We start from the raw sequence: 67,679 nt of genomic DNA on the forward strand, positions 1-67,679 counted from the left end.
CGACTTTTAATTGATCTAATTTAGAATAACTTAATCGATCAGGGGGGAAAAATCCACTTTGACTCATAAGCAACATCGTTACACCTGTCACCAAAACTGAACGGTTTAAACAAACGGATCTGTTCTGATCAATGAATGATAAATCATTCAGACGAGTGCGCCAGGTTAGTCTACTGTGTTTCCTCAAGCGTATCAGGTAAGGGAGGGCAACAGTTGCTCCCGTTTGTTTGAGGAGCAGCCAGGCTCGTTCTCTATTTGTGGATCTATGAATGGGAGAGTCCACAGTTCTTCCCCGAGACTTGTGTTTGCCCAGCAGGCGCTGTGAAGTGTTAAAGGGAGCCGGTGGGTATACGACGCACCCAATGTGACCCATGGGGAGGAGTGGCAGGCAAGGATAGAGAGGGGCAAAAAACTGGCAGGGTGCGGTCTCAGTGCGCCGGGCAACTCAGATCACTTGACGTGCGCCAAAGGACGTGCTCATTCAAAGACAGCAGCCGCAGCAGTCTCTCTGACAGCTCTCCCAGTGTGCGTCGGAGTCGCCTTGTATCTCTCTCCTAGAATCTGTTAGATAAATAAATGGACTTGCCTGCTCACTCTCATTTCGGTGATTTTCTCGAGAGACCAACGTTTCGCATTCGATGGGCACTTAACACTTGGTATCACTGGATCTTTTCTCCGGCGTCTCTCCATGACAGCCTCTGCGCAAAGCGACTTTTACGCACGGACGATGGCGAGGATAAGGGTGATAAAGAAGTAGAGGTTTTGTCCTCCCCATATTTTACCCTGTGGGGGGGAATAAGGATCTTGCGGGGGGTAGTTTCTCATTGAACGGCGAGCTGTGCCACCGTACCACTCCGTGTCGGAGTGCCCGGCGGGTTGGGGTGGAATGCGTCTCCTCGTGGTGTTTGGGCTCCTCGTCGGCTGCGCCCTGATTTTCGCACCTGTTAACGAGGGCTGTGGGCCGGGGAGGGGACATGGGAAAAGGCGGCCTCCAAAGAAACTGACACCCCTTAATTATAAGCAGTTTATTCCAAATGTAGCCGAAAAGACACTGGGAGCCAGCGGGAGACACGATGGCAAAATCACCAGGATCTCGGAGCGCTTTAAAGATCTCACACCGAACTACAACCCCGACATCATCTTCAAAGATGAGGAGAACACAGGTGCGGATCGACTCATGACGCAGGTGAGCGACACTTGGATAATGCAACTGCAATGAATTCAATTATCTGCCCATTAGAAACACACACAATGGTTTTGATTCGATTGCAAGCACTTTAAACCTGTTGTTTAGCGGTGTGCCCTTTGCTCAGTCCCACCGACGCGCTCTTATCGATCTTCACAGCTTTCAGAGGAATTGATTGCTGACAGCGGTTTGTCTCTTAGAATCGCTTCTTTGATGGTTCTCGGGTTCAGAAAAGAATCGTATGCTTTTAAAACAAACGGCTTGATTTGCTTATTGATGTTATTGCAGATTCTTAGCATATTGTTTTCTTTAGAGCAGAAAAGAGTGTTTACGAAACGACTAAAGAATAAACAGTTATTTGTTGAACTTACGAAGATTCTCCTTGAAGCATACAAGTTTTCCCATCCAAGGAAAATCTTGGAACTGTCAAAAAAGTTGTTGATATGTTAATGTGCTCTTCGCTTTTGCGCAAGGGCTCTAAATAACAAGGCTTGTTTTGCATGCAAACGATAAAGAAATAATGTTTGATGTCATACTTTCCCAGCGTCAATCAATCAATCAATCAATCATCTAGCACCATCAAGCTAACTTAATTAGAATCAACGTATTTATTGTTAAAAATTAAATATAAATTTACTTATTAGACAAAATAAGTCAACTTTCCATTTAGTGTGTGGTTTATTTAAGCAATTTATAAATAAATCATGAATGACTCATGGATTTGAACTTATGACTCTTATTTCCTCTCCAAATCGTGGAACAGATATTGCCTAAAATTGCGGTCATAGTTACAGTATATCTGTGCTTTGGCAATGAACACTTGTTTCCATGCTGAAATTCGAATTTGCTGTTAAAAGGAAATTTGTCTTGTGTATTATAAAGGGTGGTGAATGTGGCTTGGTTAAATAAGTAAAAGTGAATCACTCAACATTTTGGATACATTTTGTACCTTGGTCGCTGAAAAATACCTGTGGTCTGGTAAAAATAAGTCAGTATATATTTGTGGTTTGAAGCATCACTCAGTTCTTCTCCTCGTGATTCAATAATTTGTCATTATGTAATGCTTTGCGTGGGCGCTTTTGAAAACAAATTCTTCAGGCATAAACGAGAGGTGCCTGGGTTAAAAACAAAAACTGTGGCATATTGTCTGACATGTTAATGTGGAAAAAGTAGGACTATAGAAATTAGTTCCTAAACCTAAAGCAAACCTATTAATTGCTGGAAAGAGTACAGTTGAAATAAAGTTCTGCATGGAAGACACAAAACAGCGTAAACATATACTCATGATAATGTCTAAAAGGTTACTTAAAAAGGATCAAATGCGTCTTTATGTAAATACGATTTAGAGATTTATTTCACATAATATTTGTGGTGTTATATCCATACACTTCACCTTGCTTAAAACCATTTACAGTATAATTTGCAGAGCTCTGAATAATGTGTTCTGTTTTTACAGCACTCAGTGTCTTTTGTATCAATTCTTCCTCTCTTTTGTCTTTGCCCTGTGATGTATGTTTTTCTTTTTTTTGTCGTTCAGTCTGTTTTGCCCTTTGGAGTTATAACTTGTCTTGTTTGCGTATTTCTTGCAAAACTCCACGCCATCATCTTCCACTTGTGTAACCCAGGTCTCAACCTCTTTCCTTGTTGCGTTCACAGCGTTGTAAAGATAAGCTGAACTCTCTGGCTATCTCTGTGATGAACATGTGGCCCGGGGTGAAGCTCAGGGTGACCGAGGGTTGGGATGAAGACGGCAATCACTATGAAGAGTCACTGCATTATGAAGGAAGAGCTGTCGATATCACCACTTCAGATCGCGACCGTAGTAAATATGGCATGTTGGCACGGCTAGCGGTGGAGGCCGGGTTTGATTGGGTCAACTATGGCTCCAAAGCTCACATCCACTGCAGCGTCAAGTCAGGTAGGGCTGAGACTATTGAAATCACTCTTGTTTATTTACATTACAACTATATGCCACTTAACCATATGTAAAATAAGATGTAAATCCAATGTACTATATATACACTCAGTTCTTTATTGGCATTGATGGTTCCATGAAGAACCTTTAGGAATAGTTCCCTTAAAAATGAAAATTCTGTCACCATTTACTCACCCTCAAGTTGTGTCAAACCTGTATGAATTTCTTTCTTCTGCTGAGCACAAATGAGGATATTTTGAAGAATGTCTGTAACCAGACAGTTGATGGACCCCATTGACTTCCATAGTAGGAAAAAAATACTATGGAAGTCAATGGGGTCCATCAACTGTTTGGTTACCGACATTCTTCAAAATATCTGATTTTGTGTTCAGCAGAAGAAAGAAATTCATACAGGTTTGAAAGAAATTATGAGTAAATGATGACACAATTTTCATTTTGAAGTGAATTGTTGCTTTAACATCCATGGAAACTTTCCAATGCACAAAAGTACCTTTATAGAGGAAAATGGTTTTTATAGAAGAAAAAAATATCTGAAAGGTTCTTTGGGGAACCGAAAATGGTTCTTCTATGGCATTGCTGTGACCCTTTTGGAACCTTCATTTTCAAGAGTGTAGAATAATATGATTTCACATTCAGCCGTGTACTTCATTTAACTTGAGTAGTTTTCATTAATAAGTCATATCTATACACATCTAATAGGTTAAACTTGGAATATGATCTGGATAAAAAAAAAAGACATTTTCTTGAAACAGGTTTATGACTGATGGTAGAAAAGCATCCAGTCTGATCTATGGTGTTTGAACTATAAAGAGACTCCTGACTGAAAGGTTCATAAGCGTTCAGTGTGCAGTTAAATCAGGTGTGTCCTTTTGTGGTTAAGTTGGTCAGTTCTCATTAACTTGGGTGAGATAAGTGCTAGACCTGGGATGAAGGTACAGGTAACAGACCACATCATTAAACCTTAAACACCTGCCTCTACCTGAGTCACCAGAGACCAAATTATTGGCCAGACAACCGGGAAAGTAAAAGTGCACCCATTCAGTATTTTAATGTCTCTTCTGGCAGTTTTCTCTTTTGACCTGCATTATCATTATCATTATCATTATCATTATCATTTATTTTTATTTATTTTTGCATGGAAAAAAAAAGCCTTTTTTTCCCAGTTTAGAATCTAAGAAAGTACATTTTCATTCAACACTCATCCTTACAACACGTACACATACAAAATTGCACACAATACAAAACACGTTTTTTTTTCCATCTGTGCCAAAAAAAAATAAAAAAAATCACAGCAATAATTCTCTTCCTTCATGATATTTATTACTGTACATGGTTTCTTTTTAACTTGTTTTTCATTAATGTGATATTTTTTACGAAATTCCACAGAATATAAATTCTGTAGATTCATTTTGGGTCTGTCTATTACCCAGATTTATGGCTTAAAATGTCAGTTTTTTTTTTTTTTTTGTCTGTAGAGTATTTCAACACTGCTAGAGAGGAATGGGACCTGTGTGTGGACATTTGTGAGGCACTTCTGTTATCTGTCTGATAGAGCATGCAAACACAAACAAGACCTTTTGTCTGCTTATGCTTTATCAAAGTCCTATAGGTGTGTTCTTCAACTGGCTTCTTCGACAGTTACTGTCAGATTTCAGGCACTGACCTCAATATAAACATAAGAAATATGCAGTTTACCAGAAAAGATACATCATATATTTCATATACTTCATGTACAGTTCTTTCTTATGTTTACACTGAAGTAAGTGCCTGAAAAATCACATTCTTACATAAAGCAAAATGAAGCTCAAAGATAAACAAAACCATATGTTCATTTACATACATATACACATACAAGTTTCCTTTAAGCACTTCTAGAATGATCATTTTTATCTAGCTCGTATATTTAAGTTCAGTAATTTCACTTAAATGGCAATGAAAATTACCTATTAATTGTCATTTAAGTGAAATTACTGAACTTAAATATACAAGCTTGATAAAAAATGATACTGTAATTCTAGAAGAAAATTTCAGATGGCACTTAGAGGCTTTTGCATCTGAACTCTTCTCATATATATATATGAAGTGCATAAGGGGAAATATGTATGTGTGTATATAAGAAAGATAAAGAATATGCCTTAAGAAGTTGGCCTAGCTGCCAAAGTGCTGTGAGATGATTAACCAACTCCTTTGTTTTCCAGACGGCAACTCTGTTGTCCCCTTTCTCAGATCTCTTATCTCAGCCTGTCTTATCACCTGGCCTTGGTACTTACCTTTCCCAAATATTTGTGCAGGACTCCACGGAGACTTGAGACTCATTCTGGTTTTTGTAGGCTAGTGCATTGCGTAGCTCCAGACCCCAGTCACTTGTTTCGGACAGGAGTCATAGAGAGCCCGAGATGGTTATTTATTAGCTTTTATTGCATTTTTACCCACTGACCAGAGTCGTGTGAAAAGCAAAAATGAATTATCTTGAAGGATGGCGCTTGAAATGTTTGCTTGCACACGCCAGGTTATTTTGCCACTGCAACTTTCAGTTTAATTGGATTTTTATGAGTTTACAATGAGAGCGGGAATGTGTTTGTGCTTGGGTGTGTGTGTTTTAAAGATTGAATATTAATCTGAAGAAGGCATTGTGCCATTTAAACAACCCAAACCCAATCTTTAATAAACACATGACCTTTGGAATTGTCTTAGGCTACTGTGCACGTATGCCGTCAATGAGTCGCACTAGAGAAAAACGCAATTTTTTTGCTCGTTTCAACCATTATATTCTCTCTATGTGCATTTCAGAGAACTCTGTGGCTGCTAAAACCGGCGGTTGTTTTCCCGCATCGGCTCTTGTCACCGTTGAGGACGGAAGCGTGAAGACCATGGACCGCTTACAGCCTGGAGAGAAAGTACTCGCTTCATCAGAAAGCGACGGCAGTGGGACGCTCATCTACAGCGAAGTCATCGCCTTCCTGGACCGCGATCCTTCCGCAGAGAAACAGTTCTACACCATCGAGACGGACTCGGGTGCTGAACTGAGCTTGACGGCGGCCCATCTCCTGTTTGTAACGGAAGGGAACTGCTCAGGGCCTGCAGTGAGTGCAGAGCTGAAATCTGTATTTGCTAGTGACGTGCTGCCGGGTCAGTGTGTGGTGTCCACACGAGGAGCAGGACAGCAGGGACATCTGTCCCGGGTCACTAGGATCCAAATACAGGAGGACAAGGGCGTTTTCGCTCCGCTCACCCGCCATGGCACGGTGGTGGTCAATAGTGTCGTCTCCTCCTGCTACGCGGCCGTGGACCAGCACTGGCTGGCTCACTGGGCTTTTGGTCCACTCAGGGTACTTTATAACTGGGGAGGGCCAGTTGGACATCAGGCTGTGGGGATACACTGGTATTCCTCACTGCTGCACTGGGTTGGGACTCATGTGCTGGATCCAACACACTTCCATCCTTGGAGCATGATGGACAATGATAGATGAAACAAGCACGAGGAATGAGAATGTCACTAGATGAAGTTTTTGGAAGGATCTAAAAGAGAACGAAGTGAAGAACTCAATCATTTATGACCCTGAATAGACTAGAAACCTGGACAAACTAGAAGGACGCAGCTATTCTGTGGGTCGACCCTCATTTGAGGAAGCGGACATGGACGTGACAAAATTGATCTTAAAAACCCATATTTAACACTTTTCAATGGGTTTACTATACTGCCTACACTGGAACATTATCACGAATATACCAAGACGCACACACATCTACTCAGAATCTCTTATTCAGTCTCTTTCTCTCTTATACTCACATACACATTCACTAAACACATAGTTGTAGCCATTGAAGTGAGGAAACTATAGATGAATTTTCTGTACTCAGGTATGCAGTGACTCAACCACGGGCGATCAGATCAGACCAACGCGGGCTGATAAGGTTTGAGACGGAGGAGGAAGTTGTGTTAGAAAAGAATCGAGGCTGGAAGGTACACACAAACACACCCACTTTACAATTGGGTTAAAACTAGGCCTTTAAAACATCAGGAAAATACTTTCAGGTGCATAATTACAGTTTTGCATTCATTCATATGGTCAGTTACATATTTCACACTGTAAAGGTAGAGGTGTCTTTCCAAACTTAATCAAGTATTTAATGGTCACATTGTACACTGTATTTCTCCATCTAGCATACATAAGGGTTTTGAGTACTTTTATAAAGGCTTCATTCAATAAAATTAAGAGTTTACTCTGTGCAATGTGTAGCAATGTTATAAGAGTTTATGCCAGTTTATGTAGTCCTTATGTGTGCTTTATGCAGTAATACTCAATGTATTTTCCCATACAACTTACTGTATTTATCTGTTTTGTGGCATTATTTACATTTTACTTAAAGATGTCAGAAATTATATAATATTTGTAAAACTATTTAAAGATCTATTTTTCAGAATTAAAGATTACAGAAATATCTGCATTTGTCTTTTTTTTTCTCTCTCTTGACAAAATTGCTCCGCTTTTTTCACGCTAAAATGTATAGTGTATTAAAGGGTTAGTTCACCCAAAAATTTAAATGCGGTCATCATTTACTCGCCCTCATGTCGTTCCAAACCCGTAAGAATTACGTTCATCTTCGGAACGCAAAGATATTTTTGATAAAAATCTGAGCCAGTTCTGTACTCTCCATTGACAGCTATGCAACTACCACTTTGATCTTAATTCTAAATTAAAGCCTAAATTAAATATGTTCATCACACAGTAAAAAGTGATCGAGTCATATGGATTAGTTTTACGTTCTCTTTATGAATTTTTTAGCGCGTCAAAGTGGTAGTTGCGTAGCTCTCAGCGGAGCGAGAGAAATTGCTCAGATTTCAATTAAAATGTCTTCATTTGTGTTCTGAAGATGAGCAAAAGTCTTACGGGTTTGGAACGACATGAGGGCGAGTAATGACAGAATTTTCATTTTTATGTGAACAAACCCTTTAATACAGTGGTTCTCAGTCAGGGAATGTCAAATGAATATATTATTATTAATAACTTATTAACTTAATAACTTAATAAAAATGACTTAATAAATAAATTAATCAAAAATTGTCATAGAAGATTGTACCAGTCGTTAACATAATTCAATTTATAAAAAGCAAACCAGAAAGAGACAAGTTAAATACAGTCGGAAAATTTAAATAAAATATGGACTGAGCTGCAAGAATTCAGTCACTGCCAACACCGGCATCCTTGTCAGGTAATAAGCTAGACATCTCTGGTACTGTCACCAGCACCTCTTCAACAGCTGGGCTTCTGCAGGCACAGAAGAGGACGGTTCTGAAGCCGGTCAGCTCCAGCACTTTCATCACAGGCCGAGACGGGTCGTACATGGCGTCTGAACTTGGGCTGAATCCCTGCTGCTGATCAGCGAGAGACAGAATCTTCTTTGTGCCGTCATGTCTCGCCAAACCCTTCTCAGACAAAGTCCCTGAATGACAAAAATCACATACATAAAATCAAAGATTAATTTTTTTGTGCTGAATATGCACACTACCGTTTTGAAAGAAATGTATACTTTTATGCATCAAATTGAATGTATCTTGAGAACCAAATCAGCTTATTAGAATGATTTCTGAAGGATCATGTGACATTGAAGACTGAAGATTCAGCTTTGCCATGACAGGAATAAATTGCATTTTAAATTATAATAATATTTCATAATATTACTGTTCTTACTGTGTTTTTGATCAAATAAATGCAGCCTTGGTGAGATTAAGAGACTTCCAAGAATTGTACCAACCCCAAACTTTTGAATGGTAGTGCATTTCTCTGTTGTTTTACCTGAAACAGTGTGGTCTAGAAGAAAAGCCAAAACCCCCACAAAGAAAACTGGTAAGGTTAAAAGAGACTGAAGAAGAATGTCAACACCGGCCACACCTGAACACAAGAAGATGAAAATTCTTTCAATTAAATGTCCAAATCAACAAATCTAAGTTAGGAGTAACAATACACTACACACAGTAGGAGAAAATACACTCTTGTGGTTTTAGCACCTGTTTGTATAAAACTGGATTGAAGTCTGAACCAGCGTGGCAGTGCTAATGACATGAACATTGTGAAGCCGATGTTGAAAATGTTGCGTCCTGAGTCCACGTCAGCATGTTGGAAATAAGTTATGCCTGTTGCCACAGCAAGTGTGTAGGTCACACTGAGCACAGCACCTGAGAACACAAGCACAAGCAAACATTCAGCCCACGCTTTTAAAGCCATATAGTGTCAGACAGCTTTTAAAGTCCACTACTATGCTTTTTTAAAGGTTCATAATTTTGTTTTGGAGGTCTCCTACAATAGGATTACATGCATCCAAGGTCAAAAAACACTTTAATTTTCTCATAATATACAATGTAGCCTCAGCTCTTTTCTCACAGTGTCTGAAACGGTTCTCTAAACCCTTCCTTTCCGAGAGCCTACTCTGCTCTGATTGGCCAGATGGCCCAGTCTGTTGTGATTGGTCTACTGCTTACAGAGCGTGTCGGACACAAAACGCCATGAATCTCGACATGTCGTCGACAACACCAACCAAACTCTTCCAGGCCTCAGCTACAACTACAGTGTTTGAGGGTCAAAGTAGACATTGTTCACGGGCAGCCAAAGAAGTCCATAGGCTGGCATTGTGCAGATTTCTAACAAACCTATGTTGGTTCATGGAACTATTGACGACTCGTTTCAGGCAGTTCAGAATTGGTTCTTTCTTTTGGGAGAGAATAACTCAATTTATCGTTCACTTTGATCTTTGAAACTCTGACCTTTTACATTCACTACCAGCTATATTACACACTACTTGGAAAGGTAATATCTGAAAAAGCATAATAGAGGCACTTTAAGACCGACTCAACTTAAAGGACAACTCCAGTGAAAAATGAACCTTGGGGTAATTAACACATGGTTACCGAGTCGATCGTTCCCTGGGGTGCGTTTTCATGAAAATCGAATATAAAGTGTTTTATCTCTAAAAACAGATTAGCTCATAACACTAGTATATGGGGCAGAGAGTAAGTAAAAATAAATCGCTAGTTAATACCACTAACAAGGCTCAAAATAGTCTCACACTAACACGGTAGCATAATGAGGGTCCCTACATACAAAACAAAGGATGGAGAACTTTGTAAGTGTACAGACAGTTTAATAAGAAGATACTTTATTAAGCCAGTACATTACGCATTTACAGGCAGGATCCATCTTGGAAAACAGTATCGACTAGTCGAGCCACGAACGCCCTGCTACATTAGATTTCACAAACGTAATTCCTATCGACCAGCTCACGTAGCAGGGCGTCCGTGGCTCGATTAATCGAGTCTGTTTTCCAAGATGCCCGCTGCCTGTAAACGCGTAATGTACTGTCTTTATAAAGTATCTTCTTATTAAACTGTCTGTACACTTACAAAGTGCTCAATGCTTCGGTTTGCATGTAGGGACCCTCATTATGCTACCGTGTTAGTGTGAGGCTATTTTGAGCCTTGTTAGTGGTATTAACTTGCGATTTGTTTTTACTTACACTCTGCCCCATATACTAGTGTTACGAGCTAATCTGTTTTTATAAATAAAACTCTTTACATTCGATTATCATGAAAACGCACGCCAGGGAACGATCGACTCGGTAACCATGTGTTAATTACCCCAAGGTTCATTTTTCACTGGAGTTGTCCTTGAACTGTAGGTTGACCTGGGGTGTGTTTCCCGTACAACGACATAACTCGCTGCTTAACTACCATAGTACGATGTATAGTTGAACAAATCAACTAGCCAGTTCTTACATTGTAGAGCACATTCGCACATTGCGCACTCTTCAAAAATGACGCTTTAAATCTCTTGATAAACTAAAAGACCTAAATGACATTTGTATGTATTCTAAATAAAATATATTGTACTGAATGTCTGCTTGCTTATTTGGCTCAAGATAAGGATTAATTGAGTCCACATGCCATGCAAACAAGAAACTATGCTTCTAACCGCAGGTCGAGATCTGTCGTTCCAACCACTCAACTTTGCGATGCTGTTTGCGAATGTTCATTAGAACTATGTTTTCGGGAAACACAGACTCATTGAACTATGCTGATAATGACGGAACTTGCAACCATAGTTGGCTAACGATGCTTTTGGGAAACGCACCCCTGATTGTTACCAGCAACATTTACCATTTAATTGAGTAAACTATAAATGAATAATCACCATGTATGGCCAGAGGGACAGAGCAGAGCATCTGCGCTAATTGAGGAGACACACCCAGAATTAACAACAACACCCCGGCGAGCTGCACTGTGCTCCGGGACCCAGACTGTGACAGAAAAAGAGATGATAATTAAGAGATGTTGTAATAAACAGCAAAAGAGTTAATCATTTTAGGCAAACGTAGCAATCACAATACCGGTGTGACATGCATCAATAGACTCTTACCTGGCTGAGCCCAATAACACATGCATTTGACACACTGCTGCACAGTCCTAGTGGCGCCCCCATCAGGCCAGCGATCACACTTGCCATGCCATCCACACACAGGCCCCTGTTACAGGCATGTGCTGGGGGCACAGGAGCCTTCAGGAGCCGAGCTGCCATTACGTATACAGCTGGAGAGCTAATGCTTGCTGACAGGCCTCCGGCCACTCCTGCTGCAATGCTCTTTCCAGACAGCAGAGGGAGGGCTGAGGCTGAAAGTATACAAGAAACAAAAAACTTCTGAAGAAGAAGGAAAATTTGGAACTCATGACAAAGTTTATTACTGGTTCACTGTTAATACCTTCAAGGCAACTAAAAAAGGATAGAAAAAAAATCTTTCATATTACCAGGGAGAGGAAAGTCCAGCCAGGGTACAGAATCATTAGGAAAGGCAAAGTCAGATGCATGTGGACTGTTGGTGGACTTAATGAAGGTGGTGTTTCGGGTGTTTCTGATTGTTGAGAGCATCTGGGTCACAGAGGTAAGATGGACGTGACCCCACCGCACCAGTGCGGCACAAACGGCCCAGCTCACCATCACAGATAGAAGTACCTACACAGGACGAACACAAAGAGCAGGAACAATATACTGTGTTTGTTAATAATAAGGAACCCTCATACAATAACCTCAACAGTATTTAGACCCATTAGTGCATGAATGTCATTGATTACATACATTGACTAAAAATGGTTGAAATTAATTGCAAAAATGTCTGTAGTGAAGTTCTGAAAAAAGGTCATTTATTTGCAGATGCCACATAGTTTCATTTTATATCTAATGCAATGTTCACTAGAGTTCAAAAGATTGGAGTCAGTACATTTTTTAAATATTTTTTAAATAAGTCTCTTTTTGCTGCTCACCAAGACTGCATTTATCTGATGCACTTATCTGAAGACAGTCCTATCTTGAAGTATTATTACAATTTAAATTTAATTTAAAATATTTGAATATATTTTTTAATGTAATTAATTCCTGTGATGGAAAAGCTGAATTTTCTGAAATTGTTACTCCAATCTTCAGTGTCACGTGATCCTTGGTGAGAAAATATGCTTTATTCTGATATGGTGCTCAAGAAACATTTCTTGCTATTATTATCAATGTTGAAAAGTTTAAACATTTATGCTGCCTAAATTATTTTATGCTGCCTTATTTTTATTTATTTTTTATTTTTTGGAAACTGTTATACATTTTATTCTGGATTCTTTGATGAAAAGCTTAAAAGAACAGAATTGATTTGAAATAGAAATATTTTATAACATGTCTTTACGTTCATTTTGATCAATTTATTGCGTCCTTGCTGAATAAAAGTATGAATTTCCTTAAAGAATCGTATTGACCCCAAACTATTAAACGGTAGTGTAAATCTGTTTTATATATATTCCATAAATATATTCCGATCTTAAGTTCATGTTAATTTCTAATGAATATTAGCATTTATATTTATAAATTAACATTAATAAATAAATCAAATTCATAAATTTTTAGGTGTGGCTGCACACATATTATTCTCATCCAACTCGGATGAGAATAATAACTAGACAGTCAGACACAGCACAGAATAATAACCAATAAGAATTTCCCAAAAGCAAGATTCCAATACGAGCTTACGATCACTCATAAAAAGCCTAGAACTGTTTCCCATAACCTTTGACAACATTCAGTCCCATATTAAATTAAGAACATTTTAGCCAAAGATCACTGTAACACAACGCACCTCTTTGGTGGGAAACTTTGCCCAGATCAATGACATAATCTTCTTACAGGCAAAACATCAATCTAATATACTGCAGGTTAAAAGCGGTGAAAGAGCTTGACAACCAGTGCAACAGGAAATCCCATATATCATGAGTGAAGGTGTCTGTGTTACACTGGTTTTGGAAGAGACAGTAAACTTCTCTTGTGTGGAAAGTCACACAACTTTAAAAGTGAAGAAACACTTGCAGCAATGGCTCTCAAAGTCAAACTAAAGGCTGGAATACACTTCACGACTTTTGCCCAGAATTTTCCTGCGATGTATAGTCTGGACAGGTCGATGCTAGTTGCCGAAAGTCAGAGCCAGGTTTCATTTCCCAGAAAATTGCAAAGTGTATGATGGGCACAGACTATGAATCCATCCAGTCACAGTATATCAAACATGTATGTTATTTTGAACCAACTTTAGAATGGTGTTTCTGCATCCGTTTGTTGTTTTCAGAGCGACTTGAAAGTCTGGTAGTGTGTGATCCTCAATCGTTTAGTGTATGCCCAGTTTTTCTCTGTAACCATTTTACAAAGTCACCAAGTAGTGTAAGATGCCTAGTGTTTTAAAATCTGTTCAGATTTGAAAAGTCTTGTAGTGTATTTCAGCCATTCAAGTGCAGTAAGCGATTTCTGGGAAACACCCTTGAAAGTTGATTGGACCGAGAGCCACCACACACTTGTAGCCAAACAGCAGTAGGGGGCGTGTCTACTCATGGTGGGGGAGGAGAAAGAGTGAGCCAATCAGCAGTAGGAGGTGTGTCTACTCATGATGGGGGAGGAGAGAGAGTGAGCCAATCTGCAGTAGGGGGCGTGTCTACTCATGATGGGGGAGGAGAAAGAGTGAGCCAATCAGCAGTAGGAGGGCGTGTCTAGTCATGGTGGGGGAGGAGAAAGTGAGCAAGAGGGAGATTTGAAGAAAGACTGTAGAAAGAGAGATGGCTGAGAGACATTAAAAAAGAGAAAAGGTCAAACTAATATCACTGGAAGAAGATGGGTTTTGACCAGGCAAGAGCTTTAGGAAACACGTTAGTATTAGAAAAACTTTCCAGCGCTGGAGAGACCCAAGCGGGAAGGCCTGAAAATGGACACCGAGGTTGTAGTTGTAATGTTAACTGTACAGGACAGTTTTGAGTGTTTGTCTGGAGCTGGTGTGCTGCTGGTGACTAACATCAAACTCTTGCTTGTATATACTCTTGTGTACTGTATGTTCATTTTTTGTTCTTCCTTGTCGTTCGTTCACCATGGTGAAGCATTATTTTGCTTCAAATCAGCTATGATAAAGAGATCCACTCTTGCATTGCGTGTTCATGAATTTTGGGGCCGGAGCAATGAAGCGAGGGGTGTGTTTGTTTGGGGTTGATTTCAAATGTCAACCGTGTTTCTCAGAAATTGCTTACTGCACCTTTAAGTCATTCTGAATTTGAGCAACATCCCTTGATGTAACTCACAGAGAGTTTCCTGGAGACCGAGAACACAGACAGCCGCAGAAAGGAGTGCAGATACTGAGAGAGGATCACTAGAAGAATAACTGCCCTAAAAAAAAAGAAAGAAAGATATTTGTATTTAGAGTGCTCTGTGTATCCATGTTGCACGCTGAGTTCATAAAAAGAAACACTTATTCTTGCAACTATTCTGATTTAACCTTGAATTATTATCACATACAGGGTATCTCTATATTGTTCAATTACTCAAAAAATTACTACAAATTAATAACCTTATACACTGCTATTTCTTTCCTAGACAGATTGCAGTACAAACAAAATAAAAGTTTAATGGACTCACTTTATATTAAGTGTCTTTTGACTACTATGTACTAACATTTAAATTAAATTTACACTTATTGTGTACATACATGTGTTTACATAGTATTTACATTTTAAAATTACCTGCATGTAATTACAGCTGTAATTTATTCATAATTACACTGTTGAACATTCCCTTACACCTTAACGCACCCTTAAACCTTACCATACCACTAAACCTGTCCCTAACCTTACCATATCCACCTCAATAGCAGCAAATGTGTTTTGCAATACAACATGAACACAATAAGTATATTGCACTGAACAGTTTTTCTTTTTTTTATATAAGTGCATAATATAGTCACCCGAGGACACAATATGAAAGACCTCAGAAAAGTGTGTCCTTACAGTGCAGCCATGCCCCAGTGGTCAGAACAAAGCAGCGCTGCCTCCCTGTAGATGGAAAATCCCAAAATGCAAAGGACAGGGGCCAGAACTAATGGTCCACAACGTCCCAATGCAAACCCACCCAGACCAGTCAAACCCACGGCGAACTGCACAATACCTGTAACCAGAGTCATGCCTCTCAACTACACACACACACACACACACACACACACACACACACACACACATGTGGGCAAGCACCAACAAACACAATGATATGAAATGATCAAGATGAAATATTAATGTATCAATATATAAATAAAATAAATCAAAATATTTTTGGTAAGTGGAAGCTGACGTTACTATGCACTACTGCAGAACAGTGTGACAATGGAGGGGTGGTCTGAATGTTCAGCACCACGGACAGCACTGTGCTCTACCTCTCTTATTGGGTGTGCTGGGGCCACAGGCTCCTCTGCGTCAATACACTGACCCCTGCAGGCCACAGGAGTCCCTACCACACAATACCATTACAATCAGATTTCAGAATCAGAAACAAAATGTACAACAACAACAACTGCTACAACAGTACACAGATCGTAAAATAAAGATACGTGAATATATATAGTATATTCCAAATAGTAATGTTTCCAAAGGTTTGACCGGTACTCGGTAAACATTACTACTATCTTATGCTCACCAAGGCTGCATTTATTTGATCAAAAATACAGAAAAAAACTGTAAAACTGTGAATATTATTACAATTATTAGTACATTGTATATTATTACAATTTTAAATAATGGTTTCTATTTGAATATACCTTAAAATATAATTTATTCCTGTTATAGCAAAGCTGAATTTTCATCAGCCATTACTCTAGCCTTCAGTGTCACATGATCCTTTAGAAGTCATACTCATATGCTGATATATTATCAATGCTGGAAACAGTTGTGCTGCTTAATAATTTTTTATAACCTATGATTTTTTCAGGATTTTTTGATGAATAAAACATGTAAAAGAACAGCCTTTATTTAAAATAGAAATATTGTGTAACAATATACACTACTGTTCAAAAGTTTGGGGTCATTCTTTTTCTATCTTTTTTTAAAATAAATTATTTTTTTACTTAGCAAGGATGTGTTAAATTGATAAAAGGTGATGGCAAAGACTTATATTGTTGGAAAAGATTTCTGTTTTAAATAATTGCTGTTCTTTTTTACTTTTTATTCATCAATGCATCCTGAAAAAAAGTTCCAAAAACATATTATGCAGCACAACTGTTTCCAACATTGATAGTAACTGAGTATCAAATCAGCATATTAGTATGATTTCTGAATGGTCACGTGACACTGAAGACTGGAGTAATGGCTATATGTGTGTGTGTGTGTGTGTGTGTGTGTGTGTGTGTGTGTGTGTGTGTGTGTGTGTGTGTGTGTGTGTGTGTGTGTGTGTGTGTGTGTGTGTGTGTGTGTGTGTGTGTGTGTGTGTGTGTGTGTGTGTGTGTGTGTGTGTGTGTGTGTGTGTGTGTGAATTTGAATGTACAAGTGTGCTATATACAAACAAAATATAAAATGAGCATCAATGATCATTTCTGTAGCTTTAATTAGGGCAAGTTAGTGTGTTTAATTGGGTAGATTATTAGATTGTCTTTGACTTCATTTTAATTCTGTCCAGAACCACTCTGACCTGACTGAGCAGAAAGCAGCACTAGGGCAGGGATCAGAAAGTCCAAAGATGGAGCCTGGATCAATGGCAAACTGAGAACAGAGGAAACATTGGACTTGATCCTATAGATTGTACAACTGTATCAACTTAAATGGAAAGCAACATGGGTAAAATGTAACCTTACCGTGATCCAATCCAGCTCTGCAGTAGTGTAGCTATACCTGAGTAAAAGAGCACATAGGCCACTATTCTTTCCTTGTCTACGTCCTGAATTAGTGCACTCACAACCAATGCACACAGAGAGGACAGAACCAACACATGCTGCATGGAGACAGAGGGGGGAAAACAGACTTTTACACCTTTTTTTTTTTTTTTTTTTTGCTATGTTCACTAAGTTTGCTTTGAGAACTTTACATTTATGAAGTAGTTATGACTTTAAAATGTCAGCATTTATAAAATATGACAGTATGCTCTCGAATTGCCTAAAGAACTCAAGGATGACTTCAGGTTTAAAAAATATTGTGCTCATCCACGCAGGAATTAAAGTGCATGCTTTAATTGTACTCCAGTTTCATAGAAATTTATCAACTTGTTAAAGAAATATAATTAAAAAAATACTCACTTGCAGAGCAAGGGCAATATTCAGCAATAATGAGGGACTGCAATCCACGTCTATTCTTTCCATTCCTCCAGGCTTTTCCGGGTCCAAAGGTTTTTCTTTACGTGTACACAGTTTCTTACATCTGTCGGTCCTTACCATTGTTTCTTACTTTCTTTCCTCCTTCTTCGGCTTTCCTTAAAATTCTATTTGGCCTGCCACTGTTTACAATGTTAGCTTTCTCCTCTTGTCTTAGCTCTTCCTCCTCATATGATGGCCTTTGACTCAGTTACGCAATGTGCAGTTTTTCATCAGCATTCCTTCTTTTAATCATTATCTTCCTATTGACTTAAAATAACAATGGATTATTGCAACAGCTTTGCTTGGGAAGCTGATATGATCTCTGGAGAAAATGAGTGATTATGCTTGCCATTGTAAATCCACTGTTAAAACATACCCTTGTGAAAAAGAATTGTATTGAATGTGCATTTGTAGTGTACTTCAAATCTTAAAGGTACACTTTAAAATAAAAATAAAAACTGTACTTGCAGATAATATAATATTAATAAAATAAAAGGCCATTTAAGTGTAGTTGAACCGAGTACACTCACTATGTTTATTAACAAAGTTAAGTACACTTAATAATAATGGAAATAATAAAAGTACATTTAAACCTTACAGAAGTGCTGTTATTTTGATGTGTTGACATACTAAAGCACATGTAAGGTAAAAATAGGAGGTTCGTTTTTTTTTTTGCAGCATAGTGTATTTGAATGTGAACAGCTTGGGGACACAACAGTGGAAAAGTTACAGGATTAAATCCATGTTTATTAGTATAGGTGAGTCAGCAGGATACAGGACTGTAGAATGATACACTCATGGCTTACAGTGGCGTAAAGTGACCCTGGTTTCCCAGGCCACCTCAGCAAGAAAACATCAAGTCACTACACACAGACACACCGCTCATGGATTTAAGCATGCCTCTTTCACATTCACACTAATTACAGATATAGATATGTTCAGAGAATTTGTATCTTTAGTGACGAAACCCAACAAAACTACACAATGTTCACGGCTACAAATGCAACAACGCTAGCAAATATCGTAACTGCGCTCAAATACAGGAGGAGGAAGTGTTTGTCCACTCATTCTGGGGACTTTCGATTTAATTAAGAGCTTGAGCGAGAGGTCATTAAAGATGCATTGGCAGCTTGAATAACTCAGTAATCAGTCTCTATACAGATCACATTGATTTCTTAGTACAGGGTACAAAAGCAAACACACACTTGCTTCAAAACTGGCGAAGCGTGGCAAGAACTCCCCAGAAAGCTTGGGTCACATGACACGTCCAATTAGAGAGAGATCAGGAGTAACAAACAAACCAAACAAAAAGCAAACAAGTTCTTATTCAGTGTAACAGATGACTGGAGAATCATACCAACTTAAGTTCGGTCCTTATCAAAGTTCATAACCTCAGAAACACTAAACCTGTTCTGCTCTTGTTGCTATATGGGATGGATGGTAAATTCTGATCAGACATGAAAAGACCAGAGTTTACAACACTGAGAAAGACCCCAGTTATAAGCCAGTGTTCATGGCACATAGAATAATTTGAACTCGCATTTGTCTCACAATGTACAAAAATAAAACTATAAATACAGTGTAAGTGGACTGAAGTCATATCATGCATATTCTGAGTCACTTTTGCATGTTGCACTTTATTAAAACTCACACAAGTGAGCATTAATAATATCCACACTTTGCCAAAATGTCCGACACGTCTATGAATACAATTAATAAAGAATTAAAAATCTGTGCAGAGCTTATTGCATTACATGTTAAGAAATTCTCCTTCACAGAATATAAACCGCATTTTACTAAATGACCGAGACAAATCATGTGTATGACTGCGTTTGCACAGTGTAGTATTAATCAAATATTAATATCGGAAATGGCTTTTATCAAAAACATCTGTGGACAGTGATATATCGCGTATACAGTAAAGCTAAGGGTCAGAAACAGCACACAGGTTCATTAACATACAACCTGAGCAAGAGTCTGGGGTTAAATACATCAGCCTTGTTAGTGTCAACATTAACTGCATATGGAACGAGTGCATATGGTTTTTGTTTCTTAATGAGATGGAAAAAATACTCCTTTAACTATATTAGTCTGATTTATTTGTACTTTTTAGTTTGTTCCTGATTTAAACATGCAGAAATGGTGCTGGTAGATCTTTGACATAGCAGTCGAACTCCATTCCCGTGAAGAAATGGAAACAATTACCCAGTTAACAGGGAACGCTCTCAGAACTGTGGCTAACATTCTGGAAACTTCCATTTACATTAACAGAATGTTGTTTCAAAGTTATCTGATATTTAAGAATGTTCTAAAACATTAGCGCAAAAACTTTATTTTTACCATTCTTTATACTTTATCATTCATGGGACGTTTTTTCCCGAAAACATTTCAGTTGGACGTTCATCTAATGTTTTTAAATGTTATACTTGTTACTTTTAAATGTTATGAAATGTTCCCAGAATGTTTCCTTAATGATGGCATGACCAAGAAAAAACTTTTTTAAAACATTATTTATATACAGTATATGTGACCCTGGATCACAAAACCAGTCACATGTCGCACAATACAATAGCCAACAATACATTGTATGGGTCAAAATTATTGATTTTTTTTTTTATGCCAAAAATCATTAGGATATTAAGTAAAGATCATGTTCCATGAAGATTTTTTTTTTACATTTCCTATGGTAAATATATAAAACATTAATTTTTGTGAGTGAATGCAGCACAACTGCGAACATAAATGGACAACTTTAAAGGCGATTTTCTCAATGTTTTGATTTTTTTGCACCCTCAGATTCCAGATTTACAAATAGTTGTATCTCGACCAAATATTGTCCTATCCTTACAAACCATACATCAATGGAAAGCTTATTTTTTCAGCTTATGTATAAATCTCAATTGCAAAAAATTGACCCTTGTGACTGGTTTTGTGGTCCAGGGTCACATATATATAATATATATATATATATATACACACACACACACACACACATATATTAGTGCTGTCAAATCTAATAAGTTTGTGTTTATATAATATATGTGTGTGTATATATATATATATATGTGTGTGCATGTGTGTGTATATATATATATATATATATATATATATATATATATATATATATTAGTGCTGTCAAATCGATTAATCGCATCTAACATAAAAGTTTTTGTTTATATAATATATATGGGAACATTAACAAAACATTCTTAGAACACTAGAACACATCCTTGTTAGCTGGGTATTCACCATTTGAAAAGAAATACTGTTTGTTTCCACCTGTGACATAATTATATATCATGCAGCTCAAATAGTCCTCAGTATCAGACTTTAGAGACTATCTGTTTTTCTCACCAGTTTGTGAGCTCATGGGATATGACTTAAAACTTTTTCACTCAAAATGGGACAATGGTTAAGAGTGGCTAGTCTAAAAACATTTACAGCAAGGACTTACTTTGGGTATGTTACTCCCTCTATTAGAAAAGGCTAGAAAAAATACTTTCACTTATTTTGTCTTCTTATACTTAAAGCATGACAAATATGAGTGAGGACACCCAAAACAACGCACTGACTAACCTGTCAACAACTTCCACAAACATAACCAGCAGGTTGCCTGTGGCGGTGCATTTGTTGGTATAGTAGTTTTTCTTGTCTGCATTTTCAAAGGAAGCAAAAAGGAGTAATATAGAAGGGGGAAACAGTGTCACAGATCAAGCTGATCACAGGCGCTCACATCCTCTGGGTGAAGTTTTCAGGAAAGACTCCCTTTTTCCCAAGATCTTTATGCAGAATCCAGTCAGACTCTCTGACCCCCATCAACCACCCTTCATCCTGTAAGCGCACAAAGTCAGTTAGGTGATCATAACTAACACCACTGAGATCACGAAATAAACAGCTATACGAACCTGCTCATCTGGACTTTCAAAGTTCACTACCAGCACCACATCTCCTGCCTTCATCTCCAACTCATCCGAGTCATTGGCATTGTAGTCATGCATTGCTTTCACCTATATTCACACAAATACATGTCTCATTTCTTCGGATTAAAATTCTGATTAACAAACCATTGTTAGTTAAATGAAAACATCATTTTGTACTCACTTTGAACAGGAAGGCTTCTGGCATCTCTACACTCTCTGTGCTCTCCGTGGCTGCTGTTGCAGTCTGGAAGCAAAGACATATATTTATAGTTTTCATCGCATTATATGAATTATTACCATCAAAACAAGAAAGGTGCTCAACTTAGTGCCTGACACGCTTAAAGGGTTAGTTCACCCAAAAATGAAAATTCTGTCAGTAATTACTCGCCCTCATGTTGTTCCAACCCCGTAAGACCTTCGTTCATCTTCGGAACACAAATTAAGATATTTTTTATTAAATCTGAGAGCTGGCTCACTCCTCCATAGGCTTCTAAGTGATTGAAACTTGCTGGCCCAGAAAAGTTATTAAAGAGATCGTTAATATAGTCCAAGTGACTACAGTGGCTCAATCTTAAATTTATCAAGCGACGAGAATACTTTTTGTGCGCAAACAAACAAACAAAAATAACGACTTTATTCCACTATTCATTTCCTTCTCTCTGGGCCTCTAGTTAGTTTACGTAGTGTTTTTGCGCTGCGCGTCTGTGTTACACGTCACCACGTAGGCTCACTATTGGTCGACGCTTGTCATGTGTGTGATGCGTGGTGACGTGCAACACAGACGCGCTACGCTTAAACACTACGAGGCCCAGAGAGAAGGAAATTAATAGTGGAATAAAGTCGTTATTTTTGTTTGTTTTTTTTGCGCACAAAAGTATTCTCATTGCTTGATAAACTTAAGATTGAGCCACTGGAGTCACTTGGACTATATTAACGATCTCTTTAATAACTTTTCTGGGCCAGCAAGTTTCAATCACTTAAAAGCCTATGGAGGAGTGAGACAGCTCTCAGATTTAATCAAAAATATCTTAATTTGTGTTCCGAAGATGAACGAAGGTCTTACGGGGTTGGAACAACATGAGGGTGAGTAATTACTGACAGAATTTTCATTTTTGGGTGAACTAACCCTTTAAGAGTCCTTAATGTACCATTTTATGTCTTTAGGTCAGATGGTGGAGTCTGCAGCTACTCCTTCGGTCCACCAGAGGGAGCCCTCACCTGATTACCGTATCAGCATGCACTACTGTTCAAAAGATTGGGGTCGGAAAGATTTTTTTTGTTTTGTTATATTTTTAGGCTTTTTTTTTATTTAGATAGGACAGTAGAAGGACAGACAGGAAATCATGGGAGACAAGGAAGAGGAATTGGACTGGGAAAGAACATCGAGCTGGGACTCGAACTCGGGTCACCCAAAGTGTTGGAGCATTTTTTTCTCTCTCGGACAGAAAGATTTTTTTATGTTTTTGAAAGAGGGCTCACCAAGGCTGCATTTATTTCATCAAAAACAGTGATATTGTGAAATATTATTACAATTTGAAATAACTGTTCTCCCTTTAAATACACTTTAAAATGTAATTTATCACGGTAATGTATTCTTCAGAAATAATTCTAATCAATTGGTGCTTTTTCTTCTTATTATTAATGTCTTGCTGCTTAAAACTTTGGTGGAAACCATGATTTATTTCAGGATTATTTGATGGATAGAAAGTTCAAAAGAACAGCAGTTATTTGAAACAGAAATATTTTGCAACATTATAAATGTCTTTACTGTCACTTTTGATCAATTTAATGTATCACTGCTGAATAAAAGATTAAAGAAAAAAAAAAAGACTAACTGATTGCGAACCTTTGAACAGTAGTGTATGTTGCCGCAAATTTTGGGTCACCTATAGTATTCCTGTTTGTCCTTTAGTCTCTTGCTTTGGGTTTTATAATCAGATTTTTTTTTTTTTTTACTATTTTGCATCCATATGCTGTGCTTTATTTTATTGACTTACATCACTTACAGTTTCGGCTACTGCCTCTTCTTTAACAACTGCCTGTTCTGTAACAACTGCCTGTTCTGTGGCCTGCAAAAAGGAAAGACCAGGAGATAAAGAAGAAGAGGGCCAATATATAGAAGAATGAAAGGTAGAAATATCAAGAGAGAGCCGAGAATTGAAAGAGAGAACAAAAAGATGCAAATTACACAGCTATTCTCATAACATATCAAACCCAGTTGAAGCAGTTACTACTACTACTACTACTACTGCTACTAGCGCTGCTACCAGCATTCTCCCAATTGCCATGCTAAGCATCTTCTTGCTCCCATCCAGTGATGCCAACAGATGCCTCAGTACAGCGCAGCTCAGCTCCTGTCAGCTAGCTCTATGAGATTTGTACCTGAGCCCCATCCTCGTCCCACCCCTCGGCCTTCTGGGTAGAATCAATGTCATTCCCCTGCACAGGCTGAGAGCCTTCATCATCATTCCAGGTGGGGAATGTGGCCGGAGCATGCACAGGTTGGCTACCATCATCATCATCCCAGGTAGCCTGGGTACCATCATCACCCCAGCCAGAGTGCTCAGTCTGAGGACCATCATCGTCCCATGTCTGAGGTACCTCGGCTTCCTTCTCTGTATGCTACATGTGGCAGGGGGGTGGGTAAGTGGGGCAGTGAGGGGAATGGTGGGAAGGGGGGCAGAGCCGGGTAAAGCATGACCAGAGTGGAGAAAGAATGAGGAGCCAGAGAGAGTGTAAAACACACATTTCTTCAGCCGAACACACAATGATGTGGGACGTGCAACATTAATATCATGGACAGTTAAAGCAGGACAGACAGACTTAAGAAAGCTTAAGAGTGAAAGGAAATTTAATGGAATAGCTGTTTCGCAACTGTTTGACAAAGGCAGATTCATTTCCCTTACCATTAAATATACTAAATGATATGGCTTTCAGAAATAGCTAAGTAAGTTGCTTAAGAATCTGTCTGAATTAAAAGGAAAGGTTATATATGCTGGTATACACTACAACTTTGAGTAAACAGTCAAAAGCACACTCACCTCCCATGGATCCCAATTCTGTCAAAATGCACACACACACACACACACACACACACACACACACACACACACACACACAGATAAAGCAAAATGAATGACTGAACAAAGCAGATTTGTCCATTTGACTAAGAGGCATTTACACTGAAGTTCCATTGCAGACATATGCTTACGTACATACAAAGACATTATATTGCATAAAATAAACTATAAGCTGGTGTTATAGTACTTAAGTCTAGATAAGACCATATTTTTAGGAGATTTTGGACTTGGTCTGGACTCGGACTTAATAAGCTGGTCTCGACTAATCAGAAGATATGATCTTTTGAGTCTGAGTCCTGTCTTTTCTGGACTCGAGTACTATAACACTGATATAAGCTAAATCTACTAGCTTTTAATTCTGTCAGACCTGTGCGGCTGGGGTGGTGGCGGCCTGAAGTGAGTCCAGATCCATATCCAGCAGATTAGCAGTGGCTGGGGCATCATACTGCAGTGGTGTAAAGGGTGTAAAGTATTTGAGTAAATGTAATTAGTTACTGTAATTAAGTAGATTTTTGGCTACTTTGTAGTTTGACTGAATATCAAAGATATTAGAAACTTTTACTCTCTACTTGACTAGGCCAACATTTTTGAATAAGTATATGTACAATGTACTCTTTACTCCAAAACATTTGTTATGAGGGCATTGAAGGTACTGTATCTTTTGCGTTTTGCCCTTGTTCACCCAATCTAGTCAACATGGCTACTTTAAGCAAATGCAAGTGCATTAGCAGGTAGTTGTGAAGTGTCCATTTTACTCAACATTATTTTATTTATCAGTTATAATGAAGATACCTTTTGAAGTATTGCTTTACTTATGCTCTTTTTTTGAGCACTTGTGTTTAAAGCAGCACTCAGTAGCTTCGGGATTTCTTCGTTGTATTCTCGCTTTTTGCTCGCAGGTTTCTCTCTAGAGCTCCCCGCACAGCTTCGGAATAGATATTTGACAACACTGTTGTAAAAACTCGTTGGTGATTCTCAGACACCAGAGGCTAGTAGATCAACGACATCAAAGCAGATGGGACGTTCTTTAAAATGTCTTCTTCATTCGGGTTCGGACAGCGTGAGGGAGCGCAATAATGACAGCATTTTAGCAGATTTCTTTTGGCCGTAAAGCAGGTGTTTACATCGCGAGACCTGATATCACGCAAGACTTCCTGACGCAGCGGCCGGCGGCCCGCCGGCTCAAAGTTGCAAGTGCGTATTTTCCGCTCACGGGCACCAGGGGGGTGCGAAACGACCACCATTCAACCCGAAATAAGTAATATAACCATTCCAATGACTCCGAAGCTGTTCAGTTAAGGTAAAAAAAGTTACTTAGTTCACCTTTAACTGAGACTTGTGTCAACCTTGATTTATTGCAATATTGAGGTGTTCAGTTTTATTTTTATTTGAGAAAATAATCATGTGATTGTTCTCCTCACAAATAAACTGTTTCTTGTTTTCCACTGGCATGTCTCTTAGATGCTGAGGACTAGTGCATCTTTGCATTGTAAAATAACTTTCATTTTATAACCATGGTGGATGAACACTTCCAATTTACCCTGAAGTCTTCAAATGTAGCCAAACCTTGAGCAAGCTACAAGCTGGAAACTTTCTAAAAGAACACCTGATAAGTGACTTGCTTTTCTTTATTCCATCAACATTTATTGAATTTAAGTTTAGTAATCCCTGTCATTCCAACTCAAATTCAACATCCTGCAATTCAAATTCCAACTCATGAATTGACAGCTAGTCTTCACATGTTACCATCATATGTAGCAGTATTAGCCTGGAGACGAGGATTACAAAAGAAGAAATTACTGCTGACCTGTGTTGGCGAAGTGACACTGATGTTTGGAGTGGCAGCCTCACCAAATAGATTAATAATGCTCTCCTGCTTCATATCCTTTGATGGAGTAGCTTTAGGAGGCGGGGGGACAGCTGGCTTTAGCTGGAAACGCACATAAATAAGAAATATGTTTGACCAGTGTCACTGATGCTAACAAAAACAGAGATGAGAAATCACTGCAATATTGTTTACAGAAGAATAATCGTACACTGCAAATACAAAAGCCATGGTGATTTCTAAATGCATAAAGTACCTTAGATGGAGATTTGGGAATGGCTGGCGGTCCTCCTGGGCTCAAAGTGTGATTGGCATCTTGTGTTCTTTCACTGGAGCTAAAAGTACAGATAGTGATCTAAATACAGTATCATGGCTGTGATGAGCTCCTCTGTGTCATGCTTTCATTTGGCTCAGAACCAGGAACCATCAAGTACCAGGGCCTCACACTACAAGCCCTAGATGACCAGTGTGGCCAAAAGTCTATCTGGGATACTTTCACGCCAGAACTGACATAGTGTAACTACACAGGAATATAGTATCAATTGCAACATTTATTCATGCAGACTGAGACGCAGTTGCTTCCTGTGCAAAATCATTCTGCTCATGCAGTGAACTCAAACGTACTGGGAAGGCATCATCTAAAACACATAGTTGCAAAATGTAAAACTGTTGCTGGAAATGGCTACACTTGAAGGCACGCAAAAAGCTTAAGTAAGACGGAATGCAGAGACACACATACGCACACACAAACCCTCAAACACACAGCACTGTAGGGCTACCGCTGTTACCTCTTCTGGGCTGTCGATGTCCTCACCCCTTGGTTACCTGTTTTTCTGTGAGAGTGGTGTTGTGGTTTGTTCATTAATTTAATTGTGATTGAGTGTAATTATACCAATACTAATTATTGCCATATGCACAATTTAGAGACCGTTTTGATGCAAAATGGACAAAAATGAACCATCAAGTGTAAAAAAATAAAAATAAAAATTGCATTATATAAATGTTACTGACCTGGACATATCTTGATTTTCTAATTTAACCAGTGTATCATTCAGATTCTGATTGATCTGTTGGAAAAAAAATGAAATAGAAAATAAACATCTTTTAAAATGCAGAAGTTTTTCCTTCATATTTTACTATCACTATTACTTTTTTATTCTCTCTCTCTCTCTCTCTATATATATATATATATATATATATAAAGAGAGAGAGAGAGAGAGAGAAATAACTTTCTAAAGAATACTGAAAAAAATTTGTCATGGTTTACACAAAAATACTACGCAGTTTCAACATTGATAATAATAAGCACATTAATAAGCATCAAACGCATCTGATTTCTGAAGAATTATGTGACACTGAACACTGGAGTAATTATGCTGAAAATTCAGGTTCATCATCACGGGGACAAATTTCATCTTATATATTAAATATATACAAATTTTAAACAAGTTATATATAGAACATAACCATAGTGATCAGTCATTTAATGGTTTTGCACTGGATTCCTTACTTTTCCCATTTCTCTGTGAAACTTCTCCTCCAGACCAGCCACACTCTGGAATGTATTCACATAAAAGCCAACACGACTGGAAGAGAGCAGACACAATTTAATCTAAGATGGTACACCCATGGACCATTTACAACCAATCTGGTGCATATTCCACACAAAATTGGCAAGAGCCAATCAGATTGTCAGGCTTCTACATAATTTCCGTGAAGCAGGGTGTACAGGTGTCAGGTGATACTGTATTTGCCATAGTGCCAAAGAGGTTCATAGCACTGAATCTGTGCAAAATGTTCAGAATTTAGTTTGAGGCACTTACTGTTAGAAATTAAACACCATTTTCATTAAAGAGGTGGTATAATGCCCTTTTCACAAGATGTAAAATAAATCTCTGATGTCCCCAGAGTGTGTATGTGAAGTTTTAGCTCAAAATACCCCACAGATATTTTTATATAGCATGTTAAAATTGTCACTTTTTGAGGGTGAGCAAAAATGCATCATTTTTGTGTCTGTCCCTTTAAATGCAAATGATCTGCTGCTCCGCACAGAGGGCGGAGCTTCAACAGCTCGTGTCCTTTTATATCACACAGACATGCACTGGAAATTTCAAAAACTTTTAGCCTTTTATGTCCAAATCGAAGTCAGAATGATGGAGAGACTCAAGAAGAAGTGACAACATGTAGACAACATTTCTGAATGGTTAGTTGGTGAATTTATGTTGCTTTTGTGTAGTTATCTTCTAGTCATTGATTAGCATATTCTGTCATGATAATCTATAAATTGCATTCCCGGGGGCGGGGTTTATGTAAATTTTAGGGTTAGTGATGTCACTAACCCGGAAGGAATGTCATGTAGTCCCTACCAGTCGTTTGTTGTAGTCCTTAAAAAGCTATTTCTTTAAAAGCAAATATCTTCCTTTGCTTTGAACTTTGAGCATTGTAACTTTGCAGATGTTTATGCTCAGACAGCAACATAACACACTAACTAAAGTTAAAAAAGTGAAATCATATTCAACCACCCCTTTAATTAAAAAACAGACACATATTCCACTTATTGCAATATTTGCACTTTAGTGCAATTATTTGATTGCGTTGTTGAATGTCAGTCTATTATTGTGTTCTCATCGGTTTTACATTTATCTGCCAATAAATTTCACATAAAGAAAATGATCTGGGCATCCCAAAAGCATCGTAAGCCTAAGTTAATCGTAGAGCCCATTGGTGGCAATTGTTCTGCTTAGGCTTACGATGCTTTTGGGAAACGCAGTCCTGATGTAGGTTGTTTTACATGACGGTCAGACAGGTTCTTCCTAGTCTCAGACGTCATGCCCACAGACCGTTGGCTAATGTCTGATTCAAATGGCACAAAAAATGGGAAACACGTCGGGATTTATTATTTTATGTACACCAGAGTATTACGTCATATCACGACAGTTGAAGTGTCCGTAGAAATTTTGTGTGCTCAAAGTCTAGCGTCACCACGGCTTAAGCTGCAATGTGGACAGTAAATGCCATTAGTCAAACGTGTGTGACAGAAAAACCAGAGATCTGTGAGAGTAAAACAGTAATAAATCCACACCTGTTCCACAGAGATGGCAGTTCCTCCTGCAAATCTATATTAATTTCTTCAAACACCTTCTGTGCCCTGTCCAGCTCTTCCTCTGCCTATAAACACATAAAATTACATCAAAGCATGACATGAAGTTCAATAATCTTATTCACCCACAAGGCTTTAGCTGTTGAAATAGACCTGAATACAGCATTAAATCAAACATGATGAATTGCCTGTTTGATTTGTAATTTATTCGGCCCAAATGTGCATGGAATTTCATTTTATTTTAACTTTATCTAACCAGGCGAGAAAAAGATTATTATTTGTGTTGGCCTTGCAAGATGATATTGTCCTCTTGAATGAGGGAGAGGGAATCAAAATACTGGCTAGCTCTTTTCACAGCTCAGAATGTATTAGCATTAGGTATAGTGTGTCACCTGACTCCTGGAGAGGCTGGTTTGAGCCACGTTATGGGCGGACAGGATCCCCTGAGCCCAACCCGGGGCGGCCCTCTCCAGCAAGGAAGCCGGCTATATACAAACAAGTGAGAACAATCAAAAATAAATGCCTTGGATTTTTTTTCCTGAAACATTCTTGAAAAACGAAGGACTATACCTTGTTGATCTTAATCCCCTCCTTTCCTTTCTTGCCTTTGTTTACCGCAGCAAAGTTGTGCCGTGCACTGTCAAAGTCCACCAGCTTCCTGTCACGCTTCGAAATACGGGCCTAGAAAGAATTTTACAGATATTAAATGGAAATTCACAGCATGGTATGCTAGCTAAACCACAACATCATCATGGGATCTTAGTACTCTGATGTCAGGAAACTGGCCCAGGTAGGTGTCCATGGATATAAGCGCATGATCCACAAGTTTCTGATGGAAGTCTGTCCAAAGGAGGTCTGAATCCTGTTATACACACAACAACAGACACAGAAGATCAGGACGATACAAAACCATCTTAAATACATTTTGTTGAACACCCCCACATTCACACAGACAAGTACTATCTATAGAGATAACTACAGAGCAGCTGGATCAGTTATAAAACTAGTTAAGCTAAGTTACTGTACTAGTTACTGTGCTGAAAAACTATATTGCATTTACATGTTTATAAACTAGAGACTAAACGATGGAGATGTAGATGGGTCTAAACCAAATTTATAGTGAATTACCTCCCATATCTGTTTCCTTACTCCTAATATTATTTTCAAAGAAAGCAATCAAATAGAAAGAAATCAAATAAAAATGGTAGACATGCAAGACATTTCAATGGATGCACCTACACTACACAAATGTTTTGGGTCGGTAACTCTTTTTTTTTTTTTTGAGAAATTAAAAAATGTATTCAGCAAGGATGCATTAAATTGATTCAAACTGACAGTAAAAAAGAAACATTAAAAACAAGTACAACTGTTTATAACATTGATAATAATAAGAAATGTTACTTGAGCAACAAATCGGCATATTAGAATGATTTCTGAAGGATCATGTGACACTGAAGACTGGAGGAATGGCTGCTGAAAATTCCTTTTATTTATTTATTTTATTTACATTTATCCTATATCTTATAATATATTCAAATAGCACACAGTTATTTTAAATTTTATTAATATTTCCCAATACTACTACTTTAACTGCATTTTTAACCAAATAATTGCATCCTTAAGGAGCATGAGAGATTTATCAAAAACATTAAAAAATCTTAGGCAATGAAATTTTCTGAGAAAAGAAGACACATTCATTTCTGTATGCAAGCATGGTGAAATGACAGATAGGTGTGATATTAAAACAATAAAGATGGAAAGAAGAAAAGCTGTAGCAGATACCATGTACCATATCTGCCCTCAATGAAAGTGTTAAAGGAATTTAATTTCATTCTCCATCATTAGGTTTACTCTTTACATTAAAGATCTCATGAAATGGCCTGGTAAGTGCAATTTTCTTATTTTCTTTTGAAAAAGAAAGTTCAGGAAGGACATCCATTTTTAAAATAGTCATTAGGCAAAGAGTTGCTACTTGATATCGACAGCAATTTGAAGATGTACTGGGGGAGAGCATTTTAATTTAAATTTTTTGGATTGTGCAGGATGAGTCTTAAATATTTTAGTCCATTTTCCAAGAAATACTACACATTTGAAACTTAAATATCTGATTTAAAAAGATTCCAAAAATCCAAAGATTTTTGTCTCAATGTATACTTTGCTCACAACACAGTTCCTGATGTGAATGACCTGAAGTACTATAAAAGTGTAAAGTAAATTTTACAAAAAAAAAGGACTTAAAAGAATAAAACAATAACCTCACAGATGGAGTCCACATCCTTTCTTCCATACCAATCATTCTCATACATGTCATCCAGGCACTCGTACAGACGTCTAGAAGATTCATGCATGGCTGCGGGAAACCATGAGAGAGGGATCAGCAAGGGTAAGAAAACAACATATTCAATTTATGTTCATTTTAAGTGTGTAATTTTATCAATTGATAATCTCACTTTTTACTGCAGTCAAATAGGCCCGAAGGTCTTTCTGCAGTTTGGTACCTTCCACCTATGTGAGCACATGACACTAAAGTGAGACACAGTCATAGACCAAAGGCAAAATACCAAAGAATCCCCTTATACTGCTTTAGAAGAAAAAAAAATAATATTAATTAAGACCACAATTAGAAAAACACTCACCAGCTGTTTGTTAAAATTAATCACACCCTCTTCAAATGCCACATCTTTAGTCTCATCTGCCTTGCCAAGCTTTTGAAGAACCTGAGAGAAGAAGATTGTATTATTGACCATTTTCATATATTGTGAAAAACACTTATTGTGTACTGCTTGTTTTTTTTAATATATAATTAAGAAACTGTTGTCTTTCAGTGTGTAATGACAAAACAGAGCCCCTATACAAATATAGCATATTTTCATTGAGTAGAACTACATAGGTTAAACAAAAAAAAATCTACATTATCTTGTAAATGTGTCTACAGCACAGAACATGGTTGTCTCCTACAAGAGACTTACATGCATCCAAAAAAACAAAACAAAAAACACTTACATTTTCTCATAATATAGGCTATAGCACACGTACGTCTGAAAGATGTCTGTTAAAGATCAATTTAGCATCACCTTTTTTCTAACAGTGTCCGAAATGGTTCGATAAAGGATCCGGTCTCTCTAATTCCCTCCTTTCCGAAAGCCTACTCTGCTCTGATTGGACAGATGAAGGACTTTTACCACGTACTTAATTTAATAAATGCTGATATTGCTAAAAAATGGTGGCTGACTGGAATTTTTGTTAATCAGCCAAATTTACACGAATCTCTCATTTCCTTGTCTCTAAGAAGAAAGCCTTATTCAGTAACGGCTGGTGCGAAGAACCCAAACATCATTCTATATGATAGGCCTATAACTAATCAATAGCAAGAGAAGCAAGATGCCCTCTTAACCCATTTAATCCCACTGTTAACATTTATAACCACAATTTAAGTTTTTTTGTTTGTTTTTGAGTTTGAATAGTCTTAAAAATATGTTGGAGTATTTTACGCAGAGTTGTTAAATGTCAGGACACGGGTATCAAAGTAATGAAGGACGATGGGCAGCAGTGCGTGATGCAGCTGCTCATTTACTGTGGTGATGAAAAGTCTGACTCATTTCCGCAAATCGGTTCTTTCGAACAAGTCGTTCGAAGAACCGTTTAAAAAAACGTAATTGCGTCATCACATGGCCCCTATCATCCCAGCGTAAAATGTAGGCACATATCGGTGTTTATAACGTTCCTCACAATTAAGTTGTATTAATAGAGGTTTTTATTGTCATTAATCTGTTCAGTTTGTAGTAGCCATGATTCAGCTAATGAAAACGAAGGCATTCAATCCTAAACATACCAAAATACAAACATTCACCTATATCATATAGTTCTCGGCTCGTTACAAATCTGACATGTTTGAAAGGGACCGTTGTGCTGATGACTCGAGATCCGCTTCATCCACTTCGTGCACGAATCGTTCTGACATGTTTTGTGAACCGATTCACTGAAGAGATTCTATTCAAAGAACGATTCGTGCACGAATCGGACATCGCCGCCGCGCTCATCTATTGGACGAAAACAGCTATGCAAAGGTTCAGAGGCAATAAATGGGTTGATTTGAGCTTAAAACACACATAGAGATGATCTTGGTATTCAAGCGAATGCACAAATCCAGTGTAACAGGCGCATATTCTATATGTTTCCATACTGCAATGACATAAACAGCGAGCTTGCGCCTTCAATACTGTAAAATCCATAAATGTATTAAAATATTAGCAAATATATACCAGGCAAATGCGTACTTTAGTAGGCTTTTTGCTAGTAATGAGCCTCGACTCTAACACATTGCACGTTTAATACATCAGAGGACGAAACACTGACGGCCTTAAATGTTTAATGTTGCTAAAAGGTAGGCTATAAAACACTGGCATCAGCGTTGAGAGAGATGATGTATTTAAATATGATGATTAAAATGTCTTACCTTTTCCTGAGCCCTTGTAATTTTTTTCTGTACATTGCTTGCTATTTTCCCTGCGGTGACCACTTTCCCCATCGGTAATTCAGCCATTTTTTATCCGGATTGGGTTGTTTGCTAGTAACGCGTCAAATGAGCATTTGTTACGATATCTAATTCTATAGAGTATTATTTCGTTCAATGCAGATGCATTAAATTCTAGGCCTTATAATAACACTCGCCCCTGGAATAGAATGAACCTGCACAAGCGCACACGATATACAGATGCTCATTGACCAATGACAATAGCGCAGTCTTAAAGGGACAGTAAACCATTTTTTTTATGTCACACACCAACGAGGCTGTCACACAATATTTTAGGGTTATTGTTCCTGCTTGCAATGGTTTTACTGTGAAATATATAACCAAAATATTTATACTTGAGGCCAGGTCTTTGTCACAAGTTTCTTTCTGAAGAAAGTTGTATTGACCACCTTAGCTACTGAAAATTGATAGGTTACTACTTTAAGCTATGCTATAAACAATCATAAAAACTGCTTCAGTAGTCTATTTCAATCAGTTGCATGTGCTTTAAATACATTTAAAAGGAAGAGAAAAGGAAAAAAAGTGTTTGTGGTTGTACATGGGTCAGCCTCATTTGTGGATTGGCATGAACAGAACTCCATAAACTCCAAAGTTTCTCCACAAAATCTCCATCACATTTCAGCAGATTTAGTCTGATTTATTTGTGGTTCTTGGGGGTTCATGGATCAAAGATTTATTGGAGCACCAGAATTAGGCAGTGCAGGGAATTTGATAGTTTGTGGCGAGACCTCAAAAGCACAGCCTCTAAGGAAGTAAGTGATAAATGCTATTTCAAAACCCAATAGTGATCGGTTGCATGCACAACAATGGCAACAAAAGACAAATATTCCAGCTCACTCAGTCAACAATCTAAATTAAACATATGAATATCTGATTGTTGAGATTGCTTTCTGCTTGTTGAAAGTCATTCCATCAAATATTTATAACCTTTTAGTGTAGTTTCAGACAACAGGGATGTGAGCCTTTAAAACATAATACTGCCCTCTTTGAACATTTTCTGGAGGTGTATAGAATTATACAAGCATCAACAGCTGTCTGACAACACTTGATTGAATCATTCCTGTGAGTTTTTCAGTCATTCATGTACATTTTCTCATGCATTTCTTTTGTTAATGGTAATTCTTCTCTTTAAAACTCATTTACAGTATAAACAATAACAATATATGTATGGTCTAATCTAAATTAAATGTACAAATGTGCAAATAAACAAAAGCAAGCATGATGATGTATGCTAATATAAATTGTCACATCTAAAGGGATAGTTCACCCAAAAATGAAAATTTTGCCATAATTTTCCGACCCTCATGTCGTTCCAAACCTGTATGAGTTTATATCTTCTGCTGAACACAAAAAAAAAGATATTTTAAAGAATATTGGTAACCAGACAGTTGACGGTAGCCTTTGACTTCCATAGTAGGAAAAATATATTGGAAGTCAAAGGACCGTCAACTGTCTAGTTACCAACATTCTTTAAAATATCTTCTTTTATGTTCAGCAGAAGATAGAAACTCATACAGGTTTGGAACAACATGTTTAACCTACTTCCCACAGAAGTTTCAATGTAGCACCAACAGAGGGGGCACGTGTATCTGTTCAGAGATATTTAATCATCTATGATGACGTTTTGAAGTGGTATTTCAACACCAAATTGTTTTGCCTAAATTGTGAGAATGACATTGAAACAACTGAGCCCTTTTTTTTTTCTTCTTTTTTTTTACTGTAACTATTTAAAACTGTTCTGGTCTCAGTTGTACAGCAAAATGTCCTACATCAACGTCCATGTAACCAAGTAAACCCTTTAGCTATAAACAAGTTAAATTTGGTGTGCTCAAGAAAGATTGTACACAACACTATCTGGTTAACAACCTTTTCGGACTTGCTAAAATCTTCATTCATAAATGTAGTATGTTTTCAATGAATTGGCTGCCCTGTAGCTTTCTATGACCCTTGTGCAGATTTGTTAATTCATGTGTACTATTACTTTATTTTATTTATTTGTTTAATTATTTTATTAATATTATTTTTTAAAGTAATTATTTATTTAGCTTTTATTGTCTTTACATTTGGATTTTCAAATTCAACCACTGTCGCATGTTGACTCTTATTTGTTAATATTGTTGATGCCTGTTTTGTTGGTAAATTTGGTAAATAGCCTTGCACCAACAACAGATGAACAGAAACAGTATTTGTATATAAACTAAGGTTTCTTTACATCTCATTAATGACCATTGGTCTATGCCTATTTAGACGAGCCTAAAAACATTCGATATGTTCCTGAAGCGTGTCCTGTTTCAGCACTAGACAGCGCCAGGGAGAACCGAGAGTCAAAACTTTACTGTGACACATATTTCCTAAAACAAATAAGAAAAGTACTATCTTATATTCTTGTTATAATAAAACACATAAAATCAGTAAAGCAGTAGTCACAACTTTTTTTCTTTCCATGTGGTATAAAGTTCCGTTCAATAAAGTGCCGCTGTCACATTTTGGTAACGTTGATACTCCGCTCTGCTTTTTAAAATGCATTATTTATGTTTTATTATTATTATTGCAACGTCATCTACGTGTTTACAACTTTGCATCAAAGTAGAAAAGACAGAAATGCAGCATCGACCTGCGGACCACATTCATCAAGCAAGGTAATAATAACATATATAGCCTATTGTTATATTCTTGGTATTAAAAATATCCACTTTAATTTCAAAACCCAGTGTAATCCAGTAAAATGGAATACAGGGTTATAATTCATTAATACCTTAAGCCTGTAAAGTCTGAAATAATAGTCAGAAATGTAAAAACAAAATGTGGGAAAAAATCTAATGGGAGAGAGATTGCATTTGTGCTTTATGTTTTGTAAATGGAGCAGTTTGTTGAACCCTTATAATTAGATTTTAAAAATCCAAAGAGAGAGAGAGCGATAGAGAGAGTTTGTCTAATATATGTGCTTTATGGTTTGTGAAGATCAGAGTTTTTTGTGTGGCTTATTTAGTACTACAATATGTGAGAATGGAGGAGGTAAAGAAAAAGATACTTGAAAAGGAAAAAACACCTCAGTTTTATTCAGAGTAGAAATGTGGAACTTGGTGCAGTTGCTGATAATTATACGGACAAGATGAAATTCTGATACCTTGTAAATCAATGAAATCTTTATAACAGCATAGCAGACTTAGATAAAATGTATATAAATATCAGTTGTCACTCTATATCTCCCAGTAATATGTCTTATATGATGACATTTAAATGCTTAGTTTTATGATCAAAGCTCTGGAGTTTTCATTGCTAGACGCAAAACAATGCAGTGCAATACAATTATGTTTGAGAGATGTGCCAATACATGTTCCTCAATGTATTTCATTTGATACTCACATTTTAACATGATTTTTTTCTGAAAAATTATGTATGGTTAATCAAGTTGCTTCAGTCCAGTAAATTATCGTCTTGAAATAGGCCTATTTACTAACAATATGTTATCCTTATGTTTACTTTATAAAGAGATTTTACAGCAAAAAGACAAGTATTAGTCTAATTTAGGTGCTAAATAGGAAAAGGATGTACCGCCTGCAGTTAATTTTGATATTCTGGGTCTCAACTGGCCATAATTTTGCAGTAGGGGTTCAGCGAAAAATCGGCAGCTGGCAGCAGGAAGTAGCTGCCACTGGCAGCTGACGTCAGCTGCCGCTAAAAACCGGAAGTCGGAGGTGGATGACGCTTTTAGCCAGGCAAATTAAATTATTATATAAATGTATATATAATTTTAGTACTTATTTAAATAAAATACTTAAATTAGTAATTATTTTATATTTGATTTAAAAAGGTTTATCAAATATAAATCAAGTAACGAAGATCATAGACATAATACAAAAAACAAACATTAAGCTACACTTGAAATTATGAATCTGTACGTGTATAAATATATTTTATGAATGTGTGTACATGTTAATCTTAGCTTAGTTGTTCTTTATGTGTTTATGTGTTGTTTTGCTGCTTTTATTTTTATATGCTTGTTCTGTAAAGCACTTTGGTCTGTCTAGCGGCTGTTTAAATGTGCTATATAAATAAATGAACTTGAACATGTTTGTTAAATAATGAAATATATACATAAATGAATGCCTATATAATCATATTGTATATTTATTAAATGTACATACACATTAAACTTAAATAATGAAAGTCCTGTCTAAAAGAAAAAAAGAACATTGTCTCATCGATGACCTTTATTTAAAATCATATTTTGCTATCATTAAGTTCAGTTTTACATTTGTAGTATTTCAATACATTCTTGTCTTTTTTTTCTTATAAAACAGCTGTAACTTTTGAAACAGGCTTGATATTTTGTTGTTCTGAAATCAGAATGATCAACAACAATTCTGAACTAGATGGTAAAGTTCATAGAAAAACTAAGTTGGCTTGAAAAAGCCTGGCCAGACAGTTTGAAAAAGTTTTACAATGTTCTAGCATGGTTTAACATGATTTACAATGTTTATAGTGTTAGGGGATAACAGCTTAAAGACCCAGGACCAGATATGATGAAAGAATACCAAAACACTGATAAAACATTCCCTCCTCAGAAAGTATTACCAATAATGTTCACTTTAAAGAAATACACATAAAAGTACAATTCTGTGAATCATATCACATTAATCACATAGTGTTTATCCCCCGTAACCTTAAGATTAGTAAGAAAGACAAATTTGTTAGAAAAAATAAAGATTAGTTAGAAAGATAGATATAGACAGTTAGAAAGAAAGACAGATAAGTTAGAAGTAAATTTAGAAAGAAAGAAAGAATTAGTTAGAAAGAATTAGTTCAGAAAAAAAGAAAGATTAGTTAGATTAACTAGGCTTTTAGACTGGAACTGGTTGATTGAACGACTTTTCACTCTCCAGCATCTGGCACCAATCACTGCAAAACCCTGGATGGGTGTTTTCCGAGTAAAAGCCTTGCATTTCTCCTCGTTTCCCTCTTCCAACATAACCTAGAGGATTCATAAGAAAATTGTGACATTAATATCCAAATAACCTTATTAACAGTACACATGGATGCAGCCACATGAATGACTATTCTTATTGCATTTTGTCATTAAGCAGCTAGCAGTGATCACATTTTCATTCATACTTTATACACCTGGTAAGCAGTTCTTGTAAAATTTCATTGCAGTGTCTGCAGGGCTGTATACAAGAAAATAACATACTTCAAAATAGCAACACAAATTCATAGTATATATAAAAGGTAGAACATTTTAGAAATCTATAATTACATTTTTACTATGGACAGGTGTTTGCTTGTTCTGCTCAAATGAACTTCAGTTAGTAAGATTTTTGAAAAAAATTGGCTTCTTACCTGCCATAATTGATAGGCAGTTACACAAGAGGTGTAGAACAGAGTGTACACAGAGTTAGAGAAAGAAAGGTAGTTCTTAAAAGAACCATTTTGTCAAAAACAATGCAATATGGTTAATCATCAAGGCTGAGCTAGTCAATAATTCCAATAAATCAGCATGAGCTTTATTCTAATCAATAGATTAAGTTAACGCTAATATTTAGTGATAATGGTAACGTAGTGTTTGAAGTTAATAGCCCCTCACAAACCAGGACCACACGGTGCACAAGCTGCGTTTCTACAAATGATTAAATTAACCAATTCAACTAAAGTAGTCACAGATACACTGTCTCTAACATAAAAGTTAAAATCCAATTTACAAAGCAACAATTATTTATTAATCTGATCATTAATATAACGAACTTACCATAGACAGTATACAAACGGAACTTACCGAGCCAAATACCGCCGCCATTACTGAAGATTCGCCGGCGCTACCATTGGCTGCTGTCGCTTGACTTCCAGTGATTGGTTACTACTACGTTGGACGATACTGATTGGCTGCCACGAAATAGCAGGTCCCTACTTCCTGCTGCCAGCTGCCGATTTTTCGCTGAACCCCCTCTCGAATTTTGAGATCGCAATAGACGTGAAGGACTATAATGCATTAAGAGCTCGCTCAAGTATGGGGAGAAAAACAATTTAGTTATTTGTAAGTAATTAGAACGATTTAAAATGTATGTATGTTTAATATGGAGCGCAGTGTTGACAGAACCGGGCAACTTATGGTCATACTTCCTGGTTCTAGTAAAAACTCTAGCTGCTGCGTTTTCAGTCTCGCCGTAGCCAGACCTGACGACAGAAGGTCTGGACTCAATCGCAACTTTTCTTGGCCAAGGACCGCCCAAGAGGACGTTTGACTGACATGTAATGCAACCAATCACGGTTCGTTTTGTGCCCCGTGCATCTAATAAATTATACATTCAAGAATGTTGTACAAGTTTACTGCAACATTGGAGCCGCAAACTCCACATACTTTTGAAAATCAAGCGTTTAGTTGATCCTGATAAGCGCTCATTGTCACAGTTGTAAACGAGAGGTTTTCAAGGGGGTAATCTTTCAGAAAAAACTGAAGCTTTGATTAGCCGACCCCCACCTGCTGTTAGCATTCCATTGACTCCCATTCATTTTGGCGTCACTTTGACAGCGAATAACTTTACATCTGAGGCGTTTAAAGACTCCATTTGTCCATTATTTATTTCTAAAGAAACACGAAAATGTATAAAAGGCTCTATTACCTTGTATCTTACGTTATGGCCCCGTAGAAGCAGTTTTTGTAAAAATAGGCTAACGATTGCGTCATAACCACGCGACTCTCTGTTGCACAGTAGAGAGATTACCGTATGGACAGGAGGAGAAGCTCACGGGCAATCGGGGGGGACGTGGAGGCAAAATGAGAAAATAATTAATCAGAATAATTTTCTCCTGCTACTAGCTCATGGACACCTCCTACTCACACTCTCCGTCTCTGCAAGTTTCGGAAGGGAATGATTCAGATTTCTCTTGGCACAGCTACTAGAAGACAGACGGGTTACTCACGTCACATCTAGTCATCAAGCTCAGCTTGAGTCTGCGCAGTACGCTCGACCATCAGGAAGTGAGTGCTTCTAATTGACTTCACTTTTCTCCGTTGAATCCAATGGGGTCGCTGTGTCCATTTCTTTTACTGTCTATGGGGGTTTTGGTGTCATGCATTTGTCTCCAGGCGGATTGATAAAGAATGCGACACTCACATCTCCCGGACATCCTGTTGGCTAGAATTCAACCAATCAGATCGTGACTTCGAAACTCCTGAAGTGTTTCCAGGAAAGTGTGCCATATGTCACTGTCACATAGGTCAATTTTTGGAAATTGAGATTTATACATAATCTGAAAGCTGAATAAATAAGATTTCCATTGATTAATGGTATAATGTGACCATATTTGGCCGAGATACAACTATTTGAAATTCTGGAATCTGTGGGTGCAAAAAAATCTAAACACTGAGAAAATCGCAATTAATGTTGTGCTGCATCCACTCACAAAAATAAATGTTTTATATATTTACGGTAGGAAATTTACAAAATAACTTCATGGACCATGATCTTTACTTAATATCCTAATGATTTTTGGAATAAAAGAAAAATCGATAATTTTGACATTCATACAATGTATTGTTGGCTATTGCCACAAATTTACCCATGCGACTTGTGGCTGGTTTTGCGATCCAGGGTCACATATCAGACGTTCAGCCAACGGTCCTTGGGTACGTCTGAGGCTGAGACTACTGCGTTTTGGGCCAGCTGGAGTTTGTTTATTCTGCGTGAAGGGCAACCACCCAGTAGAGCATTACAATCATCTAGCCTTGAGGTCATGAATGCATGAACTAACTGTTCCGCATTCGTCATTGATAGTATATGTTGTAGTTTAGATATATTTTTAAGATAGAAAAATTTGGTTTTACAGATGCTAGAAACGTGGCTTTCAAATGAAAGATTGGCATCAAAGAGCACACCCAGGTTCCTGACTGATGACGAAGACTTGACAGAACATCCATCAAGTGTTAGACAGTATTCTAGGTCAGTGGTTCCCAACCACGTTCTTGGAGGCCCTCCAACACTGCACATTTTGCATGTCTCCTTTGACTGACACACCCATTTCAGATCTTAGGCTGCGTTTACACTTAGCATTAACATGCGACCTGTATCCGGATGTTTTCCACATACACATTGAAAAGACAAGTGTAAACGCGCTTCTGATCGGAATGTTATCCCAGGATAATGTATTTCCCAGGAATGTGGTTGGGAATCACTGCTCTAGGTTATTGAAAGCAGGGGTATTTGGTAAAATAATTAGAAACTCAGTTTTTTCAGAATTAAGTAGTAGGAAATTACTAGTCATCCAATTTTTTTTAACAGCTATGCATTCCGTTAATTTTGTGAATTGGTAAGTTTCGTCGTAATGCCATGCTTCCAAATGATATCTCCTTAGGGTAGCATGTACAGGGTGAAAAGCAATGGTCCTAGTACTGAGCCTTGCGGTATTCCTTACAGAACTTGAGATATATTTGACATTTCTTCATTTAGTGCTGATAATGGTCAGATAAATATGATTTAAACCATCCCAATGCAATTCCACTTATGCCAACATAATTTCAGAGTCTATTCAAAAGAATGTTGTGGTCGACAGTATAAAATGCAGCACTTAGATCCGGTAACACTAATAGAAAGATACAACCACAATCGGATAATAAAAGCAAATCATTTGTAACTCTAATGAGAGCAGTCTTAGTACTGTGATACAGTCTAAATCCTGACTGGAAATCCTCACAGATGCCATTTATTTCTAAAAAGGAACAAAGTTGTGAGGATCCTGCCTTTTCTAGAATTTTTGACAGAAAGGTCAAAAGATCAGCCTGTAATTGACTAATTTCCTGTGCTTTTTACTCCAGGTAGGGGCCAACTTACACCTCTTTTAATATTTGAAATTTTTTGCTATAACAACTAAATTAGCTTAACATGCAAATTAGCCCCGCCTCCACTCGCTCACACCAGCTCAGAACACCTGGTCCACTCTGTCAACTTTACTGTAGTAAACGCTGCACGGTGCAGTGGACATACTGGTTTAATTTAGCCATACTGTATGTGTTTGAACCAGAAACTGATTCAGAAGAAGAAGTGGAAGAGTGAATTATAAAGGCTCGAATACAAGTCGATGTATTAGAATGTTAATGCTTTTATGTGTCGCTCTCTACAACGTCGGACATAACGGTAATTAATATGATTAGCTTTTTGCTTGATTATTTGATCAAACAGGTAATAATGTGTTTCTAATGTTACACAAACTATGTTCCCATTCACCATTCTCAGAGTCAAACAGCTGCCTTAAAGGACAATTCCGGTATTTAACACTTTGAGTCTATTTTGTAGCTTGTTTTGGATGAACAAGAGTGGTGGACAAAGAAATTTTGACAATGGTTCCTGTCTCGACTTTTTTACTATTTTAGAATTGCCCATGACCGCTTTAGAATGGGAGTCTATGGCCATGCACAAACATGCCCTTAAAACAACCCTTAACGTTCGTTTTCAAAACTGTGCACTCACCGAGTGGTTAGTGGTGTTCGTTGATGTTCCAAAACAAGTAACGTTAGCGTAGCGAAATACAGTTTCTGTCGTATTTTATTTGGCATTTTGTAAAATCCCCTTGATTTCCGTTGGAGGACTCATTGCTCGTTGATATTACTGCGCTACCGGAGACGGAAAGGGGGCTGTTTACATTTGGTTGTAGTCTTTTAGGTCTTTTCGCTCGGTTCTCTGTCTCTCAGAAGGCTAGCGTGAGCAGAGCAACGGAAGTTTCGGAAGAGCGGAAGTTTATACGCGGTTGTGAGGTATCTGAAAAAATAGTTCCACTATAGAAAAATAAACGGATTGAAATCATACATTGCGCCGATATATTTGTTTTTAATCATCAACGAACACCACTAACCACTCGGTGAGTTGAACAGTTTTGAAAACGAACGTTAAGGGTTGTTTTAAGGGCATGTTTGTGCATGGCCATAGACTCCCATTCTAAACCGGTCATGGGCAATTCTAAAATAGTAAAAAAGTCGAGACAGGAACCATTGTCAAAATTTCTTTGTCCACCACTCTTGTTCATCCAAAACAAACTACAAAATAGGCTCAAAGTGTTAAATTCCGGAATTGTCCTTTAATGCCTTCTAATAATCATCATCATTAGAAATGCTTTGAACAACTCAGACCGTCAGTGTAGAAAAGCATTTAGTTCATCATAAAATGGTAATATACATCAAATGCATAATTCACCCACTGTATTGCTAAAGTTAGCTTGAGTCTCCACTGCTTCAGAGCATAGTAATTATGCGTGATTGGTTACATAGTTTGTGACGTAAGAAACACAGACAGCCTTTTTGAGAGTGTCTTCTCTCAAACAACAGTACAAATAAAAACTTGATTTAAAAAAAACGTTTTTCTTTAAAAGTCATATACCCTTTGGGGATAAGACCGGTTGGCAAGTATCCTAGCCTATAACTTTAAGAAGTTATTTACAAATGTAAACATTTAAAACATTCTTTTAATTTTTGTTGAATTGTCTTAAGAACAATGGTGAGAAAAACATAAGAACAATATTGAGAAGAAATTTAAGGGAATACAAATTATTCTTAACTGTTTCTTAAGTTAGAAAACAATAAGAAAATAGCAATTAAGAAGTATTTATTTTTTAAGAATGTTTCGAGAATCCGTTCATATCGCAATGCCTAAAATTAGCCTGTGCATTAATTCAGTTGAAATCGTATAAAAGTGCAAAATTGTTTACATCTTTATTTACTCATCTCATTTCTCTGACATGGAAATTAAACAAATACTCACACATCTATAAACCACTTCAGACTGTTTTTAGCCAGATCAAATGGTATTTGTCAGAACTTTGGCTAGTTCTTCCAGTAATATTATAATAACGTTCGGTCAGGATTATGGTCTTTAAAGATGTTCTCAAAAAATCTTTTTGTTGGATGGTCGTAACGTTCCCGTAATGTTTGCAAGATTATGGAATGTTCCCTTAATGTTCACTTAAAAAAACTTTTTAAAAAACTGGACGTTTTGAATGTTTAGAGAACTTCCAGAAATAAAAATTTTCATAACTTTATGGGGACATTAGCAAAATGCTTTTTTTTTTTCTTTTCTTTTTTGCTGACACAGAAATTTAAATTTAAAGGCCATACTTTATGACAATACTCGCTTCAGGATGTGACGTTGGCAGAACATCAGTTGCAACAGAGGAAACAGAAACTTTTGACAATTGACAACCCCAAACTGCAAATAGCATTTTTTTTATTATTTTTTTTTTTTGCCTTTTCAGCTTGTTGTCACAACAGTTGTTTACATTATGATAAAGTTCTGTGTTTGCATTTGCATTGCTACAGTGACATTGTTTACAATAACATTTCACACACCCAAAATGTATAGTAGATCATAAAAAAAAAACAACCTAATAAACTGAATGGGGTGCACAATACTTTGTCTTAATTCACTGAGGGCCCCTTTGTGCTCCGACCTCCCCCACTCTTAAGCGAATGGTACACTCCAAAAAGACACGAAGCATGTGAATCAAAATGAAAACACTGAGTGCCATCAGATATACACTAGAAAGAAAGGAAATCCGGAGGGATACTAAAAAGGCAGGTTTGTCATGATCCCGAATCAGTTTCAAAGCATCTGGACTTGTTTAAACAAATTATGTGAACCAGTTCCATACTGTAGGCTTAACATCATGACACACCAGTTGTCTTACTAGATCACAAACCGGATTCTGAATGCTTCGGAATGAGAAAAACCTTCGCCACAAAGGATGCTAAAACTGAGTTATCCGCGCTTTGTGTAAGCAATTAAACCCATTGATCTCGAGCTGTCACAATAACGGTAAGTTTTCTGTTATTTTTCCCCATCTACGTCCTTTGTTATTCATATTTTGCGCTGTTGTTGTAATCAAGTTTGCGAACCTTAATATATCGTTAAAAAATAATAATAATTCAAGTTTTTTTTTTTCAAGAGTATTGCTGGTAATGCTAAACATTGTAGCCTATGTTGGAGGGTTTGTCCAGTCCTTTGTCCACAATGCGTTTGAATACGGTGGGCAGAATTACGTTGTTAAAATGCAGTGCAAGAGATAAATGCTTTTAAGAATATTTTCTCAAAGATGTTTTCTGCCATTTTCATCTGTACGCGATAAAAAGGGGGAAAAAATTGGCAGCGGAGTCGTTGCCGTTGAGCCATTGTTCAGTCCATTGTGTGTGTTCTTTTGTTTCTCGCGCTGTATATACATTATCCCATATGGTGTTGTTTTTCTCCTATAGTGTACATAACAGCTGAGTACTGTGTCATGGGAGCAGCAACAAGCTGCAATCACATATGCTCTGCTTTAGTGCTTGGTTGTGGAGAAACGTTTTTCACAAACACTTATTAATGTATCCGCCGTGAAAACAAGCGGGATTAATCACGTTCGATAGCTATGGAACAAGTCACGTGTGTCTCACGACAGAACTCGCTTATTGTTTTGTTATGGCGGCACTGTACAATGATTCTGTACCCACACTTACCAGTAAAATATTTCTAGATAGACAATTCACAATACGTTAAACTGGAGGGGATTATACAACTTTAATATGTCAGACAGTGCTTGCATTGTTGATATGACTTTCAGAAAAGGCTTTTGGTTTAGACACTTCAGTGTGTAGGGTTGAAAACCTTCAAGCCTTCTTACCTTTTTTTCCCCCCAGTTCTAATCTATTTCTGCTTATTTCAACAATATTTAGATGGGAAAATATTTAAATAAGAGCACATGTATTGAAACAATTTGCATCCTCTTGGTATTAGATTGCTTTCCATCTCTACACAAATAAACAAATAAAACAAAGAAGATTACTGAAGTAGGCTATACATACGTTTTACAAGAAAATACTATTTCATTGTTTTTACTGCAAAATGTCATGCTTAATTCAATGTGTTACTTACGATACCTTACGATACGATATACTTTATTGTCCTCTTAGGGAAATTTTTCTTGGGCTTAGTGTATGCTGCATTTTCAAATCACACAATAAATAAATCACATACGTCTCACATAAACAGTCCAAACAGGGGAGCAAAAAATATGGGTCATATTGCATAGCTAAAAAGGACACTATTATTGTACAAATAATTGCTGCATAAACCATAAAACCAGCAATAAATAACAATAACCAACAGTAAATAAGAATAAATGTTAAATAATCAGTGCTAACCAGAGACAATCATAGACCTTTGTCCTTGCCATTTAAGATTCTAATGGAGGCAGGCACAAAAGAGTTTTTAAACCAGTTCAGTTGAGTCGACATATGGGCACTCTGTACCTTCTTCCTGAATGCAGAAGCACATACTCAGGATGTAGGATGTGAGAAGGATCAGCCAGTATCCTGTTTGTCTTTCAACTCCACTATTTTAATCGCTGTCTGGCCAATGTAAGAAAGTCTGTTTTTTAATTGTATAGAGAGGTTACCATTCCAAGCTTGGATCCCGTACTCTCCAGAACAGTCATTTTTTTTTGAGTCTCCTCTTGTTGTTTCTTTGTAATTTGTGAAATTTACTAGCAATTTCTAAATGAAAATTGTTTCTAAGTCCATCACCATTTTATTTTGCAGTGAATGTAAATGAGTGTTATGTAACTTTTTTGGGGCAGATTTTTTGGGGAGAATGGGAGAAGAAATGTCCTCATTTGTTCAAGGATTCCCAATACAATTATATAAATGTTCAGACGTGAAGCACAGCTGTGTGAAACAATGCACAAAAAGAGAGGTTAACATAATGGGTGGGGTGGAAAAAGAGCGAAGAGAGTGAAGTTGTATGAAAGCCAAGTGCTGTTTTCCGTAATGATGACTATTATGTAATAATAGATGGATGGATGAAGCAGCAGTGGCCCTCAGAGATCCATGTCTAATTGAGTCAGGCTGCTGCACACCAAACATGTTTGCATTTGATTTGAGGGAAGAGTGTAAGACTAAGTTCAAAAGAGAGATAGTGATGCAAAGAATTAATAGATTTTGGTACGGCGGAAAGAAGAACCCATGATGGTAGGGGAAGATTGGGGGAAACAGAAAAAGACATGTACAAAGGTGAGTGGGAGAGCAAGAGGAAGTCGATGATAAGTCCATTAATCCATTTCACTGCTGTTCTGCAAAGCTGTTATAGTTTCTCCATGCAACAACACTTTAGATGTTTTGAAGCTAGATAAATTATCATAAAATCAATTTCAATCAACAAGACTAAGTATTCAATTCTAAAACATTTTAAATAATTTTCAGAAAAATGCTTCTGAAAAATGACTTTCATGATGCAGAGAATTAACTTTTGCTACACTCTTCAAAACAAAGGTTCCAAAAGGGGGTGTTTCACATCGATGCCATAGTAGAACACCCATTTTTGGTTCTCCAAAGAACCTTTAAGCGAACAGTTCTTAAAAAGAAAATGTTCTCTCTCTGTGAGGAAAACATTTTAAACATCTAAAGAACCCTTTTTCCAGGATAAAGAACCTTTAGTGCAATGGAAAGGTTCCACGGATGTTAAAGGTTCTTCATGGAACCATCAATGCCAATAAATAACCTTCATTTATAGAGTGTATACTTAAGACATTTTCATGCAGCTTGTCTGTAATCCTTTTGTCCTGTAATTACATTCACTGTCTCTTTTGTTCGAGCTGTTCTTGCACCGATCATCGCTTTCCATTCTTATCTCCTATTTGTCTCCGATCCATTTTTCTACCTTCTGCAAGCAACATGTCTTTGTGCGTGGGAAAGAATACTGGCAGATTGTAATTGTCTCATAGGCACATCACTCATCTTTTATACATCCTTGGCTTTTAAAAGGCTTTGAATGCATCTATAAGTGTGTGCTCCATATGATACATTAGAGCAGATGTTTGGTGAGTCATGTAGTGATATAAGAGCAGGCAAAATACTCCCCTGTGCATATTATACATCTTTCTACTGATCCTCTGCCATGCTATGAGATTTATGGTTTAAATTAGTGCAACACCCTGTGTTATTTGCTGTGGATGTGTGAGATGAGTGACTATCTTTGTTTGGCTTCACAATGTTCTCAAGTGAAAAAAAAAAGGACAAAAAAGATTTTTGAATGAGCTAGTGAGCTTGAACTGGAGTAATTTGATAATTTTATCCCGCCTTTCATCAATTCCCTTCAGATGCATTTATGATGCATAATTTTTCTGAAAACTTCATTTTTCAGTTGGAGTTAAATTCAAAGCTTAATGGGTCAGCAGATGGTTAAGCAACAGATTACGGTTAAGCTAATGTTTGCTTGTAGACTCTGGTGTTGATTTGTAGTCGTCATGTTGGACTTGGCCGAGCAAGAACACTTTAATCTGGGAAAAGCCTATTTAGATCTTCGTCTCTCATCCCCAGATAAAATCACCAGTGGTTTTGGTTTCCAAGGAATCAGTTCAGAGAAGAGAAATGTGCATTTATATGTTGAAGATGTTGCTGGATTTGGCTTTGGTGTTGGTTGAACCAGTTGTAATAAAGGCTAGAATAAAATAGTGACAAAAGAGGCTAATTCCTCTTCCATTGTATCATTAAAGTCAGCATGAAATGGATTGTGATGTATGGGCTTCTTGAACAAGAAAAAATATAGGGCATGATATGATTTGATTTTGTCCATCGGCAATTGATCATTGTGGTTTGCGATCTCATTTGATTGACAGGAAAGGAAATTACTTAGATGAAAGATTATTATGACACATTAATTTAACCCTGTTAAGCCTGGCATATTAAATAATCTCAGAATGCTTTTTTTTTTAAATGGAAAAGTTTATTGAACCTTTAGCCCAATTTGATTTCATGAGTATTTGTATGTATTTTTTTTAACATAAAAGTGTGGTTATACCACGTGTACATTTACTTACGTTCCCATAGACACTGAAACGTACAATACTGATGTATTGACAGCGCTAAAACGTAAATTATTTCCGTGTGAACTGTACAGGTGTACATGTACAAATCCTTATTTATGAATATTGAAATCGTGGCATTAAAGAGAGAGTTCACCCCAAAATAAAAATGTTGAGAGAAAAAATACTATGGAAGTCAACGGCTACCGTCAACTATCTGGCTACCGTCAACCAGTGGTGTAGTCTACGTGATACGCAGGTATACGGCGTATACCCACTAGAAAAGGTCAAGGATTTCCGTATACCCACTTAAAAAAGCGTGAGGATACGTAACAACTTCGTTTTGTGTCAGAACTTTCACTTTCATTCATAAATTCACCCCGTCTGTGTTTGCAAAGCGACACGGATCGAATCGCGGAATCCAGTCACAAATGGAGCTTGCTAAGCAGAACGTCACGGAATTTGGCTATTTTTGAATGAATAAATCAAAAGTAGGGCTGTACAATGAATCAAATCTCGGTATAGACTAGTGTCTGTGAATATTAAAGTTAAAAGAGACTGCAATTGTTCTACGTGTCTCTGGGAATGAGCGCTCAATGTGTGCTCCACCACACACACACACACACACACACACACACACACACACACTGAAGTACGCGTGATCACGCTCGTGGTGTTTTCAGCGTTTCACTGTATTGAGACATGAATGATGTAGGCTACAGCTACACATGTGCACTTCATCACAGAGCTGCTATGAGAGTCACTCACTTCACGAGAATTTCACCATTTCATTTGATAAAACTATCGTCATTCATTCGTATCATATACACACAGAAACTGTAATGTCTTTACGACAACCTGTCATAATAAAAGTTCGGTATAACTTGAAGAAATTATAACAGAAATATATTACTATTGCACAGTAGAGTATACTTCAAGTAGGCCTAATAATAATAATCGTTTATTAAAACACACAGAAACTCAAATGTCTACAACCCACCAAAATAAAAGTTCGGTCTAACTCAAAGAAATTAGAAGGAAATTGCACAGTAAAATGAATTTTAAAATAATAATAATAATAATAAAATCTATTAAAACGTTATTTTAAGGGAATATCACACAAGTTTTCATACATGTTTTAATTTAAACAGTAAACTTGCCCAAACAATAACACCATTTTTATTCAAAAACACCATTTCTAAAAGTAAATTTGTATTTGTGCCTATAATGTTTTAAAAAAATGTTTTATATATTTTTTTTTAAATTGTCAGCTGATAAAACCTGTGCTTCAGGGACCATATTCATATAACATCTAAGGCTAAATGTAGCTCTTAACTGGCTGAGTTAGATGGTGATTAACACTAAACAGTATAAAATCAGTCCAGTCTCCCCAGCTGTAAATGTCATTGGCTGTTAAAGTCTTGTGTTGCTTGGGGGGGGGTGGGGGGGGGGTGTATTACAGTATACTCACTACAAAAAAATAGACTACACCACTGCCGTCAACTATCTGGTTACCAACACTTTTCAAAATATCTTCTTTTGTGTTAAGCAAAAGACAGAAAGTCATAAAGGGTTGGAACAACATGAGGGTGAGTCAATGATGACATCATTTTCATTTTTGGGTGAAAGGGCGTTTTCACAGTGTAATGCTGTGACTGACAATAGAACCATAAAATGCACCAAAATCGCAATATAAATAATATTATATAATTCTGTTGGTACCGCTTTTGACATTTTTGCAATGAATTATTGTGATTACACTTGTTTATCTGTTATGTTTTTCTTCATATACATATTTTTTAAATTTGAAAATTGATTTGAGATTTGCTCAAAGGGGAAAAAACACCTCATTTTTATTCAGATTTTTATGCTAATTTCTGATACTTATGGCGCTTTTCCACTGCATGGTACGGCTCGGTTCGCCTCGGTACGGTTCGACTCGGCACGGAATGGTTCGGCTCGCTTCGCTTTTCCACTGCGTGGTACGACTCGGCTCGGCTCGGTACGGCACGGTTCGGTTCGCTTTAGCTCGGTTGCTTTTCCACTGCAGTTAGTACCGCTTCAAAGTGGGTGGGACTGATCGTTATAGTTGCCGTCTCTACTGCCATGACATCATCATATATAATGCGAATTTTTCATTCCGTGTTTCCCCATCCGCTCCTCGGCAACCAACGAGAGGAACGTCTGCACCTCGTCCACTGACCACGATTCAGCCATTTCTTTTTTTTAAGTTTATACTATTTTTTTGAAGCAAATACTTTTAAAACAGGCGCTACAGCGTTGGCTGTTGTCTACTGGCTATTTAAATCTAGCGGGTTTAGTGTCTCGTGTTGTAAATACAGTAGGCTTGTTTGAGATGAGCAAAATCTGCGCAGAACCGATCACCGGTGATCAGCGCGAGATGCATGCCGGTTAGAAATGTGTCCGAGTGCGGTCCGCCTGGCTCTGATGTCATGCTGACGTATGTCAAAAATCTCTCGCGAGCGCAAGGCGCACGTGTCGGATTCTGCAGTCAAGCGCAGTTGCTCTCCACTGACTGCGCTGATCAAAAGCACGATGGGAAACGACCATAGACTGTAAAAAATAGGAAACGACTTGCTGACGACACAGCACATTGGTTTAAACAACTGTGATGTATTGTTCTCTTTTAAAATGTTTGATTTTAAAACTCTAATATCATGTTTTATGTGTATATGTTATGTGTGAATATTCCCAAACTATCTCTTTGGGTTATGCTATTAAATTTTTATTTAAAAAAAATAATAAATAAAAACACATATGTCTGTATTAAAGAAAAAATCATTGATAAACATGTATTTGGAATGGAATTAAATAACAAGTACTTTGGGTGTCTTGTTCATTTTATTTATTTTCATATAAAAGCAACAGAACTTGAATTACATCCAGTTTATTAGCAACACTGTGCACGAGCGTGAATCCCGCGATATCCATCTTTGATCTCGCAGGTGTCAGATCCACTACGAGAAGAGAGATCTGTCCGGCTTGCCTGCGCTTTTTTCACTCCTCCTCTCACTGCAGCCGCCTACTCTCGCATACATTTCAGGCGAGGCAAGGCGCATCTCAAACAAGCCTAATGACGCTGGTAGTGATGATTCTGTCTGACCAATCAGTGATCTGCAGTGTTTCCACGTCACATTTTAGTATCGGTACGGTACGCTTGGAACCTCAACAGAGGTGGTACCATTTAAAGCGAGCCGTACCGTACCGTACCGTACCATGCAGTGGAAATGCGTCATAAGTGAGCCGTACTGAACCGAGCCGTACCGTACCATGCAGTGGAAAAGCACCAAAGCGTGCCGTACCGAACCGAGCCGTACCGTACCATGCAGTGGAAAAGCGCCATTACAGTATATGGCCAAAAAGAAAGAGGATAGCTTGTAATGTAAATCAATGAATTGTTTTTAACAGTAAAAAATGTATGGATAATTAAGGAAACCTAAGTCGCATCAGTCCAGTAAGTGTTCATCAAAATATTACAAACTATATTAAAGTTGTTCAATGAAAGTCAGTAAAGACCACGACCTGAAGGGAGCTGTTTTTCGAATTATCCTAAAAGGCCTTTTACTTGCTAAAAAGTATATAAGATAAGGAAGTTTTGATCATATTGATATAATGTAGAGGCCTTAAAAATGTGCGTATCAAATAGTAGGCTTTATGATGTTGGAAAAATAATGATGTGCACAGATAAATCATTTATAACGAACACTGCAATTTTAATTTCTACATTTAATTTTCCCCATTGATTTCTTCTAATTCTTCTATAATACCCATCTGTGACAATTTTAGCCTCAGAAGCTCAGAGGTTTTTATAAGCGGGATTTGGCAAAAAGAATGTGATTTTAACACACAAACAGGGCTGTTCTTATCATGCGCAGCAGAACCTTTTTATTTCTGCTTAGTATATATTTTTTTGAAGGTTTTTTTGGGGGGGCTGCAAGGGTGAATGATGCACTTAATGTATTTCCTCCATATAGCTCTCATTAAATTGTTCTTTTTTTTCTCTAAAGTTCCTGCTTTCTTTTCTATTTATTCCTATTTTCTAGATTTTTTTACATGGCGGATAGCACACTCTCTTCCCTCAGGCTTGCCTTTACTCTATCCACTTCTGCTCCAGTGGACTGTCAGAGACTCTGTTCAGAGCCAAGCCAAGAATAGCTCAATAGATGCTCTGTATCATCCCGAAGAGCAGCCTGGGAAAATCACCAAAGCATTTGATTTGGACACAAAGTCAGTGGCAGAGGTCACCCAGCCCTTTTGAAAGCTCGTTTTGTTTGTATGTGTGTGTGCATAAGAATATGCTTGCCCCACATGTGTATTAGGACAAATGTAATGTGAAGCCACGGCTCCGGCGTAATTACGTTATGTGCTCACTTCATTTGTTTGCTCAGATTTACATGCTAACGACCGATTGTGCCCAAAGCCCATTGATTACAGATCCACCCACAGCACAATCAAGAGCAATCACTGGAAAAGGGACCCCTAAATGAAACAATGAAAATAATGAACAACAGATGATGATGAATTGGCAGAGCAGAAGTGTGAAATACCACTGCTGCTTTTTTTCTTCTTTTGACTTTTCTTGCTATGTACTCTTTGAAGTCCCTAGCTTTTATCACAAACCTAAGAAACCCTTTGTCTTGTCAGTGAAAGGGGCCTCCTTGACTGTGTGCCAAGAGCATAGAGTGCTATACTATCCCCAAGCTGAAGCTACAGTATACATGTATATATATTGCCTTTAGAGTTCAGTATATATATATATATATTTTTTTTTTTTATGTTGGATTGGTGTGTGTTCCACGCTTCCACTCTATGGCATTTCGAACAGTACAAGGCTGGTGTGTACTTGTGTAATTGAGTAGGCCAGTTATAATCTGAAGTCAGTTGCATTGGCTCTAAGGTGGTGATTATGTTGCTAATGATGATTGCACTCATAATCACACGCTCATAATCAGTTTGACACACACACACACACACACACACACACACACACACACACACACACACACACACACACACACACACACACACACACACACACACACACACAATGGAGTCTTAAAGGAATAATTCACCAAAAAAATGTACTTTGATAATTATTCACACACCCTGTTATTGTTCCAAACCAGTTCACCAACGCGAATAATCGCCAGATTACAGTGCGTCGCTGCTCAGACATTCCATGACCTGACAAACGCTGATTTAACATGCTCAATCGGCAGAAGGCAGGCGGCGAAAAAATCCGATGAAGTGTCTGTTGATGCAGTATACTGTAAATTTGCCTTTAGAGTTCATAGTGACCATGTGCCCCCCAAAAACACAGAGAAAAGCACCATTAAAGGGATAGTTCACACAAAAATGAAAATTCTATCATCCTTTACACTCATGTCATTCCAAACCACAAATTAAAATATTTTTAGTGACATCTGAGAGATTTCTGTCCCTCCATTCAAAGTCCATTTCACCAAAACTTTGATGCTTCAAACTTCATAAAGACATGTGAAACAAGTGTTTTTTATCCAAGTCTTCTGGAGAGACACGATTAATTTACTCTTCAGAAAACTTGGAGCTCAATGCAAGTGGATTTCTTCTTCGATCTCTTTATGAACTTTTTGAGGCGTCACTGTTTTGGTGCAATGGACTTTCATTGGAGGGACCAAATTCTTTTAGGTTTAATTTAAAAAATCGTATTTGTGTTTCGAAGATGAATGAAAGTCTTTTGGGTTTGAAACAAATAAGGGTGAGTAAATGATCCTTTAACGATATGTCACAGAATCTGTGCAGTCTGTATTTATTGCATGTAAATGGTAGTCATGATGTTCATAGAGTTGACTGGCTGCTGTGTTTGAATCCATCTCTGACTCAGAATGGTAACACACAGTGGGGCCAGCTGTAGGGTTAGTCATTGTTTAGAGCCGAGTCAGCCGAGAGCCAGGAGACAAAAATGAAGAATGCCAGACTGAAAGACACACACATTGGTTTGCACATGACCATGTACACATTGCATACAAACACCCATCACATTGCTAACATCATTCAGGTCACCAGAAGGAGAAAGCCGGTCCAGTGCTAATGGAATTTAGAGCAGAAGCTCTCAACAAGATTAACGAGGTTTAGCAGGCCATCGCCTTGTCCGCTGAATCACTCAGTCCAACCGCACACACATAGACTCTTACTCCCTTTTCTCTCTCTTTCACACACACAAACGCACATACCCTTCTCTCTCAAATATACGTCCGTTCTCTTTATCTCACACTGACACACGCCATCACCCTTCCTCTCTTGCACGCTCTCCCACCCCTCCGTTCAGCCTCTCACATTTCTCTACACAACTGTCTGTCCCTTTCACCTGGCAACCATTGCTAGGGAGACCTCCACAATGGTGACTGCACCGGGATAAGAAATGGACTATTTAGTAGGATGCTACTTTATCTCCATTGCCCAAAGCTCTCAGCTGGCATCTGCTCTCTCGCTGTCGTTCCAGACGTAAGTGGTTGTTCAGGGAGCAGGAGCTGTACATTTTACCTGTCAGATGCCACCTTCCACACCTGCAAGTGCTCTGCAGGGAGCAAATGAATGGGATGTTGTTATTCAGAGTTTAGTGTAGTTGTGTGGAAGGATTATTGAGGCTTCTTTCTACAGCTCTTGGACGTGTTTCAGTCATAGTGGGATTCAAATAAATGTATATGTGAGCGATATCTAGGCCAACACAGAATATGCTCTCCCAGAACAAGTTTAAACAACCTTCATTCACGAAGTTCTACACATTTCTCGCCCCTTGATTTATGAAATAGTTTGGCTAATTTCATTATGTTTTCAGCTACCATTAAGAGCTAGCACTCTCAGACCTTTTTCAAACATTTTGGCGTGTTTCCATTCTGTAGATTTTCCCTAAAATCAGCACAGAAAATGTGATTAGAATTGACCTTAGACTCACTTGAAAGAGGCCATATAATGCAAAGGTCAACACAACTTACTAATGAATTCAGTAACACTTGAATACATCAACAACGTCTGCTTGTTGTTCAGCAACTTGGCCACTTGTCATCTTGAAGTAATAAGGAAGAAGAAGGATAGATCCAGTTATGTCTAAATACATAAGATTTTATTGTTCCAGTTAGAACATAAAATATCTAATGATAAAAGTATCCTTCCAGTGGATTCCAGTCTAAAGAAATAATGGCTGATGTTTATTTTTAGCGAGATTCTTGGTGATTTCAGTCCAACACAGTTTAGCACAGATTATTTTGTGATCCTCCTGTCACAGCTTAATGTTTTGTAAAGAGGCTGTTATAGAGTCAGAAAGGGTCAACTATGTATACTGAATCTGACAGCAAACCCACAATGCTCTTCGCTGCATTCATTTCACATGCAAATAGGAGTCCTACAGGTTTACCTGAAAATGAAAATCATTAATTTGCCTTTGTCGTTCTGCCGAAGAAAAAAAGAAAAGGAACAAAAAGGTATTTTAAATGTTTCATACAAAGTGATCATTTTGCTTCAGAAGACTTGGAATGTGCAAGTCAATGAATTATACTTTTTTCAGTTTGTTGACTTTCATAATATGGACAAAAACAGCTGAAACATTCTTAAACATATATTATTTGGTGTTCCACTTAGGAAATGAATTCATAAAAGTTTGGAAAGACAAGAGTATAAATGATGAAATGTCATGTAAATGATGACAGAATTTTCAAAGAAGTTTGAGAAAAGTGTATATTTAAAGGGATTACACTTGGGTTCACCCAAAAATGAAAATGCTGTTATTAATTACTCACCCTCATGTTGTTCCAAACCCATTAGACTTCTGAGAGCTTTCTGTCCCTTCATTGACAGCTACGCAACTGACACGTTGACGCTTCAAAAAGTTCATAAACAGATTGTAAAACAAATCCATATGAATTGATTGGCTTAGTCTAAAATTTTCTGAAGAAACACAATCGTTTTATATGATAAACAGATTTAATTTAAGCTTTTATTCACATATAAACATTCATCAACTCACATATCAGTTGTGGTAAGCGGATGTGTGCATGTTCGCTTGACGTGAGAACCACTGAGGTTCATTCTCGTGTTACGCAGCACGTTTGAGCTTCCACAAGAACCAGTGAGGTTCATTCTTGTGTTACGCAGCACGTTTGAGCTTCCGCAAGAACCAATGAGGTTCATTCTTGTGTTACGCAGCACGTTTGAACTTCTGTAAGAACCAATGAGGTTCATTCTCGTGTTACGCAGCACGTTTGAGCTTCCGCAAGAACCAATGAGGTACATTCTTGTGTTACGCAGTACGTTTGAGCTTCCGCAAGAACCAATGAGGTTCATTCTTGTGTTACGCAGTACGTTTGAGCTTCCGCAAGAACCAATGAGGTACATTCTTGTGTTACGCAGTACGTTTGAGCTTCCGCAAGAACCAATGAGGTTCATTCTTGTGTTACATAGCACGTTTGAGCTTCCGCAAGAACCAATGAGGTTCATTCTCATGTTACGCAACACGTTTGAGCTTCTGCAAGAACCAATGAGGTTCATTCTTGTGTTACGCAGCATGTTTGAGCTTCTGTAAGAACCAATGAGGTTCATTCTTGTGTTACATAGCACGTTTGAGCTTCCGCAAGAACCAATGAGGTTCATTCTCATGTTACGCAACACGTTTGAGCTTCCGCAAGAACCAATGAGGTTCATTCTTGTGTTACGCAGCATGTTTGAGCTTCTGTAAGAACCAATGAGGTTCATTCTTTTGTTACATAGCACGTTTGAGCTTCCGCAAGAACCAATGAGGTTCATTCTCATGTTACGCAACACGTTTGAGCTTCCGCAAGAACCAATGAGGTTCATTCTTGTGTTACGCAGCACGTTTGAGCTTCCACAAGAACCAGTGAGGTTCATTCTTGTGTTACGCAGCACGTTTGAGCTTCCGCAAGAACCAATGAGGTTCATTCTTGTGTTACGCAGCACGTTTGAACTTCTGTAAGAACCAATGAGGTTCATTCTCGTGTTACGCAGCACGTTTGAGCTTCCGCAAGAACCAATGAGGTACATTCTTGTGTTACGCAGTACGTTTGAGCTTCCGCAAGAACCAATGAGGTTCATTCTTGTGTTACGCAGTACGTTTGAGCTTCCGCAAGAACCAATGAGGTACATTCTTGTGTTACGCAGTACGTTTGAGCTTCCGCAAGAACCAATGAGGTTCATTCTTGTGTTACATAGCACGTTTGAGCTTCCGCAAGAACCAATGAGGTTCATTCTCATGTTACGCAACACGTTTGAGCTTCTGCAAGAACCAATGAGGTTCATTCTTGTGTTACGCAGCATGTTTGAGCTTCTGTAAGAACCAATGAGGTTCATTCTTGTGTTACATAGCACGTTTGAGCTTCCGCAAGAACCAATGAGGTTCATTCTCATGTTACGCAACACGTTTGAGCTTCCGCAAGAACCAATGAGGTTCATTCTTGTGTTACGCAGCACGTTTGAGCTTCCCTAAGAACCAATGAGGTTCATTCTCATGTTACGCAACACGTTTGAGCTTCCGCAAGAACCAATGAGGTTCATTCTTGTGTTACACAGCACGTTTGAGCTTCTGTAAGAACCAAAGAGGTTCATTCTTGTGTTACACAGCACGTTTGAGCTTCTGTAAGAACCAATGAGGTTCATTCTTGTGTTACACAGCACGTTTGAGCTTCTGTAAGAACCAATGAGGTTCATTCTTGTGTTACACAGCACGTTTGAGCTTCCGCAAGAACTATCCCTTTTAGTGAGAGAGTAGCTGTTTTAAAAAAGGGATTGTTCTTATGATTTAGCTCATTTTGTTTTCAGCTCATGTAATAAACAATTGGGTTTTTTTCCAGCTGGATTAGTGTTTACCTTATTCTGTCATCTGTGAATCTTGGCCTATGTGCATACTGGCATGATGCCTTTTCAGGATTACCCTTTACCTATAGTGGACCTAGATGCTGACACGTGTGTGTCTGTTTCTAGCAGATCTGGGCTTTTCACATTCTGGTTTTTATCCCAAGTCGTTCATTGTGCTCTCAAGCAAGGCCGTTAGTTTCAGAGACAGTCTCTATAGGCTGTACTCAAGCCCATCATATTGTCTGTTATTGTTCAGTTGGGCAACTGTTTACATTGATCTGCCATTTTCCATCTAATGAGCAGGGCACATACAGTACATACCGCGTGCATAATATATACACAGGTCGAGCTGACATTCTCTCTGCGGGCCTTTTGGCGGTCTGTGTAAAATATTCATGTGAAGTCGCAAGCTCAATAGAGCCTTTTGTTCTACATCATGACTGACATCTACACCTGAGGCAGACAACGTCTCGTTGCCCATGATCTGAAGTGCAATGGGACGTACCGAAGGTACCATCAGAAGGTAGACAAAGAACAACAGAGATTTGAGCTTTTTTAGTGATTTGAAAGAGGTTGAAGACAGCTTCTTTTCTTCAGAGACTGTTTGTGTTGAATAATGCTCTTTGCATGAAGATGGAGTAATACCTGAAAGTGTTTTTCTCAGGCTGTTCCAGTGGTGAAATTTCACGTAAAGTTATCCTTTTCTGTCTCTCCATCCAAGTGATGAATTTTTCGCCTGAGTGCTGAGAGTTGTTGTGGAGTGTTGGTCCAGATCGATTTCTTTTTCCTTGTTGTAACACAAGCCTGTCTGAACTGTGCTGCAAGTTTACCCATGCATGGATGAAGGCAAACATGGCTTAATAAAATGATCTCTCTCTCGCTCTCTCTCTCTTATCGTCTATATCTATTCCCCCTTGTTTCTCATTTTCCCTGCTGGAAAATCCAGTTTAAGCTGATAGTTTTGAACTAGTAGCTGTTTCTTGGTGATCCAAGCTGGTTATTAACTGGTCCAGGTCAGCCATTAGTTGGTCAAAGCTAGTCAATGGCTGGTTGACCAGTCTGCATGTTTCAAAAACCAGCTGGTAGCTGGGTACATCCAAACTGTTCAACTACTGAAAGAATAAAAGTGCTAGGAAAAAAATTTTACTCAGACATTCTTAAACAGCATGTTTTCAAGCAAAGGCTACACACAACTCTTTGTGGATTTAATTCGAAAATCGCAAGTAAAGTTTACTTTGTTTCAAGTAAATTATGCTCAAACTTTGTAAAATTTTCTAAAGTAATGCTTATAAAAACACTACAATTTCAATGCTAATATTATCTCATTTAAAATACTGAGTAATGTTTACTTTTTAAGTTTTTTTTTTTTTTTTTATGACTACAATTAATTTGTGAAGCATTACCGTGAAGTATATATTGTGTTAAAAAAAATATCTGAACATAAGCCAATAATATTGACAGACATCATTTTACATAATTTTTTTTTAATGTATTAACAATTCACTAAGGTATGAATAAAATAAATAAAATCATCCAATCTTCTGTCCACAATTCTTTTACTCTGCGAAAGCAAAAGAACAGCGTTAGATCAAGTAACATTACCATCACACATACAGTACAGCTTGGACCAGTTTGGACCAGCAGAAACCAGCTAGTGGTTCCCAATCACAGATATCAGCTTAAGCTGGTTTTGTTTTGGTCTTCTGATCACTTTTCCTTGATATTTCTCTCTTTTTCTTCCTATATCTTCCCAAGTGGGCCAAGTTGTTATTTGCACGTCTTAGGTGCTAAAGGGGAGGGGTTTCCTTAAGGGGAGAGAGAATTCACCAGCACTGGGAAACTGTAAGGTAGGCTTAAACATTGATTGGTTCTCAGGCTGTTGCCATGGTGGCAGGTCGCTCTCCCTCATCTCAGCCAACTGGTGTATAACTTGTAGCATCCCAGAATTACACTGTTGTTATGACAACAGACAGGAAGTGAGGTATTGTTATCCCAGTTATATAAAAGCTTTGTTTTCTATAGCATGTCTTGCACTAAACGACATGAATTTGCACTGGAGAATATCTCATAACACAAAAGTTATCTTGCGTGTAGTAAACGACTTGCAATAATAATCTCTAGCTTTATTGCCGAAACTGCCGATATGAGGTTACCTCTAGCATTCTGTCACAGTCAGAGTTGAATATGCGTCAGGATGTAAATAAACAGGACTGGTGTTGCTGGAAATGGTGCTTTTACATTTACATTAAAGGGTTAGTTCACCCAAAAATGAAAATTCTGTCAGTAATTACTCATCCTCATGTTGTTCCAACCCCGTAAGACTTTCATTCATCTTCAGAACACAAATTAAGATATTTTTGATATTTTGAGTAGTTACTGACAGAATTTTCATTTTTGGGTGAACTAACCCTTTAATGTATTAAAAGCACTGCCTGACTTTTCAGTTCAGCTTTTTAGTCACTGATGAAAATAATGTCAACGTCGTTCATTAATGAAGCTTATTTGTTTCTGACAGATCTAAAGTAAATGCCAAAGGGCAAGTTTAAGTGTATGTCAAATATCTGCAAGATTTTTGTTTGAATTTGACTAATGAATACCCCAGAGTCTAAGTCAAAGATATGTGTAGTGGCATAATAATTTTTGTCTTCCCTGCATTCAACAGATTTTTAAGTTGGAAAATGTAATTTCAAGCCACCATCAAAGCACGACTAGAGAGAGATTAGACATGTTTCTGAAAGTTGTGGAGAGGTTATGCCTGTATCAATATTAAATTCAGTTAAAATGTATACTTTTATTCATTGCATTCCAGTAGGGTTTGTTGCAGTTTGGGATTGCAATATATTTGCCTGATGTCTGAATCAAAAAGGTTGCCTGAAATGCAGAGGGAACCAACATAAATTTAGCTTGTGATTCAGACTTCAGCAATTAAATTACCATCCCAAAAGGCACTAAACCCTACTGGAATCCTATAAAAAATAAATTGATATAATATATTGCCTCACTTCTGAATCGTAGAGGGAATCTACATTACATTAAATTAAATGAGGCAGTTTCCCCCTTCAACCATATTGTAGCAATGGACCATGAATGGTGTAATGGAGACTTTTGTTGTAGTAAAAAAAAATTAAAGCAAGCAAACTCTCTCATTGACAAAGAGATGTAGTCGGTTGTGTTAGGATGTTTAATGTAAAATTAAGAGTTCTGTGGAAAATATAATTAATATTTTGTAAAACGTTAATATTTTGTTCTGTCCTTTGGGCTTGTGTTACGTACTCACCATACTTCTTTGAAGTACACACTAGCAAATTAAATTGTTGTCAACTAAAGCAGCGCATACATCCACTGAGATAATATAAAGCACTCTTTAGTTTTAGATTAGAATTATAATACTTTTTCCCCCTCACTGATTATGTGTACTGAGGCAGTTTGAAAAAGCTTTTGAGGGCTCTTTTGTGCCAGTGTGTTGAAGCTAGAGGTTATTTATCCATAGAAATTTTCAGTTTTTAAAATGTCAGGCAATTCCAATGTATCTTTGAATGAGTGAAAAGAGTCTATACGACTAAATGCTGTGAAAATATGACTTGACGCAATAATTGAATGGATTGAGACAGCTGCCTGGCATTGGACTGTCTGATGTTGTTGTCACAAAGAGAATGTTTAAATTTGATCTGGCTATGCCATGTTTATTTTGACAGGTAAAGTCAAACTGTCTCTGACTCTCACGAGTTAATATCTGCACATCTTCTTTTTATCTCTTTGAACAGGCAAATTGCTGTGGATGGGAACCTTCTCTGCACCCTCTACCTTCCACATGACCCCACTTTCCCTGTTTCCTCGGCTCCCGTAAAGATACCTTACACTCTCTAACACACACTGATAGGATGACGTCCACTGCCCAGTTTCTGGCCTTTAAGCTCTCCCCACCCTCTCAAGATGGGAGTCCAGAGCGTCTGTTCAACTGCGATGAGGACATTGAACGGCGCTATGAGGTGGTCCCGTCTGTCGTCTGCTCCATGTGTTGCCTCTTTGGCATCATCTACTGCTTCTTCGGTAGGTTGCAAAGGATGAATTAACTGATTATATTTAGAAGATCGCAGACAGTAGATCAGACTGGTTTGGAGAAACGCAGGTTTACGTAAGAAGTATTGCTCAGAACGAGCCCAGATTCTGGCATGACCTGAATGCATGGGTATGTTTTTGTCTCGTTATCACAAACATCGTTTCAGCTGTGGTTGTTATAGCCAAATTGAATTCACATAATAACCATCTGAATGTGACAACCAGACAAGGGTGACAAATCTATGTCCTTCTCTATTAGATAAGCTTTATCACTTTCACTTGACTGTGAAATTTGCTTTCACTGCCTATTACTTGCTGAGAGAGAGAGAGAGAGAGGATCGAGGACATCTTAGCTGTGACGAACAGTAGCATATAGACTCTCCTCTCTCTGTGGCATTCAGGCCCCAATGTGACTTAAAATGTTAAAACATGTTATGTATTATTCTTGCCCTTCTGCTGCCAATTTGGGCCATTATCGACAGTTTTTAATTGCATCATTTGAAAGCAGATAACCTCTCAGTGAAAAGCACAATGCTTTTTGAAAGGCTCCTGTCGATTTAAAAGCTAATTTTTTTACAGTAACTGTAGCAACGGAATGGACATTAATGGCACAGAGCATCAAACATCTTTACTCAGTGCAATTCTGGTGATCCCACTTAAATGTTTCAGAATAAAATGTTTATGCCTGGGATTTGAAGTAGACCTGTTTCAGGAATGATTGACTGCATCTCTAAAAAATAGGTCCAGCGACCAACAACGGTCTTGTTTTGTATCTCGTTGAATATATAGGCGATATGGCCAAAAACGTTTCTCAAAATATTTTTTCCCCCATATCATTCATCACAATATTCATTTTAAACCAATAATGGGCAATGAAATGGATTCCACAAGTACAAACTCAACAGAATAAGCTATCTTTTAATGTAATCTATGATATCTTTTCTTTTTTTGTTTTGTTTTATTATTTAATACAAATATATCATCAACAATTATTTATAATTAAATTAATTCATTAAACTTGAACAATTTAATTCATCTTTTAAAATCTATTCAAATGAAAGTATAACAATTAATTTTCAACAAAGTAAGATGCTGCACAAAATGACTGAAAACAAGGATGAAAAAATTACTTCTTAAAAGATTTAATAATAATAAAACTAATATTACAGTAAATTACATAAAGCACTTTTTAATATACAATAATAATATACTAATTGCATACAATAGTTATATATTATATTTCATATAATCATACTTTTGTTGTTTAGACTTTCTCAGTTCCAGTGTGCATTTGATTATAGCCTTTCTCAAATCAAATAGTACAAATTAGCTTTCCAGAGCTTTCTTAACCTGTAACATAGACTTTATGGTAAGAAATGGACGTGTACTTTGACGTGCAAGCCGAAAACTGACTGACTTAGTTTCGTGTTGATTTCTGCTGTGTGATGGGCTGTTTGAATTATCCATTTTGAGTAAAAATGTCCACAGATTATCATTGTTATCAACATATATTTTATTGCGATGCTGTTATGAGATTGTTTTTCCAAGCCCTAATATATACTACTATTCTTATTGATTATCTGATAATAATATTATGTTCTCTTCCAAAACTATCTCTTCCTTTCCCACCTGCTCCTCCCCTATCCTTCCCTCTCTTGTAGGGTACCGCTGCTTCAAGGCCGTAATGTTCCTCACGGGTCTAATGTTTGGTTCCATCGTCATCTTCATGCTCTGCTATAAGGAGAGGGTCATGGATACTCAACTAAGTGTGGAGGCCAGTGTTGGCATCGGCCTGGGCATTGGCACGTTATGCGGTTTGGTCACTATGCTGGTCCGCAGCGTGGGGCTTTTCATGGTTGGACTTCTCCTGGGTTTACTGGTCGCCCTCGCCTCTCTGGTGGTTCTGGAGGAGTTTTACCACCCGAGGACAGTGTGGCTTCCCCTGGGTGTGCTGCTGGGTTCGGGCATGCTGTTTGCTGTGCTCACTTTGCAGTGGCAGCGCTGTTTCACCACCATCTCCACCGCCGTCTTCGGATCAGCTGTGGTGACTGTGACTGTGGATTATTTTGTCGAGCTCTTCGCTTTGACACGGTATATCTATGAGAGGGTGAAGGTGGATCCAGCTCGCCCCGTGTGTTGGTTCACGTGGGTGGTCATGGGAGTCTGGCCTGTGCTGGCGCTGCTGGGTGTTCTTATTCAGTGGAAGGTCACGGCTGAAGGATATTCACACACAGAAGGTAAGTCTGGCAAGCATGTGGCAAATATAGTGAAAGGGACAAAACTGTGGCTTAAGCCAAAATTATACTTGTCTTGTCCACTTTCTGCTCCGGCTCATGGACAGTTCATGTGACCTAAATGACGTCATCAGCACAGATTTTTGTGTGCGCACTGACAACAGGGCATGTGCAAATTTCTCAAAAAAAATGTGTTCACTAGGTAGTGGATACACTTTAAAAACGTCCATTCGCACTCATGGTCGATGGATTATACTTTGAATAGCTTGTGTGGTCAACTGTGCAGTAGACGCAGAGAAACGCAGAAAATGTCTAATAAACCTGCTGCTTTGTTTTAGGTTAATCAACTAAATGACAACTCACTTCTCTTTATAAAGACCCATTTAGATTTAATTTATAGAGTGATGAATATGCAGTGTTATTTCACATTTGATTACTTGATTAAAATTCTGTACCTAAAAACATCTGTTATACCTACCTGTAAAACCTAAAAACACAGTTTAATTGATAATGTTTTAAATTTACATTAATTAGGCTAGTAGTTTTTATAGTATCAAAATTGTAATAGAGAATTGTAATATATCACTGGTATCTAAACATTTGAACCGCTGACCCAATCCTTGCTGTTTATATGCGCTGTGCTAGTAAATGAAAGATAAAATATGATAGAGCAATAGAATGAACTGCAGTAACAGAAAGTCATACAATACATTTTAGCAGTCTTAATTAAGCATGAAAATAACTGAAGTAAATATATATATATTTGCTAAGCAATTTAAGCAAACTAATATGATTCATATTATTTTGGTTTCTCTACTCTATATATATAAAAAGAAAATACAGGTATCTTTATCGACAAGTACCAGAAATGAAAGTATCGGTATTGGACTCGTTGTGGAAAAAGTGGTATCGATGCATCCCTAGTAGTGTCTGTTCTCAAACTGAACAAAACTATTTTTAGTACTTTGAACAATCAAAACGACAGTGGGGGAAAGTGATTTAACCGGTGTTGCGGCTGAACACCGGTAACACCGGCAACACCAACTATCGCAGCAAGCCTAGATTGAAGCTTAACTCTGCAGGATAGTGACAGTATCCCTTCAGGATCAAGATTGGACACCCTTGGTGTGACAGTGACATTACCATTAGTTCCTATAAAGAAAGAGTTCACTCAAAAATGTATATTCTGTCATTATTTTCTCAGTCTCATGTCGTTTCATACTAAGTTTGTTTTTATCTTTCTTTAGTGGAACAATTAGAAAAGTTCCAACTGTTTTTAAAATATATATATATATTATGAAATTCAGTGGGGTCCAAAACTTTCAAGCTCCAAAAGAAGTGAATAGAGGTTTCAATTTCGATCTGTGCGTCAGAAAACTTGGAATATACCAGTCGAGTCATATGGATTAATTTCATGCTACCTTTACACAGTATGCCCTTTTTGAATCTTGAAAGTTGTGGAGA

The 67,679-nt window shown here is 37.6% G+C and overlaps 4 protein-coding genes across 8 annotated transcripts in view; 2 read left to right on the forward strand and 2 right to left on the reverse strand.

Annotated features, from left to right (window-relative positions):
- Window positions 1-249: 249 nt before the first annotated feature.
- Window positions 250-7,567, forward strand: ihha (Indian hedgehog signaling molecule a). The gene is made up of 3 exons (XM_082175845.1): window positions 250-1,186; window positions 2,843-3,104; window positions 5,913-7,567. The coding sequence occupies exons 1-3, from the start codon at window positions 887-889 to the stop codon at window positions 6,590-6,592; spliced, it is 1,242 nt and encodes a 413-aa protein (XP_082031971.1). The 5' UTR covers window positions 250-886; the 3' UTR covers window positions 6,593-7,567.
- On the reverse strand, window positions 7,114-17,988 carry slc23a3 (solute carrier family 23 member 3). The gene is made up of 12 exons (XM_082175814.1): window positions 17,730-17,988; window positions 17,292-17,428; window positions 17,129-17,199; window positions 15,882-15,955; window positions 15,463-15,644; window positions 14,761-14,845; window positions 11,920-12,124; window positions 11,534-11,784; window positions 11,309-11,414; window positions 9,133-9,300; window positions 8,921-9,016; window positions 7,114-8,567 (listed from the first exon to the last, which is right to left on the reverse strand). The coding sequence occupies exons 1-12, from the start codon at window positions 17,865-17,867 to the stop codon at window positions 8,305-8,307; spliced, it is 1,776 nt and encodes a 591-aa protein (XP_082031940.1). The 5' UTR covers window positions 17,868-17,988; the 3' UTR covers window positions 7,114-8,304.
- A 2,121-nt stretch (window positions 17,989-20,109) lies between these two features.
- bin1a (bridging integrator 1a) lies at window positions 20,110-34,439 on the reverse strand. Of its 5 annotated transcripts, none has more exons than XM_082175816.1 (20): window positions 34,168-34,439; window positions 32,348-32,428; window positions 32,162-32,216; window positions 31,967-32,061; window positions 30,478-30,573; window positions 30,282-30,392; window positions 30,104-30,196; window positions 29,694-29,779; window positions 28,122-28,197; window positions 27,623-27,678; window positions 27,400-27,444; window positions 26,868-26,946; window positions 26,594-26,716; window positions 25,154-25,231; window positions 24,748-24,765; window positions 24,089-24,328; window positions 23,713-23,775; window positions 21,888-21,950; window positions 21,692-21,793; window positions 20,110-21,617 (listed from the first exon to the last, which is right to left on the reverse strand). In XM_082175816.1, exons 1-20 carry the CDS (start codon window positions 34,252-34,254, stop codon window positions 21,516-21,518), a joined length of 1,749 nt encoding a protein of 582 aa, XP_082031942.1. In that variant the 5' UTR covers window positions 34,255-34,439; the 3' UTR covers window positions 20,110-21,515. The 5 variants fall into 5 exon arrangements, with proteins under 5 accessions (XP_082031942.1, XP_082031941.1, XP_082031943.1 ...); XM_082175815.1 differs by having other exon boundaries at window positions 23,704-23,775; XM_082175817.1 differs by lacking the exon at window positions 27,400-27,444 and having other exon boundaries at window positions 23,704-23,775.
- An 11,272-nt stretch (window positions 34,440-45,711) lies between these two features.
- Window positions 45,712-67,679, forward strand: part of tmem198aa (transmembrane protein 198aa) — a 25,305-nt gene continuing 3,337 nt past the window's right edge. The window contains exons 1-3 of the mRNA XM_082175531.1: window positions 45,712-46,040; window positions 63,687-63,972; window positions 65,643-66,218. Of these exons, the coding sequence (XP_082031657.1) occupies window positions 63,804-63,972; window positions 65,643-66,218 (745 nt within the window). The 5' untranslated portion in view covers window positions 45,712-46,040; window positions 63,687-63,803. The remainder of the gene's footprint in view (window positions 46,041-63,686; window positions 63,973-65,642; window positions 66,219-67,679) is intronic.

This window comes from Leuciscus leuciscus (genome assembly GCF_965113295.1).
Source record: "Leuciscus leuciscus genome assembly, chromosome: 7".
NCBI classification, from domain to species: domain Eukaryota; kingdom Metazoa; phylum Chordata; class Actinopteri; order Cypriniformes; family Leuciscidae; genus Leuciscus; species Leuciscus leuciscus.

What these genes read in the sequence shown, in the direction of transcription:
- ihha (XM_082175845.1), top strand. Translation starts at nt 887, where the DNA reads ATGCGTCTCCTCGTGGTGTTTGGGCTCCTCGTCGGCTGCGCCCTGATT. An exon ending in CGGATCGACTCATGACGCAG is followed by an intron (nt 1,187 to 2,842) that starts GTGAGCGACACT and finishes TTGCGTTCACAG; the next exon opens with CGTTGTAAAGATAAGCTGAA. An exon ending in CCACTGCAGCGTCAAGTCAG is followed by an intron (nt 3,105 to 5,912) that starts GTAGGGCTGAGA and finishes TGTGCATTTCAG; the next exon opens with AGAACTCTGTGGCTGCTAAA.
- slc23a3 (XM_082175814.1), bottom strand. Translation starts at nt 17,867, where the DNA reads ATGGTAAGGACCGACAGATGTAAGAAACTGTGTACACGTAAAGAAAAA. An exon ending in CACTGGGGCATGGCTGCACT is followed by an intron (nt 14,846 to 15,462) that starts GTAAGGACACAC and finishes CTTTTTTTTTAG; the next exon opens with GGCAGTTATTCTTCTAGTGA. An exon ending in TCTAGACCACACTGTTTCAG is followed by an intron (nt 8,568 to 8,920) that starts GTAAAACAACAG and finishes TTTGTCATTCAG; the next exon opens with GGACTTTGTCTGAGAAGGGT.
- bin1a (XM_082175815.1), bottom strand. Translation starts at nt 34,254, where the DNA reads ATGGCTGAATTACCGATGGGGAAAGTGGTCACCGCAGGGAAAATAGCA. An exon ending in TTCACAGAGAAATGGGAAAA is followed by an intron (nt 27,679 to 28,121) that starts GTAAGGAATCCA and finishes TTTTTCCAACAG; the next exon opens with ATCAATCAGAATCTGAATGA. An exon ending in ACATCGACAGCCCAGAAGAG is followed by an intron (nt 26,947 to 27,399) that starts GTAACAGCGGTA and finishes CTGTACTTTTAG; the next exon opens with CTCCAGTGAAAGAACACAAG.